The sequence below is a fragment of the Ranitomeya variabilis genome, chromosome 2, assembly GCF_051348905.1.
Source record: "Ranitomeya variabilis isolate aRanVar5 chromosome 2, aRanVar5.hap1, whole genome shotgun sequence".
Taxonomy (NCBI): Eukaryota; Metazoa; Chordata; class Amphibia; order Anura; family Dendrobatidae; genus Ranitomeya; species Ranitomeya variabilis.
The window spans coordinates 63,203,353-63,275,441 of NC_135233.1; the positions used below are offsets into that span (position 1 = coordinate 63,203,353).

A 72,089-nucleotide genomic window follows, 5' to 3' on the forward strand; every position below is an offset into this window, starting at 1 on the left:
GTTGCTTTCAAGCTTGGCCATGAAAAGATTTGCATACTGTGGGGCCATTTTACTTCCCATTGCTGTGCCAGTCTCCTGTAGATAGATCTTCTTGTCAAATTCAAAGTAATTGTGGGTGAGGATGAATTTTGCACCTCCCTTGTCAGCAGGTTTGATGATGATTTCTTTGTTGAACAATTGAACAATTGAAAACCAGATTACAAGAGCCACCAGAATATCAAGGAATCACCTGCTACATTACAAAGCTAAAGAAGAAAATAACCGGGTACCTCTAGTAGTCATCTACAATCCAAATCTGGAGGCGCTAAGGGAAGCTGCACGGAAATTACAACCTTTACTACAAAAAGATGCCCGATTACAATCCATTTTTCCAGACCCCCCACTACTGTGTTTTAGGCAGCCCCCAAATCTAAGAAGCATCATTGTCAGAAGCTCCCTGTCCTCTCCAACAGCTGCAGGTACCTTTCCTTGCAATGAGAAAAAATGTATGTATGGTCTGTATGTAGCGGAGACAGGGCAGAAACTGAGAACAAGAATGAATTCTCACCGCCACACAATAAGAGAAAAAAGAATGGATCTACCTGTGGCAATACATTTTTGTCTCCCGAATCATAACATTATGGACATGAAATTACTTGTATTAAAAGGTAGCTTCAAATCTAAGAGAGACAGAAGAGTATGGGAATATAAACTGATGACGACCTTTGACACTCTCACTGCAGGAATGAATGTGTCGCATGGATTTATGTCTTTTTACATCAACTAAGGAACTAAGGAACTTGCCCCTTAGACTATGTGGGGTCATCACAACAGAACCAGACCCCCAATCAGAGGACAATAAAACATTCCTTATCTAAGAACTGGCCCAATATTTATGGACATAACTGTTTATCACTCATGGTAATTCTGCTTCATGTCACCTGTCTTATCCATGGTTGCTTTTTTTTTTTCTGTGCTATGTTGTGCATAAATATGTGATTCTTCAGAATTTCTTTTAGTCTTTGCCTGATGAAGAGGCCTGTGCAGTCTCGAAAGTTGCAATGTGTTACCATCTTTTCAGTTAGCCAGTTAGTATCAACCACTGAGCACTCTCAATTCTAAATATTTTTGAATTTCCACAAAAATTTAAAATAACCAATAAATTTCGTTCAACTTCACAATTGTGTTCCACTTGTCGTTGATTCTTCACCAAAAATTTACATTTGGTATCTTTATGTTTGAAGCATGATATGTGGGAAAAGGTTGAAAAGTTCCAGGGGGGCGAATACTTTTGCAAGGCACTGTATCTATCATCTGTTATCTATCTATCTATCTATCTATCTATCTATCTATCTATCTATCTATCTATCTATATCTCTATCTATATCTCTGTCTAGCTTCATGTTATCTTCTACCAACACAAGCTAGATAGAAATACCTCTGCCTAAATGACTAATGTTAGCTTACTATTATCTATGAAAACCCACATCCTGGAATTACTGGTTTAGTTGCTTTCACGTTCAAGAGAATCCAGAACCACCTATTTAACCCTGTAAATCAGAAAGACACAGACTGAGGTCTTCATGGAACATTGCATTATTGGATTTCACAGACATCGCAAATGCTTCTCAAGTTACATACTGCACGTGGGCATGATTTGCTGATTCTGTTATTTCATTCTTGGCTTTTTATGTACTAAATTTGTCCTTAAATTGTATCTGTCACTTGTCATTATGTTTGATCTGTAGTCAGCGTGTTAAAGAGCAGGAGATGCTAAATACGGCTACGTTCACATTTGCGTTGTGCGCCGCAGCGTCGGCGCCGCAACGCACAACGCAAACAAAAACGCAGCAAAACGCATGCACAACGCTGCGTTTTGCGCCGCATGCGTCCTTTTTTTGATTGATTTTGGACGCAGCAAAAATGCAACTTGCTGCGTCCTCTGCGCCCGGACGCGTGCGCTGCAGGGACGCATGCGGCGCAAAACGCAAGTGCGACGCATGTCCATGCGCCCCCATGTTAAATATAGGGGCGCATGACGCATGCGGTGACGCTGCGGCGCAGACCGCAAATGTGAACGTAGCCTACATTAATGTAGAAAAAGGGTCAGCACAACTTAGGAGTCCAGCGGGCGGTCTTATTAATGATTAGTCTCCTTTCTTGCGTGCATGAGTAGAAACACCCACTTGACTCCTAAACCCAGAATAACAGATGTTAAATTACAAAAAATGCATGTTTTACTTATTCTTTTCCACAAAATATATGTTAATATCCTCATTTATTCCATTGCATTTCCCACAGGTTCATATTCAACGTAGCAGGTTTCCTTTCATTTTAACAACACTTCTGTCGGGTTGGAGAACAAGGAGATTTTTTACATAGAAATTAGATCTAGGCAGGACGTTACAGCTCTTATGTCAATAGCAATGGTGTCACAGAGTAAAAAGTCATCAGACACCAAAGTAAGTAAATCTTAATTGCCGGGAAAGTTTATTTTACTTATTTTTAATATCTTCGTTAATAATTCATTGTTTGGTGAAAATGCTAATTGTAAATTTATATGAGACGTGCTCAAGTGTGTAAAAAATAAATGCATCATTATGCTAATTGTCTGAATATACTCAATTAAAGCATAACTCTGAAAGAAAATCTTTTATGTGCCAGAACTTTGTGTTTAATCGCTGTTATGTTTTTTTTCTTCCTTTCTTAAGGTACCTTCACACGAAACGACTTTGTAACGATATCGCTAGCGATCCGTGACGTTGCAGCGTCCTCGCTAGCGATATCGTTTAGTTTGACACGCAGCAGCGATCAGGATCCTGCTGTGATATCGCTGGTCGCTGAATAAAGTCCAGAACTTTATTTGGTCGTCCGATCGCCGTGTATCGTTGTGTTTGAAAGCAAAAGCAACGATACCAGCGATGTTTTACACTGGTAACCAGGGTAAACATCGGGTTACTAAGCGCAGGGCCGCGCTTAGTAACCCGATGTTTACCCTGGTTACCAGCGTAAAAGTAAAAAAAACAAACACTACATACTTACATGCGTCCCCCAGCGTCTGCTTCCTGACACTTACAGAGCGCCGGCCCTAAAGTGAAAGTGAAAGCACAGCGGTGACGTCACCGCTCTGCTGTTAGGGCCGGAGCTCAGTCAGTGTCAGGAAGCAGACGCTGGGGGACGCGCAGGTGAGTATGTAGTGTTTGTTTTTTTTACTTTTACGCTGGTAACCAGGGTAAACATCGGGTTACTAAGCGCGGCCCTGCGCTTAGCAACCCGATGTTTACCCTGGTTACCCGGGGACCTCGGCATCGTTGGTCGCTGGAGAGCAGTCTGTGTGACAGCTTTCCAGCGATCAAACAGCGACGCTGCAGCGATTGGCATCGTTGTCACTATCGCTGCAGCGTCGCTTCGTGTGAAGGTACCTTTAGCTCGTCGTTCTTGGCATCTTCTGTAGTAAATAAATGATGAAAGTTCGAGCTGCCACTTCTAGCAGTTATGTGATCTGAGGTTTCCTTTGTGATATTATAACAGGACATCATTTTCTTAAATATCAAAAGACTGACTGCCACTTCAAAATAGAAATCTGGTGTGAACAGGTGCTTACTGTGAGTAGCCATCTCCATATATAACCAGTAAATAATGCAGCACTCTGTAGCACTATAGCATGCAAACATAAAATATATGAAATATTAATTGCATTACTGCTCTAGAAAATAGGGAAAAGTGAGAATACTTATCGCATACATTGGCCAATTCATGTGCATTCATTTGTATAAGCCCATGAGAAGAGTCCCAATAGGATAGGTCCCAGCAACGAGAATCGCCTTATCAAGGCTGCTGGGTATATATGAATTGGCCAATTTATGTGCTAAGTATTCTCAATTTTTCCTATTTTGCAAAGCATTTCATTTATTTCATGTTTGCACGTTATAGTGCTACAGTGTGCTACTATATGTTGTTGGTTACAATTTTCTTAAAGACTATGCACACGTTCAACATTATTTTTTTATTGCTTAATATCTTCTCAAATGCAAAGTTAATCAACTTTCTAAATAGTCATCATTAAAATTGTTCTGGGATTGGAATCTGCAGGTTAATAGCGTCAGCACAGTATGGCACGAGGGAAAAAAATGAACTTTATTCCTCCTGGGAGCTGCCGGCTTTCAGTCAGTCATACAGGCATAATGGAGCGGCTACAGTCACCACTCACGGTGGCTGTAACCACCCCAGCACTTTGAGAGCTATGTCTGTATACAGTACAGACCAGAAGTTTGGACTCACCTTGCATGCTATTCTATCCGGTTTGCGTTTAGTTGGACCATCATATATTTTTCAACAGGACAATGACCCCAAGCACACCTCCAGGCTGTGTAAGGGCTATTTGACCAAGAAGGAGAGTGATGGGGTGCTACGCCAGATGACCTGGCCTCCACAGTCACCAGACCTGAACCCAATCGAGATGGTTTGGGGTGAGCTGGACCGCAGAGTGAAAGCAAAAAGGGCCAACAAGTGCTAAGCATCTCTGGGAACTCCTTCAAGATTGTTGGAAGATCATTTCCAGTGACTACCTCTTGAAGCTCATCAAGAGAATGCCAAGAGTGTGCAAAGCAGTCATCAAAGCAAAAGGTGGCTACTTTGAAGAACCTAGAATATAAGACATATTTTCAGTTGTTTCACACTTTTTTGTTAAGTATATAATTCCACATGTGTTAATTCATAGTTTTGATGTCTTCAGTGTGAATTTACAATTTTCTTAGTCATGGAAATACAGAAAAATCTTTAAATGAGAAGGTGAGTCCAAACTTTTGGTCTGTACTGTATATGCACGCCAAATTTGACTGCCAGTCAAAGTGCTGGGGTGTGCTTGTAGCCACTGTGAGTAGTAACTTTTGCATACCATTATGACTGAAAACCAGCGGCTCCAGGGAGGAATAAAGTTAATTTTCTCCCGATTGCCCTACTTTCAGTAGAGGGTCTAGGGACTTTCCTAACACTAGTAACCTGCAGATTATCCCCATAACTTCAGGCTAATAGTGTTATCCAACCTAAAATTTTATCTTTATCAGTCCTTTATCTAAGTGCTTTGTAAATAAGAAGCAAATCCTTCTCTCTGCTCTCCCCTACCTACTCTCAGTGTTATGTCTCTCATTGTGACAAGTCATTGTTCTTATACACAAAAAACTGCCTGAGTATCATGAATTTTTTCAACAGTTTAATCAATTTTCCTTGGATGAAGAAAAAAAAGTTTTCTCACATTTTTCATTATAATTAGTGAGGGAAAAATGTACAGCACACAGATGGCATCCAATTTTTTAACTGACCTATAAATTTTCATTGGTGAGTTTCATCTCAGATTTGGATGAACGTCCATGATTTCGTGCTGACCACTCAGTCCGCAAAAATAAACAGACAAGTGAACAGTGCCATAGACCATAACAGGTACAAGTTTAATTAATGAAAAACATGGATAGATTTTGTAAGAGGAAAACTGATGTATGAATGTTCCCTTAGATATAGCAGAAGGGGAGGAAGTTGTACAAAGAACTACAGTGGAGAGAGGAAAAAGTATTTTGGTGGGCAAAGAAAAAAGGCAAGAATGAAATCCTGATTGTACGAAACACGTTGGTGTGATGTAGGGCACTTGTGTCCTTCTGTCCTTCCCATGAGAGCAAGATGGAGAGACACGGATTACATATACCACCATGACATTTACATTTTTGCAAAGGAAAATTCAAACATGGAGATAGTTGGACCTTGACAAGCTAATATTTGCCAAGAGCTGAGCACATATTGCAATGGGATTCCCTGCATATATTCAAGTTTAGGATTAACTGCAATTAAATTAAGAGGACGGCATGTAAATTGCAAAATGAATGGACCATCGTATATACAGTGGTGTGAAAAAGTGTTTGCCCCCTTCCTGATTTCATATTCTTTTGAATGTTTGTTACACTTAAATGTTTCATATCACCAAACAAATTTAACTATTAGACATAGATAACACAATTATTACTAAGAGAAAAAGAAACCCAAATCTGTGTGAAAAATGTTATCCCCAACTTAAAACATAAATTAACTGTGGTTTATTACATCTTTGGGAAGCTCAAATTTCCTTAGCCTGATTACTGCCACGCCTGTTTTCAATCATGAAATCACTTAAATAGGACCTGCCTGACAAAGTGAAGTAGACCAAAAGATCCTCAAAACCTAGATATCATCCCATGATCCAAAGAAATTCTGGAACAAATGAGAAACAAAGTAATTGAGATCTCTCAGTCTGGAAAAGGTTATAAATTAATTCCTGAAGCTTTGGGACTCCAGCGAACCACAGTGAAAGACATTACTCAGAAATGGCGAAAACCAGTTTTCACACCACTAAAAATGTTGAAAGCATCTAGCTAACATATGTGTCCTTATGTACATGAATAATATTGTGAAGGTATGCCGATAATTAAAGGGAACCTGTCACCTGAATTTGGCGGGACCAGTAGTAATAGTAATAGTCGTATTCAAACAGAGAGGATTGTGATTGTGAAGGAATCCAGCATGTATTTTGCATTCGAAAAGGACTACTGCACATGTGCTGAATGTATGTATGGAAGCTAACCTATGTGTCTCTATTATGGATAACGCTGTGTTGGTCTGACAACCATTAAGGATATGAGGAGATCCAGTATGGATTCAGCTTAGTGACGAGTTACTTGTATATATAGTGAATTCATCCCCTTCTTTGGAATCTTTTGGAATGAATGCATCCTTCTTCTGGCCACTAGGTTGTGCAATCAGAGAATCTTACATCTGGAATGTTCATGTGCAATAGATGCGGCTTTAAATGATCCTTGTGGTTTTCCACTTGGTAAATAGGTAATTATGAACTTATTATGTGGGTGCATAGATGAATATGTAACTTTCTAATGAACTACTTAGCAAATTCTATTTTCAATCCATGTTATATCAGTGTAGCATGGGGTGGGCTCTAGAATCAGAGAATTAAAGAGTAACCGTAACCGTCGTTTAAATTTTTATTTCATGAATCAATAGTACACATGAAAATACGTAACTTTGTAATATATTGTGAAGAAACCAGATACCACAATGTTTAGCAAACCAAGAAGAGTTGACTTTTTATCTGTATGTTGGTTTTTAGATTTGGATTTAAGTGTTGATTTCTGGTTGGTCAAGAAAACAGACTGTAAGCCTGGAAAATAGACTTGTAAGCTAATATTTGATATAACATAGTGTGCTCTTATCCTTGATGAATAGTGAGGGCTACTGATATTCTAATTATACCTTGTTACACAAAAGTGAATCCCAGAGGAAGATTTCATTAAATATAATAACTTGTATTAATAAATAGTTAAAAAATGAGTAATCATTAAAATAAGTACAAAAAATAGTAACAGGGATAGTGACACCTAAGTGCCACGTCCGGCAAGGTTGTAATTAGTGATGAGCGAATATATTCGTTACTCGGGATTTCTCGAGCATGCTCGCGGGTCCTCCGAGTATTTTTAGTGCTTGGAGATTTCATTTTACTTGCCGCAGCTGAATGATTTACATCTGTTAACCAGCATAAGTACATGTGGGGGTTCCCTAGCAGCCAGGCAACCCCCACATGTACTTATGCTGGCTAACAGATGTAAATCATTCAGCTGCGGCAAGAAAAACTAAATCTCCAAGCACTAAAAAATACTCGGAGGACCCCCGAGCATGCTCGAGAAATCTCGAGTAACGAGTATATTCGCTCACCACTAGTTGTAATACAAATGCAAGAAGATATAGAATAAATAATCCCTCCAGTAATACAAGATGGAAAAAATATAATGACATATGAAAATCCAATCAATATAATAAAGTATATGGAGCCACCGCCAGTGTAACCATATTACATGCAGACATCGTTACCACAGACTAAAATCCCTAACACCAGAATAAGTACTCTGGAAGGGATAATAATTGAATGGTAGGAGCAATACCAACCTATAAGCCAGATGTGGAAGATGCCCCAACTGCTGTTTCGCTATTAATGCTTCCTCGTGGGGGGGCGTGGTGTAAAGGAAGTACTGCAGGCATTTAAAGGGCATTCCTAAACGGAAGCCCCAATAGCGCGGTCTAATGCGGCACTTCCTGCAGCATGGCGGGGACCGGAAACCATGGCCTCGGCGTCTGATGTCGTAGGTCTACGCCCACTGCTGATGTCGTAGGTCTACGCCCACTGGGACGCGTATCCATGGAACCAGACCGGCGCCAGCCATAGGAAGCACTCGCCACAGCTAAGATAGAGGAACACTGGGGTGGAAAGTGCAGCACAAGCAACTCATAATTATACTCTAATTTTACCTTGTCTAGCCCAGATAATTTGTTGATTTGTAAAACAGAGGAGGAAAATCTAATCAAATAGGTTACATAATCAAACAAGGCAACTTGGTCCTCACCATTCTTCTCCTTATCTGTGAGGGTGGACTGAAGGACACTGGGTAAATCTAAAAATAGGTTACATGCCTCTGTATAAAGAGTCTCAGAGACTGAGAGACAGTGACACAGCCGGACATTCTGCAAAATATCCAAAGAACCAGAGACAGGAGAGCAGCCGAGTTACATCATGGCTCCATCACGAGGGGCATGTGTCTATCATTCCACAGGAAACAACCTAGGGGTTTTCAGCTCCGGTTGGAAGAATACAGATCTGCTCCATGGACCATCACTGAACCATGGATACGTTTGGAGAAAGCTAGGATTGGGACAAACTTGTCGCCAGGCTCCATGGAGATGTTCGGATAAGCCAGGTGGTGACTCTTCTGTCAACTGGCTTTGGATCTTGTATGGACTCAATGGACTGTCATCTTCCTACGCTTGTTGTTACCTCCTCTCTGTGTGTGTACCACAGGTGGGTAGCCGATCCTGAGAGCTCTGACATAGCATCTGCCATTATCCCAGTGGGTCAAAGGAAGGGTGAGACTCTGTAATATGCACCATCTTGGGTACTGTGCTGGGACTGTTCTTTGTGTTATCTGCCTGTTTTGTGGTTCAATAAAGCATTGCCACACTGTTTTACCCTCACCCTGTGTTGTCTGAGTAACGTTATGCCCACGTTAACAGGAGAGCGGGTGCTAGGCGGGCCAATCCCTGATCCATGCGGTTCCCGCTAGCGGACTTGGGCGTCCACCGCCCCCCCGTTTCCTCACATATATCTTATCAGAGAAATCTTGTTTCTTGCTCCACCAGGACTGATATTCATCTATCTAAATTCAGGGGTAAAATCTGTATTCAGGGAACAGATTTTATCTTACTGAAATAGGAGGTGACTGTTGGTGGTTTTAAAATCTTGTAAAAAGAGGAGGAGGTAGAGGCAGACACAGACATTCTGCTGCATGTTCTCCTGAAATGACAGATACAGTTCTCCATAGAACTTTACGAGCACCAACTGCCATCTCCTATCTCTGTAATGATGAAATCTGTATGCACTAAAGACAGATTTTACCCGTGAATTGAGAATTTTGAAAAATAATGATCAGTGCAGGAGGAGAAAGAAGCAGATTTTCCTGATAAAATATATTGCAAAGTTTCCTATTGTTGTGTGTACGGTTGATTTATGAAATAAAAAATAAAATGACGGTTACACTTTAAATATCATTAAGAATAGCGGTCACAACCTTGTATTTAATTTGTATTTTGCACTATTTATATAATCTCTCCTGAACCCATGTGGGTAACTGTCTGTCATATGCATTTGATTTGTTAATGGTTTTGGGAACTTTATATTTGATACAGTAAATCAAGGTTATATACGATGTCAGTTATGGCTTTCCTTGGCCATTTTTTATGGGTGCCCTAATTCTGCAATCTATCTGGTGTGGTGTTTTTTTGTGTTGTACCCCTTGCATTAAGAGATTTAAAACATTTTTTTGATCTATAGAAAATTTTTTTCCTTGAGTAGGCCTTTATTGCAGTTATTCTTTTGTGGCATTTATAGATAAGGGGAATATGACATTATGATGAACTAAATGCAGTGTTTATCTATGCTGAAACATAAAAGTAAGTAATACTGCAACCCACTGGACACACACACAGACCTCACATCCAACCTATATTACTGAGAGAGAAACTGCAACCCACTGGACACACACACAGACCTCACATCCAACCTATATTACTGAGAGAGAAGCTCCCACAAGAGAGAATTCCGAAACTTGGATCAGACTGAAAATTGCATTGCAGGGGGTGAGAAAATAAATGAAAAAACTAAATTTACAGGCTTTAAAATCATCCACTAATTAGACAACCCTATCTTGAATACTATAATCCTCCTAATAAAGTTCCAGTGATGACAGTGCCGGTCTCCCAAGGCTCTCATCACATTATTATGCCATGTGAGCCCTACAGCCAATCAGCGGCTGCTATTGAGCTGCTGCGCTCTCACTTCTTTTGGTCGAACCGCAGACGTCCAGGGGAGGTATGAGTGATACAGACCATTAGCAGCCTCTGGTTGGCTCAAGTATTCACATGCTACAGTATGACAATGTAACACAAGCCTTAGGAGACCTGACATTGCTGAAATGGCGCTGATATGGGAGTTGGGTATAAGGCTATGTGCACACGTTGCAGATTTCCTGCGGATCCGCAGCGTTTTTTGCTGTGCAGAAATGCTGCAGTTCCGCAAGTGATTTACAGTTCAATGTAAATCAATGGTAAAAAAATAAATGCTGTGCTAATGGCGCGGAAAATTCCGTGAGGAAACGCTGCGGATTAAAAGAAGGAGCATGTCACTTCTTTTTTTGCGGATGTGCAGCATTTTTGTAACCCATTCCATTATAGAAATCCGCAGAGGTAAGAAACGCAGTAAATCCGCTAAAAATCCGCAGCAAATCTGCAGCAAATCAGCACAAAAAAAATGAGTCAAATCCTCACCTGCGTTTTCTGCCAAGAGATGCAGAATCCGCACCAGAAATTCCTAAGTCTAATCCGCAACGTGTGCACATAGCCTCATACACTCACTACAGTACATGCACATATTCACAGATTTAGGGGAAAAAGTAAAGTTCATGGGAATGCCTCTTTAAATACTATATTTCCCCTTGTATAAAAAACCACCTGAGTGAATTAACACACTGACACTTACACATATGCACAGGGTTAGAAACAAAAAGTTCTTTAGAGTGTTTCTTTAAGAAGGGGCTGACCGATCAGTGGACGACCCCTTTAAATTGCAATTTTTTCATGGTAACCACAAAAAAAGGAAAAATGATTTCCTGCTTGTCAAAGTTGTCCATAGCCTTTAAAACTTTTCCTCATCAGTGACAAAAAATAACCAAACTTTAATGAAACTCGGTCCATTATTCTTGTACGTTAAAAAAACTAACATCTGGATGAGGCCTTAGGTTATCAATATCAGATACCTACCTCCGATACCTGGCACCTCCACCGATCAGCTGCTTTCATCTCCGACAGTGACCGATGAACAGTTTACAGAGCGGAGCACCACAGGTCTGTACGATGATTAGTGGTCATTCCCAGGTACGGCCGATCAGCTTCTATACGGTGGATACAGTATTACATCTATACATGGAAGCTTTGACCCAGATGTAAGCACAGACAATATCCACTTACTCTGCCCCTCTACCGGCCCGATACTACAAGAAAGGAAGCCTCTCTAAACACTATGTCCTAGTTATGGCGGTCATTTGACTGCTTCGTCTATAGTGTCCACCGCCTCACTCAAGCACACAAAAAAAACTTGTCTGTGCAGCTTGAAGAGGTAGTCTATTGTATTGCTATTGAAGCAAGAATCTGTACTTGTAGCCCAGCAGAATACTCGTTGGGTGGCTCAGAAAGGATGAAGCAGAGATACTGCAATGTTAATTAGACTATGTAAATATAGTTATTACCTGCACGTTTTATAGATATTTTGCAATAAAACAAATTTATAGCCACGGAATACTGAATATATTTATGTGTTATACCCAATTATAACAAAATGGCACAGCGTATGAAAACTAGAGGCAGCTATAATAGTCAATTTGTGATACTATTGTTCAGAGGCAGCCACCATGACAGAGGTCCCTGATTGGCAACAGGACGCCTCTGTATTACACAAGGAGCCTAAAGCCATGTCAGTAGTAGGAATTCAGCAACATTACAGTTTTAGTTGGGGAGGCAAGAAGAATAAGGTTCATTCACAATGAAAGCTGATTTTGCAATTTGTATTGTTAATTAGTGACTTAGTGGAATGACTTAATGGAATGTGATTATGACATGATGGGTGTTGACTTGTAGGTAAGGGCACCAGGAGGTTTACTACCAGTCAGCATTACACAAGGAACCACAACACAGAGTAACAAAGCTTCCTAACAGGGCCTGCTGACATCAAACACATGGTTGTTCAAGATTGGGCTTGTGGTAAGGAGTGCCACTATAGGTCATAAAAGGACAACCTGTGATCACTTGGGGAGTCTACATGACTGGAGATCCCAGCAGACGGCACCAATCAGCACAATATCCACAGTACATGTCATAGAGATGGACATCCCACTTTGGACCCCCATTTCCACCATGAGCCAATAAGGAAAAGTGTCCTCTTTGGCTCATCTGTGTAAAATGGTCACCCATTTATTTGATTGGACACCAAGTACTACTACATTTCTCCTGCAGAAGCTGAAGCATCAGAAAACTAGGATATGGAGTAACTATGTTACGATACTGGTGTAACAGCTAGAATCCGATGGCCGGAGGAGCATGAGCAGGGAACAGCAAGTAGTGGTAGAAGTTCTTGGACATAGCAATGAGAGCTGTTCACACAAATCCAGAGAAGAGTGAGACCATTCTGGGTAAGACAGTTCTAGGAGCTGGAGACTAGAACTAGGCAGAAGGCTAGATACAATACTCAAGCAATGAGTGAATGTTCCATGTGTCTTTACATAAACCCAAACAGAAAACAAGATGGCTTCCATTGGATCAATACAAGCCTATCGGTAAAGGCCGATTGCAGAAACATAATAACGGCCTCCAGAGGTAAGGAGGTAAGGAGTGGAATTGCAATACAAAGCGAATAATTTCTGTAAGGCCCTGTAGCTCTTCTGCACATTGAAGGAGTTTTCTAGGACTGAATCTTTAATGGGCCAGTGCCTGTCACCCCCCAATGATCAGAACCTAAGATAAAAGCAAAATGAGCAAATACCATGTAATCTAATATATAAAGCTGAATGTGTGTATTATGTATGTATGTATGTATGTGTGTATGTCCGGGATTGGCATCTGAACCGTCGCAGCTACAGCCACAAAATTTTGCACAGTCACACATCTGGACCCCGAGAGCATCATAGGCTATGTTGTGAGGTGAAATTTTAACCCCGCGCTTTCCAATTCACCAAACAATTTTGCCCCTATCTACATAATGGGGAAAAAATGAAAGGAAAAGTGTTGGAGGCAAATTAACAGCTGCCAGATGTGAACAAGGGGGACTTAAAGAATGAGAGTGATGGCGCCAAACAGTATATACTGTACAGTTGCTAAGGTGGGGCCCCAACATGTAATAATCACCACACCACCACGGGGATATGAACACACACACAAAATGCGCCACACACTACCACGTGCTCGAACACATATACCACCGTCAGCGCACATTTCCCCACACATACACCAACCTCGCCACATCAAAGTTGAAACACAAAAGTCGCCGCTCAAAACTCGCCACGCGCAAAACTCTCCACATGCATGAGAGCGATGGCGCCAAAGAGTATATACTGTACAGTTGCTAAGGTGGGGCCCCAACATGTAATAATCACCACACCACCACGGGGATATGAACACACACACAAAATGCGCCACACACTACCACGTGCTCGAACACATATACCACCGTCAGCGCACATTTCCCCACACATACACCAACCTCGCCACATCAAAGTCGAAACACAAAAGTCGCCGCTCAAAACTCGCCACGCGCAAAACTCTCCACATGCAAAACTCGCCACACGTGCAAAACTCGCCACATGGAAAACTCGCCACATGCAAAACTTGCACACGCGGAAAAATTGCCACATGCACAAAAGTTGCAACACATGCAAAAGTTGCCTCACACAAAACTTGCACATACTCAAAAGGCACCACACATAAAACTCGCCACGCGCAAAACTCGCCATGCGCAAAACTTGCTGCACACAACTTGCTACACTAACCTGTCACATGCAACTCGACACACAAAAAGTTGCTACACGCATGTCGCCACACAAAACTCATCTCACAAAAGTCGCTACATGCATGTCGCCACACGCAACTCAACACACACAACTTGACACACGAAACTCGCCCTAAAACACACACAAGTCTGGTATTATCCTTCAAAAATAAAAATGATTAATAAGCAGACACACTACAAGAGCAACAAATGTACCATATAGGAATCCGGCAGCTGTCAGTCACATGACCAGTCTATTATGTGTATGTGTGAGCTAATATATACTGCCAGGGGGTGGGCTTACTGTTGGCTGGGGATTTATCAGGCTGCCAATTTAGCTTACAAATACTGTGGTAAAAATACTGACCAAATAACGTGTGAACGACGTCTAATACAGGAGGAGATGACATACAGATATATACTATATACAGGAGGAGATGACACACAGGTATATACTATTTACAGGGGAGATGACACACAGGTATATACTATATACAGGAGGAGATGACACACAGATATATACTATATACAGGAGAGATGACACACAGGTATATACTATATAGAGGAGGAGATGACATACAGGTACATACTACATACAGGAGATGACATACAGGTATATACTATATACAGGAGGAGATGACACACAGGTATATACTATATACAGGAGCAGATTACCTACAGGTATATAGTATATACAGGAGGAGATGACATACAGGTATATGCTATGTATAGGAGGAGATGACATACAGGTACATACTACATACAGCAGGAGATGACATACAGGTATATACTATATACAGGAGGAGATGACACACAGGTATATACTATATACAGGAGCAGATTACCTACAGGTATATAGTATATACAGGAGGAGATGACATACAGGTATATACTATATACAGGAGGAGATGACACACAGATATATACTATATATAGGTGAGATGACACACAGATATATACTATATACAGGAGGAGATTACATACAGGTATATACTATATATAGGAGATGACATACAGGTATATACTATATACAGGGGACATGACACACAGCAGGTATATACTATATACAGGGGAGATGACATACAGGTATATACTATATACAGGAGATGACATACAGGTGTATACTATATATAAGGGAGATGACAAACATGTATATACTGAGGTGAAAATGAGAGGTGTGAGGTGAAAATGAAAAGGTGTGAGTGCAAATTGAAAGGAGTGAGGGAAAATAGTGGAGTGATCGGAAAATGACAGATGTGAGGTCGAAATGACAAGTGTTAGGGGGGAATGAGAGGTGTGAGGGAGAAAATGAGAGATGTGAGGGGGAAAATGAGAGGGGTGATTGGAAAATAAGAGAAGTGAGGTGCTCTAACTAACCACAGATATTTACTATACCCAGGCAACGCCGGGCTCTTCAGCTAGTCTAATATATAAAGCTGAATGTGTGTGTGTGTGCGTATGTGTGTATGTCCGGGATTGGCATCTGCACCGTCGCAGCTACAGCCAAAAAATTTTGCACAGTCACACGTCTGGACCCCGATAGCATCATAGGCTATGTTGTGAGACGAAATTTTAACCCCGCGCGTTCCAATTCACCAAACAATTTTGCCCCTATCTACATATTGGGGAAAAAGTGAAAGGAAAAGTGTTGGAGGCAAATTGACAGCTGCCAGATGTGAACAAGGGGGACTTAAAGAATGAGAGCGATGGCGCCAAAGAGTATATACTCTACAGTTGCTAAGGTGGGGCCCCGACATGGGATACTCACCACACACGGGGATATGAACACACACACAAAATGCGCCACACACTACCACGTGCTTGAACACATATACCACCCTCAGCACACATTTCACCACACATACATCAACCTCGCCACATAAAAGTCGAAACACAAAAGTCACCACTCAAAACTCACCACATGCAAAACTAGGCTCACGCAAAACTAGCCACACGTGCAAAACTCACCTCATGGAAAATTCGCCACACGCAAAACTTGCACACGCGGAAAAATTGTCACATGCAGAAAAGTTGCAACACATGCAAAAGTTGCCTCACACAAAACTTGCACATACTCAAAAGGCACCACACATAAAAGTCACCACGCGCAAAACTCGCCATCCGCAAAACTTGCTGCACACAACTTGCTACACTAACCTGTCACATTCAACTCGCCACTAGTGTTGAGCATTCCGATACCGCAAGTATCGGGTATCGGCCGATACTTGCGGTATCGGAATTCCGATACCGGGATTCCGATACTTGCCGCGTATTGGATACCGGAATCGGAAGTTCCCAGATTCAAAATTCCGAAATTCAGCCAATGAGAATGATTTCAAGTGTGGGCACATCCTGTTTAGCATGGAGGGCATGAAACTACTGGCAAGGCTGTGATTGGCTGCTGAAATGATGTCATGCTGCAGTTTAAAAGTCGCTGGCGCCATTTTGCGATCACTCTGCTGTGAATTCAGTTAGTGACAGGACGCTGTTTGCTGACTGAGGGACAGTTTAGAGATAGCGATTTGCTTCTTTGTGCTTTCCAAAGGCTAATTTAGCAACCGCTGTGTTCACCTACTATTCACCTTGCTTTTGCCTTGTAGCGCTGTTTTCACAGCGATCTGCAAGGTCTGTGTGTGTGTGTGTGTGTGTGTGTGTGAGTGCAGCCCACTCTCTAGTCTGAGTGCAGCCACATTTTTTTTCAAGTAGTGTAGTCTGCTGCTAATTTATTCAAAAAAATCCTATTAGTGTCTTTCCACCCGTCTCCAGCTAATTTGTGGAAAAACACTACATAGGATAAAGTAGAGGAGGGTTTTTGGGCCTTGCAGCGCCGTTTACGGCTGTCTGCACGGTCTCCGTGTGACTGCAGCTCGCCCTGTAGTCTGTGAGCAGCCGTAGCCTGGTTGTCTCCAGCTCAGGGTTGTTCACTGCGTCATACCGCCAAATCAATTTTAATTTTTTTTCAAGTAGTGTAGTCTGCTGCTAATTAATTTAAAAAAATCCTATTAGTGTCTTTCCACCCGTCTCCAGCTAATTTGTGGAAAAACACTACATAGGATAAAGTAGAGGAGGGTTTTTGGGCCTTGCAGCGCCGTTTACGGCTGTCTGCACGGTCTCCGTGTGACTGCAGCTCGCCCTGTAGTCTGTGAGCAGCCGTAGCCTGGTTGTCTCCAGCTCAGGGTTGTTCACTGCGTCATACCGCCAAATCAATTTTAATTTTTTTTCAAGTAGTGTAGTCTGCTGCTAATTAATTTTAAAAAATCCTATTAGTGTCTTTCCACCCGTCTCCAGCTAATTTGTGGAAAAACACTACATAGGATAAAGTAGAGGAGGGTTTTTGGGCCTTGCAGCGCCGTTTACGGCTGTCTGCACGGTCTCCGTGTGACTGCAGCTCGCCCTGTAGTCTGTGAGCAGCCGTAGCCTGGTTGTCTCCAGCTCAGGGTTGTTCACTGCGTCATACCGCCAAATCAATTTTAATTTTTTTTCAAGTAGTGTAGTCTGCTGCTAATTAATTTAAAAAAATCCTATTAGTGTCTTTCCACCCGTCTCCAGCTAATTTGTGGAAAAACACTACATAGGATAAAGTAGAGGAGGGTTTTTGGGCCTTGCAGCGCCGTTTACGGCTGTCTGCACGGTCTCCGTGTGACTGCAGCTCGCCCTGTAGTCTGTGAGCAGCCGTAGCCTGGTTGTCTCCAGCTCAGGGTTGTTCACTGCGTCATACCGCCAAATCAATTTTAATTTTTTTTCAAGTAGTGTAGTCTGCTGCTAATTAATTTAAAAAAATCCTATTAGTGTCTTTCCACCCGTCTCCAGCTAATTTGTGGAAAAACACTACATAGGATAACGTAGAGGAGGGTTTTTGGGCCTTGCAGCGCCGTTTACGTCTGTCTGCACGGTCTCCGTGTGACTGCAGCTCTATCTGTTGTCAGTTCAGCCCCCAAAAAAGAAATAAATAATAAAGTTCACCAAACACACCAGTTACACCACTTTACATTTCTGTAGGCCACATTAGCTCATATTAAAGTCTAGTCCACACTTTAGAAAATTAGTGTTTCTTATACCTGTTAGGAGGAGTTGCTCAGGAATAAGCACACAAATCCGTTAGTACTTTTCTGCTTATCTTTATCAGTCAACCAAGATGAAGAAGGCAGTGAGTAAGGCACGTGGGCGTGGGCGTGGGCGCGGAGCAGGGAGGGGACGTGGGGATTCTGTGCCTGCTGCGGGCACCGGTGACTCATCAGCACCCACTTTCACCAGGCAACAGTCGTTCATGCGCAGCTTTGTGTCACAGCGCCGTACACCGCTGCTGCGTCAAGACCAAATTGAAGCTGTTGTCGGATGGATGGCAGCTAATGCATCAACTTCCATTAGTGCCACATCCTCTCAGACACAGAGCACTGGAGAGCAGCCATCTGTCTCTTCACCACCTGCCAAATTGCCCAGGCAGACAGAGAGCCCAGGACAGGAGCCGTCTCTACTTCTGTTCTCTGAATCTCTTGGCTTGGAAACAGGGGGCCAGCCAAGCAGCATTGGAGAAATGGAAGAAGAGGCAGGGTGCAGTGATGCCCAACAGCTTTTTCTGTCTTCCTCTGAAGAGGCGGGTGGGCCAGTGGCTCCGGTCACCACATCGCAGGCCGCATCAGCTGATGATGACACTCAGGTGCCACTTACTGGTGCGTGCTCTGCTGCTGAGACTACCCAGGAGGAGCAGTTGGGGGCAGAGGGTAGTGTAGATGATGAGGTCCTCGACCCATCTTGGCGTGAGGGACAGGAAGGTGGTGGGAGCAGCTCTGAGGAAGAGATTCCCCGTACGGCCCAAAGAGGGAGAGGGAGGGGGAAGACTGCGGATCCTGCAGCCTCCGCTTTGGCACCCGTTAGGAGCATGTCTCTTCCAAAAGCCAAAAAGGGCGCTCCCAAGACTTGCAGTGCCTGGTCCTTTTTTGACACAGTTGCAGATGACATTTGCTATGTCAGATGCAACGTGTGTCATCAAAAAGTCAAAAGAGGGAAAAATGTCAGCAACCTCAATACCTCCAACATGTGGAAACATGTGCGCAACAGGCACCCGGCGGAGTTAGAAAAACACACTGAAGAGGTAGGCCAACCAACAGCGGCAGCTACCACCTCTTCAGCTCGTGTTGCCTCTTCCTCTAGCTCACACGCAGCTGGTTCGGCTTCCTCCCAGGATCGCCGTGGAAGAACCTCTGGCCCTGTTGTCCAGAGACCCGCTGTAATTCCACCCGCAGCGCCACTTTCCCAGTCATCCACACACTCCCAGCCCAGTCTACAGCCATCGGTAGTACAGGCATGGGAGAAAAGGCGGCCTTTCTCGTCAAACCACCCACGAGCACAGGCTCTGACTGCAGGCATTGCCAAACTTCTGTCACTGGAAATGCTGTCATTCAGGCTGGTGGAGACTGACAGCTTCCGTGACTTGATGTCATTGGCAGTCCCACAGTACAATGTGCCCAGCCGCTTTTACTTCAGCAGGCAAGCCGTCCCTGCCCTGCACAAGCATGTGGAGGGACACATAAAACACGCGCTACTGAACGCCGTCAGTAGCAAGGTCCACCTCACCACCGATGCGTGGACCAGTCAACATGGACAGGGGCGATACCTTTCCCTCACTGCCCATTGGGTTAATGTCGTTGAGCCGGGTACAGACCGTGCGAGTGGCGCAGGACGTGTCCTGCCCACTCCAAGGATTGCAGGAATCCATTCTGTACGCATTGACTCCTCCTCTTACACCAGTTCCTCAGAATCATCGCTGCAGGAGCCGTCACAGTCCACCTCCACATGGACCCGTGATGAATGTGTACCTGTTACGACCGACATGAGCACAGCCGTGGCCAAACGTCAACAGGCCGTCTTGAAATTAATTTTTTTGGGGAATCGTAGCCACACAGCGCAGGAGCTCTGGAATGCCATCAAGCAGGAGAGCGATGTGTGGTTTGTGCCAGCGAATCTCCAGCCAGGCATGGTAGTGTGTGATAATGGCCGAAATCTGGTGGCAGCTCTGGGCCTCGGCAACCTCACTCACATCCCATGTCTGGCACATGTGCTCAATTTGGTCGTGCAGAGCTTTTTGAGGGACTATCCGGATCTTGATGCACTGCTGCACAAGGTCCGCCTAGAGTGTGCTCACTTGCGGCGTTCCAGCACGGCAAAAGCGCGCATTGCGGCTCTGCAGCGCCGACACCGCCTGCCGGAACATCGCATCATATGTGACCTACCTACCAGGTGGAATTCCACGTTACATATGTTGGAGCGGTTGTGTGAGCAGCAGCAAGCTGTAATGGAGTACCAGCTGCTTCAGGCGCAAAAAAGTCGCAGTCAGCGCCGTACAGACTTCACAACCACAGAGTGGGCCACTATGAATGACGTCTGCCAGGTTTTGCGTCCCTTTGATTATTCCACGCGGATGGCGAGTGCAGATGATGCACTAGTCAGCATGACTGTCCCCCTTATCTGCCTGCTTGAAAAATCACTGCAAGCGCTAAGGGATGATGTTGTGGAAGAGGTGGAGGATGAGGATTCACCATTTCCATCATCTTCTGGACAGTCAGCGCCACGTGGTTCCTCACAAACGCGTAGGCAGGGGACAGTTTGTGAGGAGGATGAGGAGGAGTCAATGGAGGAGGAAGACGTCCGTCCAGAGGAGGGAGTTACCGAATTGTCCAGTACTCAGTGTGTACAGCGAGGGTGGGGTGATGACGAGCAGGCAGAGATCACGCCTCCAGCAGGGGACAGCGTTTCTTGGGCAGTTGGCAGTCTGCAGCACATGGTGGATTACATGCTGCAGTGCCTGAGAAACGACCGCCGCATCGCCCACATTATCAACATGTCTGATTTTTGGGTGTTCACCCTCCTCGATCCTCGCTACCGGGACAACGTAGAAAGCCTCATCACACCGTTGAACCGGGAGCGAAAAATGCGGGAGTACCAAGACACACTGGTCAATTCCATCATCTTCTCCATTCCAACTGAGAGAAGTGCTGCTAGTGCATTACAAAGCAGCTCAGTGCGTCCAGGCAGTGGAGGAGGCTCTGCACAAAGAGGGAGCAGAAGCAGTGCCTCTGCCCAAGGCAAGACCAGTATGGCCCAACTGTGGCACAGTTTTCTGTGCCCCCCACAAAAGTCTACACCATCACAGACGGCTCCAGTCAGCAGGAGGCAACGGTTCCGTCAGATGGTGACAGACTACATGTCTTGCCCTCTTGCTGTACTCCCAGACGGCTCTTCCCCTTTCAAGTTTTGGGTCTCAAAGCTGGATACATGGCCAGAGCTAAGCCAGTATGCATTGGAGGTGCTGTCTTGCCCTGCGGCCAGTGTATTATCGGAACGTGTCTTTAGTGCTGCAGGTGGTGTACTAACTGACCGTCGCATGCGACTATCCTCCGATAACGTTGACCGGCTTACTTTCCTGAAAATGAACAAGGCCTGGATCTCGCAGGAATTTGCCACTCCTCCTCCTGATTAAATAATTAGGTCACTGTATACGTTATCCAGGTCTCCTGTTGTGTTCATCTTTCTACCACCTGAACTTAAATTCCTGTGCTCCAACACCGCCAGTTGAGGCTCAGAAGTGCCGTCTGCACAGTCAAAACATACGACCCAGTGTTATTGGGTTTCAGTAACGTCAGCTGATCCCCAGCTGTGTAGCCGGCAATGTGTCATGCGACCGCCACGCTGACACAACAACTGAAATGTAAGGGAATCTGTCCCCCCCCCCCAAGGCGTTTGTTACTGAAAGAGCCACCTTGTGCAGCAGTAATGCTGCACAAGGAAAAGGTAGCTATTTTTGTTTAGCTCCTTGCACACGCAGAACTTAACACTTATAAAATGTGTCCACTGATACCGTAAAACCGTCCCGGAGGTGGGACTTTCCTTCGTAATGTGACGCAGCACAGCCGTCATTCCTACCCCCCCCGGCGCCGCGCACCGGCTCCTCAGCGTTGTTTTATTCCGTCCCGGAGCCTGCGCTGTTATGTTATCCCGTGGCCAGGCACACTTAGGGCTGCCCGTCTTCTGGCATCATTTGGTGTCAGGATGGCTGCGCCTGTGCGGCCGTGCTGGCAGAGAACCCGCCTCGCAGTGTCTTCTGATTTAATCCCACTGGGGGCCTGGGATCCATGGACATGCGCAGTGCATATCTGAACCTCCACCTCTCACTCATTTCCCTATGGCTTCTTCAGACTGTTCGGTGTCAGCTGGTCCCTAATAGCATGCCACGGCCGTGACACCGCACAGTCTTAAGAAGCCGTAGGGAGGGGAGTGAGAGGCGAGGATATGCACTGCGCATGTCCATGGATCCCAGGCCCCCAGTGGGATTAAATCAGAAGACACTGCGAGGCGGGCTCTCTGCCAGCGCGGCCGCACAGGCGCAGCCATCCTGACACCAAATGATGCCAGAAGACGGGCAGCGCTAAGTGTGCCTGGCCACGGGATAACATAACAGCGCAGGCTCCGGGACGGAATAAAACAACGCTGAGGAGCCGGTGCGCGGCGCCGGGGGGGTAGGAATGACGGCTGTGCTGCGTCACATTACGAAGGAAAGTCCCACCTCCGGGACGGTTTTACGGTTGCAGGGGACACATTTTATAAGTGTTTAGTTCTGTGTTTGCAAGGAGCATGATGAAAAGAGCCACCTTTTCCTTTTGCATCTTTTGTGCTGCACAAGCTGGCTCTTTCAGCTACAAACGCCTTGGGGGGGGGTTAAAGGTTCCCTTTCGACTTTCTCAGGCTTCGGCCTACATTGTGTTCCTCTGCTTTTCCACCTGTCCCTGGGCTCCAACACCGCCAGTTGCCGTCCAGAAGTGCTGTACGCACAGTCAACAGTCCCTCCTCTGTTATTGGGGTTCAGTAACGTCAGCTGTTCCCCTGCTGTGTGTGTGGCAATCCCTCCTACCTCCTCCAACCTCCTCCTCCTCCACCTGTCCCTGGGCTCCAACACCGCCAGTTGCCGTCCAGAAGTGCTGTACGCACAGTCAACAGTCCCTCCTCTGTTATTGGGGTTCAGTAACGTCAGCTGTTCCCCTGCTGTGTGTGTGGCAATCCCTCCTACCTCCTCCAACCTCCTCCTCCTCCACCTGTCCCTGGGCTCCAACACCGCCAGTTGCCGTCCAGAAGTGCTGTACGCACAGTCAACAGTCCCTCCTCTGTTATTGGGGTTCAGTAACGTCAGCTGTTCCCCTGCTGTGTGTGTGGCAATCCCTCCTACCTCCTCCAACCTCCTCCTCCTCCACCTGTCCCTGGGCTCCAACACCGCCAGTTGCCGTCCAGAAGTGCTGTACGCACAGTCAACAGTCCCTCCTCTGTTATTGGGGTTCAGTAACGTCAGCTGTTCCCCTGCTGTGTGTGTGGCAATCCCTCCTACCTCCTCCAACCTCCTCCTCCTCCACCTGCCCCTGGGCTCCAACACCGCCAGTTGCCGTCCAGAAGTGCTGTACGCACAGTCAACAGTCCCTCCTCTGTTATTGGGGTTCAGTAACGTCAGCTGTTCCCCTGCTGTGTGTGTGGCAATCCCTCCTACCTCCTCCAACCTCCTCCTCCTCCACCTGTCCCTGGGCTCCAACACCGCCAGTTGCCGTCCAGAAGTGCTGTACGCACAGTCAACAGTCCCTCCTCTGTTATTGGGGTTCAGTAACGTCAGCTGTTCCCCTGCTGTGTGTGTGGCAATCCCTCCTACCTCCTCCAACCTCCTCCTCCTCCACCTGTCCCTGGGCTCCAACACCGCCAGTTGCCGTCCAGAAGTGCTGTACGCACAGTCAACAGTCCCTCCTCTGTTATTGGGGTTCAGTAACGTCAGCTGTTCCCCTGCTGTGTGTGTGGCAATCCCTCCTACCTCCTCCAACCTCCTCCTCCTCCACCTGTCCCTGGGCTCCAACACCGCCAGTTGCCGTCCAGAAGTGCTGTACGCACAGTCAACAGTCCCTCCTCTGTTATTGGGGTTCAGTAACGTCAGCTGTTCCCCTGCTGTGTGTGTGGCAATCCCTCCTACCTCCTCCAACCTCCTCCTCCTCCACCTGTCCCTGGGCTCCAACACCGCCAGTTGCCGTCCAGAAGTGCTGTACGCACAGTCAACAGTCCCTCCTCTGTTATTGGGGTTCAGTAACGTCAGCTGTTCCCCTGCTGTGTGTGTGGCAATCCCTCCTACCTCCTCCAACCTCCTCCTCCTCCACCTGCCCCTGGGCTCCAACACCGCCAGTTGCCGTCCAGAAGTGCTGTACGCACAGTCAACAGTCCCTCCTCTGTTATTGGGGTTCAGTAACGTCAGCTGTTCCCCTGCTGTGTGTGTGGCAATCCCTCCTACCTCCTCCAACCTCCTCCTCCTCCACCTGTCCCTGGGCTCCAACACCTCCAGTTGCCGTCCAGAAGTGCTGTACGCACAGAGCCAAACACCTCGCCAATGTGTTAGTGGGGTTCAGCACCGCCAGCTGTTCCCCTGCTGTGTATACGGCAACGTGTACTGCGACCGCCACGCAGGCACAACAAGTTAAATTTAAGGGAACCTGTCCCCCCCCAGGCGTTTGTTACTGAAGGAGCCACCTTGTGCAGCAGTAATGATGCAAAGGGAAAAAGTGCCTCTTTTCGTGGTGCTCCTTGCAGATGCTGAACCTAACACTTATGAAATGTGTCCCCTCACAGCGTTCAACCGTCCGGTAGGTGGAACTTTCCTTTATCATGTGACGCAGCACAGCCGTCATTTTTACCCCCTTGTCGCCGTGCGCCGCCTCCTCAGCGTTGTTTGAATCTGTCCCGGAGCCTGCGCTGTTAGGTTACCCCTTGGCCATGCACACATTTTGCGCTGCCCGTCTTCTGACATCATTTGCTGTCAGGCTGGCTGCGCCTGTGCGGGTGCGCTGTCCGAGATTCAGCCTCGCGGTGTCGTCTAATGTAATCCCACCGCGGGCCTGGGATCCGTGTCCATGCGCAGTGCATATCCTCGCCTCTCACTCCCCTCCCTACGGCTTCTAAAGACTGTTCGGTGTCAGCTGATCCCTAATAGCATGCCACGGCCGTGACACCGCACAGTCTTAAGAAGCCGTAGGGAGGGGAGTGAGAGGCGAGGATATGCACTGCGCATGGACACGGATCCCAGGCCCGCGGTGGGATTACATTAGACGACACCGCGAGGCTGAATCTCGGACAGCGCACCCGCACAGGCGCAGCCAGCCTGACAGCAAATGATGTCAGAAGACGGGCAGCGCAAAATGTGTGCATGGCCAAGGGGTAACCTAACAGCGCAGGCTCCGGGACAGATTCAAACAACGCTGAGGAGGCGGCGCACGGCGACAAGGGGGTAAAAATGACGGCTGTGCTGCGTCACATGACAAAGGAAAGTTCCACCTACCGGACGGTTGAACGCTGTGAGGGGACACATTTCATAAGTGTTAGGTTCAGCATCTGCAAGGACCATAATTAAAAGAGCTAAGTTTACCTTTTCCAGCATTAGTGCTGTACACGATGGCTCTTCCAGCTACAAACGCCTGGGGGGGGGGTTAAAGGTTTCCTTTCAACTTGCTCCAGTGCAGGCTTCGGCCTACACTCCGCTCCCCCTGCTCCTCCTGCTGACCCTGGGCTCTAACACCGCCAGTTGGGGCCCAGATGTGCTAGCTGCACAGAGAAAAACACCTCGCCAATGTGTCAGTGGGGTTCAGCACCGCCAGCTGTTCCCCTGCTGTGCAGCCGGCAACGTGTCCTGCAACAGCCACGCAGGCACAACAGACCCAAAGCTGCCGCCAGTGCAGGCTTCGGCCTACACTCTGCTCCCTCTCCTCCCCCTGCAGAGCCCGGGCTCCAACACCGCCAGTTGGGGCCCGGTACTGCTAGCTGCACAGAGAAAAACACCTCGCCAATGTGTCAGTGGGGTTCAGCACCGCCAGCTGTTCCCCTGCTGTGCAGCCGGCAACGTGTCCTGCAACAGCCACGCAGGAAAACAGACCCAAAGCTGCCGCCAGTGCAGGCTTCGGCCTACACTCTGCTCCCTCTCCTCCTCCTGCTGACCCCGGGCTCCAACACCGCCAGTTGGGGCCCGGTACTGCTAGCTGCACAGAGAAAAACACCTCGCCAATGTGTCAGTGGGGTTCAGCACCGCCAGCTGTTCCCCTGCTGTGCAGCCGGCATCGTGTCCTGCAAAAGCCACGCAGACACCAGAACTGAAATTGAAGGGAACCTGTCCCCCCTCCCCCAGGCGTTTGTACGTTTTTAAGGCCACCTTGTACAGCGGTAATGCTGCATGTGTGCAAGGTGGCTCATAAACGTATTCTCCTCGCACATGTGGAACGGAAAACACGTCTAAAATGTGTCCTCTGTGTGACCATTTAACCGTCCCGGTGGTGTGACTTTCCTTTGTAATGACACGCTGCAACCCCCTTGGTAGCGCTGCCCGTCTTCTGGCATCATTGTTTGGCTGCCTGCGCCTCTGCGGCCGCCCTGACCCACACAACGCCCCTCGGTGTCTTATTTCTTGGGAGTGCGAGGGTGTGTTTGATGGGCATGAGCAGTGCATCAGTTCGCCTGTCCCTCATCTCCTTCCGCCTTCTTCAGACTGTGCGGCTTCATGGCCGTGGCATGCGATAAGGGATCAGCTGACGCCACATAGTCTGAAGCAGGTGTAAGAACCCAAGCGAGAGGCGAACATATGTACTGCGCCAGGCCATGAATCCCAGCCCCGCAGTGTTTTAACTATGTCAATACACTGCGGGGCTGTGATTCATGGGCATCGCGAACCGCACCAGCCAACATTAAATGAGGTCAGAAGATGGGCAGCGCTAACAGCGCTAGGCCAGGGGATAACACGACAGCGCAGACTCCTGTACAGCAAATAACAACGCTCAGGAGGCTGCACCCAGCACCAAGGTGGGATTCTTGACATCTGTGCTGCGTCTCATTACAAAGGGAACTCGCGCCTCCAACACAGTTTGACTGTATAAAGGGCTAAATGTTATACGTGTTCCATTCAGCGTGTGCAAGGAGCCAAATTAAAAGAGCAACCTTTGACTTGTGCACCACTACTGCTGCATAAGCTGTGGCTCTTCTACTTTGTAACCCCTGAGGGGGGGTTAAAGGTTACCTTTGAAATTGGTTCGATTAGGCTTCGGCCTACACTCTGCTCCCCCTGCAGAGCCCGGGCTCCAACACCGCCAGTTGGGGCCCGGTACTGCTAGCTGCACAGAGAAAAACACCTCGCCAATGTGTCAGTGGGGTTCAGCACCGCCAGCTGTTCCCCTGCTGTGCAGCCGGCAACGTGTCCTGCAACAGCCACGCAGGCACAACAGACCCAAAGCTGCCGCCAGTGCAGGCTTCGGCCTACACTCTGCTCCCTCTCCTCCTCCTGCTGACCCCGGGCTCCAACACCGCCAGTTGGGGCCCGGTACTGCTAGCTGCACAGAGAAAAACACCTCGCCAATGTGTCAGTGGGGTTCAGCACCACCAGCTGTTCCCCTGCTGTGCAGCCGCCATCGTGTCCTGCAAAAGCCACGCAGACACCAGAACTGAAATTGAAGGGAACCTGTCCCCCCTCCCCCAGGCGTTTGTACGTTTTTAAGGCCACCTTGTACAGCGGTAATGCTGCATGTGTGCAAGGTGGCTCATAAACGTATTCTCCTCGCACATGTGGAACGGAAAACACGTCTAAAATGTGTCCTCTGTGTGACCATTTAACCGTCCCGGTGGTGTGACTTTCCTTTGTAATGACACGCTGCAACCCCCTTGGTAGCGCTGCCCGTCTTCTGGCATCATTGTTTGGCTGCCTGCGCCTCTGCGGCCGCCCTGACCCGCACAACGCCCCTCGGTGTCTTATTTCTTGGGAGTGCGAGGGTGTGTTTGATGGGCATGAGCAGTGCATCAGTTCGCCTGTCCCTCATCTCCTTCCGCCTTCTTCAGACTGTGCGGCTTCATGGCCGTGGCATGCGATAAGGGATCAGCTGACGCCACATAGTCTGAAGCAGGTGTAAGAACCCAAGCGAGAGGCGAACATATGTACTGCGCCAGGCCATGAATCCCAGCCCCGCAGTGTTTTAACTATGTCAATACACTGCGGGGCTGTGATTCATGGGCATCGCGAACCGCACCAGCCAACATTAAATGAGGTCAGAAGATGGGCAGCGCTAACAGCGCTAGGCCAGGGGATAACACGACAGCGCAGACTCCTGTACAGCAAATAACAACGCTCAGGAGGCTGCACCCAGCACCAAGGTGGGATTCTTGACACCTGTGCTGCGTCTCATTACAAAGGGAACTCGCGCCTCCAACACAGTTTGACTGTATAAAGGGCTAAATGTTATACGTGTTCCATTCAGCGTGTGCAAGGAGCCAAATTAAAAGAGCAACCTTTGACTTGTGCACCACTACTGCTGCATAAGCTGTGGCTCTTCTACTTTGTAACCCCTGAGGGGGGGTTAAAGGTTACCTTTGAAATTGGTTCGATTAGGCTTCGGCCTACACTCTGCTCCCCCTGCAGAGCCCGGGCTCCAACACCGCCAGTTGGGGCCCGGTACTGCTAGCTGCACAGAGAAAAACACCTCGCCAATGTGTCAGTGGGGTTCAGCACCGCCAGCTGTTCCCCTGCTGTGCAGCCGGCAACGTGTCCTGCAACAGCCACGCAGGCACAACAGACCCAAAGCTGCCGCCAGTGCAGGCTTCGGCCTACACTCTGCTCCCTCTCCTCCTCCTGCTGACCCCGGGCTCCAACACCGCCAGTTGGGGCCCGGTACTGCTAGCTGCACAGAGAAAAACACCTCGCCAATGTGTCAGTGGGGTTCAGCACCGCCAGCTGTTCCCCTGCTGTGCAGCCGGCATCGTGTCCTGCAAAAGCCACGCAGACACCAGAACTGAAATTGAAGGGAACCTGTCCCCCCTCCCCCAGGCGTTTATACGTTTTTAAGGCCACCTTGTACAGCGGTAATGCTGCATGTGTGCAAGGTGGCTCATAAACGTATTCTCCTCGCACATGTGGAACGGAAAACACGTCTAAAATGTGTCCTCTGTGTGACCATTTAACCGTCCCGGTGGTGTGACTTTCCTTTGTAATGACACGCTGCAACCCCCTTGGTAGCGCTGCCCGTCTTCTGGCATCATTGTTTGGCTGCCTGCGCCTCTGCGGCCGCCCTGACCCACACAACGCCCCTCGGTGTCTTATTTCTTGGGAGTGCGAGGGTGTGTTTGATGGGCATGAGCAGTGCATCAGTTCGCCTGTCCCTCATCTCCTTCCGCCTTCTTCAGACTGTGCGGCTTCATGGCCGTGGCATGCGATAAGGGATCAGCTGACGCCACATAGTCTGAAGCAGGTGTAAGAACCCAAGCGAGAGGCGAACATATGTACTGCGCCAGGCCCTGAATCCCAGCCCCGCAGTGTTTTAACAATGTTAAGACACTGCGGGGCTGTGATTCATGGGCATCGCGAACCGCACCAGCCAACATTAAATGAGGTCAGAAGATGGGCAGCGCTAACAGCGCTAGGCCAGGGGATAACACGACAGCGCAGACTCCTGTACAGCAAATAACAACGCTCAGGAGGCTGCACCCAGCACCAAGGTGGGATTCTTGACATCTGTGCTGCGTCTCATTACAAAGGGAACTCGCGCCTCCAACACAGTTTGACTGTATAAAGGGCTAAATGTTATACGTGTTCCATTCAGCGTGTGCAAGGAGCCAAATTAAAAGAGCAACCTTTGACTTGTGCACCACTACTGCTGCATAAGCTGTGGCTCTTCTACTTTGTAACCCCTGAGGGGGGGTTAAAGGTTACCTTTGAAATTGGTTCGATTAGGCTTCGGCCTACACTCTGCTCCCCCTGCAGAGCCCGGGCTCCAACACCGCCAGTTGGGGCCCGGTACTGCTAGCTGCACAGAGAAAAACACCTCGCCAATGTGTCAGTGGGGTTCAGCACCGCCAGCTGTTCCCCTGCTGTGCAGCCGGCAACGTGTCCTGCAACAGCCACGCAGGCACAACAGACCCAAAGCTGCCGCCAGTGCAGGCTTCGGCCTACACTCTGCTCCCTCTCCTCCTCCTGCTGACCCCGGGCTCCAACACCGCCAGTTGGGGCCCGGTACTGCTAGCTGCACAGAGAAAAACACCTCGCCAATGTGTCAGTGGGGTTCAGCACCGCCAGCTGTTCCCCTGCTGTGCAGCCGGCATCGTGTCCTGCAAAAGCCACGCAGACACTTGCTCTTGTACCTTCTGCTCCCCATCCTGGTTCCAGTACCGTCAGCTGGTTCCGGGCAGAGCCTTTGGCTTAGGTGCCTCCCTCTGGGTATCCGAGTTCCACCAACGTCAGGTGGTCCTTGGTAGTGCTTTCAGGCACGGGTACCTCCTGCTTAGTAACCGGGTTCCAGTAACGTCAGCTGGTCCTCGGTAGTTCCATTGGCTCTTGGACCTTCGGCTACCCATCCGGGTTCCAGCACCGTCAGCTGGTTCTCGGCACTGTCTTTTGCTCTTGTACCTTCTGCTCCCCATCCTGGTTCCAGTACCGTCAGCTGGTTCCGGGCAGAGCCTTTGGCTTAGGTGCCTCCCTCTGGGTATCCGAGTTCCACCAACGTCAGGTGGTCCTTGGTAGTGCTTTCAGGCACGGGTACCTCCTGCTTAGTAACCGGGTTCCAGTAACGTCAGCTGGTCCTCGGTAGTTCCATTGGCTCTTGGACCTTCGGCTACCCATCCGGGTTCCAGCACCGTCAGCTGGTTCTCGGCATTTTCTCAGCCTTCTTGTACCTTCTGCTACATTTCCAAGTTCAAGAGACTAAACACGATGACCCGGAAGAACACCCCTAAGATGACGACGACACCAGAGACGACAACCACCGTGATGACGACGACCCTGGAGACGATGACCCTGAAGACCACCGTGATGACGACGACCCCGGAGACGACGACCCTGAAGACCACCCCGATGACGATGACCCGGGAGACGACGACCCTGGAGACGACGACCCTGGAGACGACGACGACCTGGAAGACCGAGAAGCAGAAGAACAAGAGGCTGCAGAACAAAGAGCAGAAGAACATTAAGCATAACACTAAATATCAGAGCAAAAAATATTATCTAAATTATAAGCAGAAGAAGACTAAGCAGTGTATGGGGGTGAGTCCGTTCCTCCTCGTGGTGCCCCTGGATAAAGCCTGATGCTGCAGGCCAAACTGAACGCGGACAAATGTAACTGTTTTGTGACAGGCAGAACGGAAGGTGTAATCTTCAAACTTTTATAGATAACAACTACGGGAATGCCTGTCACAAATAAGAATATGATGAAGAAGTAGAATATGATGAAGATAATAGTAAAATAAAAAGAATATGAACAATGTAACCCAAAAAATAATAGGTAGAAGATGAAGAAGAAGATGAATAAGGTGAAGAAGTTGATGTCAAAGAAGCTGATGATGAGGATAATGAAGAAGAAAGCGTGGGAGAAGAAAAAAAGAAGGTGAAGGGCGTTGAAGTAGTGAAACATCAATATGTGGCATAAAAAAAAAAAAAAAATTAACATAGTCAAATTCTTTCTAACGCCGAACGTCATCCAAAAAAAAAAAAATCCTGCTATTCTATTACATTGGGCTAAACCTCTGTGCCTTTAATGTCTCCGCCACGTCCCCCAATACATCCTACATTATTCTTAGTTGTTTTCCTTCATGTAGAATGAACCTACAAGTGTATAAAGGGTTTATTTTAATTCCGATATTTTCGTCCCATTGACTTGCATTGGGATCGGGTATCGGTATCGGATTGGATCCGATATTTTGACGGTATCGGCCGATACTTTCCGATACCGATACTTTCCGATATCGGAAAGTATCGCTCAACACTACTCGCCACACAAAAAGTTGCTACACGCATGTCGCCACACAAAACTCATCTCACAAAAGTCGCTACATGCATGTCGCCACACGCAACTCAACACACACAACTTGACACATGAAACTCGCCCTACAACACACACAAGTCTGGTATTATCCCTCAAAAATAATAATCTGATTAATAAGCAGACAAACTACAAGAGCAACAAATGTACCATATAGGAAATACGGCAGCTGTCAGTCACATGACCTGTCTATTATGTGTATGTGTGAGCTAATATATACTGCCAGGGGGGAGGGCTTCCTGTTGGCTGGGGATTTATCAGGCTGCCAATTTAGCTTACAAATACTGAGGTAAAAATACTGACCAAATAACGTGTGAACGAGGTCTAATACAGGAGGAGATGACATACAGGTACATACTATATAAAGGAGGAGATGACACACAGGTATATACTATATACAGGGGAGATGACACACACATATACTATGTACAGGGGAGATGACACACAGGTGTATACTATATACAGGAGGAGATGACACACAGGTATATACTATATACAGGTGAGATGATACACACATATACTATATACAGGGGAGATGACACACAGGTGTATACTATATACAGGAGGAGATGACATACAGGTACATACAAAATACAGGGGAGATGACAAACAGGTATATACTATATACAGGAGCAGATGACACACAGGTATATACTATATACAGGAGGAGATGACTTATAGGTATATACTATATACAGGAGGAGATGACATACAGGTATATACTATATACAGGAGGAGATGACATACAGGTATATACTATATACAGGAGGAGATGACACATATACTATATACAGGAGGAGATGACATACAGGTATGTACTATATAAAAGAGGAAATGACACATATGTATATAGAGGAGGAGATGACATACAGCAGGTATATACTATATACAGGGGAGATGACATACAGGTATATACTATATACAGGAGATGACATATACGTATATACTATATATAGGAGGAGATGACATAATGGTATATACTATATACAGAAGAGATGACCTACAGGTATATACTATATACAGGAGGAGATGACACATAGGTATATACAATATACAGGAGGAGATGACATACAGCAGGTATATACTATTTTCAGGGGAGATGACATACAGGTATATACTATATACAGGAGATGACATACAGGTGTATACTATATATAAAAGAGCTAAGCATGGGACTTATGAAGGTAATTGTTTGCACTAGAATTTTTTTAGGGGCTTCATAGCAAAAGGGATGAATACATATGTACATGACAAATTTTAACTATTTGATCCTATAAATTTAATTATTGCCTATATTTTTCTCACTTCACTTCGCCAACTTAGGGTACCGTCACACAGTGCAATTTTGATCGCTACGACGGCACGATCCGTGACGTCGCAGCGATCGTATGATTATCGCTCCAGCGTCGTAGACTGCGGTCACACGTTGCAATCACGGCGCTGGAGCGATGCCGAAGTCCCCGGGTAACCAGGGTAAACATCGGGTTACTAAGCGCAGGGCCGCGCTTAGTAACCCGATGTTTACCGTGGTTACCAGCGTAAAAGTAAAAAAAAACAAACCGTACATGCTCACCATCTGATGTCCGTCCGGTCCCTTGCCGTCCGCTTCCTGCTCTGACAGATCCGGCCGTACAGTGAGAGCAGAGCGCAGCGGTGACGTCACCGCTGTGATCTGCTCTCACTTTCCGGCCGGCAGACAGTCAGAGCGGGAAGCGGACGGCAAGGGACCGGACGGACATCAGATAGTGAGCATGTACGTTTTTTTTTTTTTTACTTTTACGCTGGTAACCACGGTAAACATCGGGTTACTAAGCGCGGCCCTGCGCTTAGTTACCCGATGTTTACCCTGGTTACCAGCGAACGCATCGCTGGATCGCTGTCACACACAACGATCCAGCGATGTCAGCGGGTGATCAAGCGACGAAAGAAAGTTCCAAACGATCTGCTACGACGTACGATTCTCAGCAGGATCCCTGATCACTGCTGCGTGTCAGACACTGCGATATCGTAACGATATCGCTAGAACGTCACGAATCGTACCGTCGTAGCGATCAAAATTGCACTGTGTGACGGTACCCTTAGACTATTTAGTGCTGATACATCACACACAAATCGGATTACAAACATATTTAAACACAGGTTGTAATGTAACAAAATAGGTAAAAAGCCATGGGAGGTGAATACTTTCACAAGCCACTGTATATAATGTTGCCACCTACACCCTTTTAATATTAAGTATTTCCCTTTTACCCATTGTCTTAACCCATGAGCATTATATGTTTTCTATCTTGTGTGTCACTGTTTTGGGGCAGGAAAAACTGAGCACTTGCTATGTCATCCACTGAGCGCTCCAGAGTACCTGATCTCCAGATGGGTGTGATGGAGGAGAAACTTGATTTACATACATACATTTCCTCTAGTTGGGCTCCGTTCTTCTCAGCCCTTATCTACATGCATGTCACTTGACAAATGGTAAGGCTTTTAATATTAGAGTTAGGACTGTTTCAGTTATGGTCACCGTGTCGTGGTGGGATGGCTTTCGCATTTTTTAATGAAAAACATGTTATCTAAATACCGTATATTATTTTCGTGCAGTATGCGGTTTATTTATTTACTGCAGGGTACTTTATCATTATGTTTCTGTCTTTGTTTTTTTCTATTTAGTGGCCAGCCAGTGTGAATGTGCGCTTACACCAGTTTATATTCCAGTTCATACCTTTTGGTTATTTTTCTGTCTGTCTCTTCATGTGCACATAAAGGTGTGGCCTGCCTTCTACAGATATAGTGACCATTTTTACTCCACATATTTTTTTTCAGTAATAAGGATGCAGTTGATGTTGCAGAGGGAAAAATGCATATATGCGAGGTTAGTGCCCAGCATTGTGCCAAGCTTGCTTGTGCTTCTGGAGCCACACTCCCCAAAAATTGTTAAATGGATTTTTCAATGAACAAAGTACCTTGTAATTAGATTTCTGCATTAGTACTGTGGAAACCCCCTATATTTCCATTGACAGATGATGTACTAGTGCCGGCTTGTTTTTTGTGGGTTGATTTGAAGATTTATAGGTACCATTTGGGGGTACACAACATTTTGCATCAATTTAAAACAATGTTCATTTTTATCTTGTGCCTTTACACTGAGCACTTAAATCGGGGTTTCCGTCTAAATCTGTGAAATACGTATTTCAGACACAACCCCTGACTGAACCATTAACTGTAGTGAAGCAGATGGAGACATTTGCGGGAACGAGTTCCCAAATAAAACATATTATTACATCTTATGTTGGGAATGGGCTAAGTGGTCTAGTCATCCACACCTGCAGACAAGCCACACTCCTGCTTCCTGTACTTACAGTACCTACTAAGACTAGTTTCACACTAATTTCCCAATATATCAAGACCAACGTTGTTCACACCGGTCTTGATGGGCTGGAGTCAGACGCTCCTAATTCATAAGGAGATGTATGCCTCTTCATAAATCAGGAGCACCAGAGAGTGTTGTATACCTATATGTACACCTTGCCACAAATTCTATTCCAGTCCCTGCTGGAGTAAGATTTGTGGAGTAGAGAACGTTTCAGCTCTTCATGAATTTTACAAGTAGCAGCTGCCAGGCCCCCGTCCCCCTCACTTTGTCAGAATTGGGCAAAAATGGTGTGAGTACGTCAAAAGTCACATAATTTTAGTGCCTATCACCAGTTCCACCAAAATTATGCGAATTTTTAAAGCGTTTTATGTCAAAATACGGACGTGAAAGTTTTGATGAATTGGCCTCTTATTTTCAGACTTCTTTGCTGTCTCCATCAGGGACTTCTGTCTGAAGCCCGGAAAAATGGGATTCAGATTTAACCTCAATTGAGTATAATATGGCAAAGTCCACAGTTTCCAGTTTAGAATACATTTGCCCTTTTTTCTGTTGGTGTCTGATTTTTTTCATTCCGGACACAATAAGGCACAAGACTAAGCAATTGAGCATAATATCAGACTTACAAAGTTGTAAACTTTGGACTTCATTTGTCTCATTAAACTGATCTGAGTTCCCTCCGAATCCCATTTTTCTGCACTTTAGAATGATCCAATGATGGATACAGTAAAGGAATCTGAAACGTGGCATGAAACTAGCCTTATATTATGTAGGAGCAGCCCACAAATACGATTCTTTCAGCTGTAAGCGACGACAAAGACATGCTATCTACATAGAAAAGTGTTTATCATGTTTTAAAGCGCTCACTTCAAGATAATTTGAATAAATTATAAATACGCTGGAAATAAAATTACAATATAAATTCCGCCTCTTCTGATTGACATTCACGAAGCACTGAGGATGATGAGGGGCTTTACTGCTACATTCAGATTAGACGACATTCTACGATACTGTGGTTACAGTAAATAAACAATGAACTTAGCAGATTAGAGGTTTCAGCGATTTGCTGATTGATTTTCCAGTGAAGCATTTTGCAACAACGTATTAATGGAAAATAAAAGCTGAGGAATAAAACCACATATATTAAAATCCAAATTGATATTGGGCCAATGTGTAGTAAAGGTTTATGTATTGTCAAAAGACTGTATTTGCACAATAATCTTCTCTATGTACCTGTTATAAGACACTATTGTTTTTTCGGCAGTTCAGGCGCTAGAACTTGTTGGCTTCCTGTACTGAATAGTGTTGTGATCTTGGCTGGAGTAATATACCCAATAATTCTGCCAAATCATTCTTTTGTCTGCCACAATCCATGTTTCACAATATCTATGTCCTGGTCTTTTGTGATTGTTATCAATACTTTTACTTACTATATGACATAAAACAACAATAAACATGCATTGATCAGCCATAACAATAAAGCCACAGGTGACATGAATGATTGATTAAAGGGTATTTGTCAGCAGGTTTTTGCTATTGAATCTGAAAGCAGCTTGATTCCAGGAATATGTCACTTACTTAGCAGCATGATGTAGTTTCAATGCAATCAGTGTTTTATAAGCAGCAAATTATCACCACAGGACTAGATGTCATGTGCCAGGTAGTCCAGCCAATCAGGAGTGTGGATGGGGTTATACACAGGTCATTCTGACCACTGCAGCACAGCAGAGAAAACAAGGATTCTATCAAAACTGCACCAAGCTGCCCAGTAAGTGACATATTTCTATAATCAGGCTCTCTGTCCCTATATCATGTTGAGAGATTCCGTTTAACTTGTGTAGGCGATGTAAATATGTTTTTGTTCCCTCTTCTCCCCAACCCCTTTAAGAATGCAAATATTATTAATGTGCACGGTGGTACTGCTACACATAAAGTGTATTACCACTGTGTACAAGTGCATTGTTATACCTTCCATATATTGCTCTGTATATTTAGGTAATGCCATTGTTTGCTGTCCACATATAGTTTATAGGGAAAGTTTGTCCCCGGGCCCAGTATAGTGATAGGGGCGTAGTGCCCATAGTTGGCCATTAGAGGGGGGCACTGTAGTATATAGCTAAAGTAGGAGGGGGCACAGTGGAATAAGAATAGATAAGCTTTCTGGTTTTACTCATTCGGGGCCTGGGTGCCCGTGCAGCTCACAGGGCTGCCTGGCCAGAAGTCACTGTGCCCCACAACATTAAAGAAAGGGGCCCACAGAACAGTTACACTATAGGTTCCTCTAGGAGGAAGAAGCATGGAAGCACTGCGGATGCAGCTGATAGAAATCTGTCCCTACAAAGAGAGAAGTCTGGTCAGCACAGGTAGTACACACAAGATGTGGCAGATCTTTGCCTGGGCGGCAGTTCTTAGAACCGGAGTGAAGCGGTGTAGGACTCCCCCATGTGAGGCAAGAATTCCGGATGGAATAAATTCTGCGGGACCGGAAGATACGGTCCAACCCGGGGCTGAGTATAGAGCAGGAAAGGACAGAGAACAGAAAGAAAGGAAGAAACCAACTGTGATACTTGAAGTACCTGTATTTGAACAAACTGTGCTAAGCAAAAGAGTTAACATTGAAGTTAAGCTGGAATGTGTCTCCTTTATTGAGGAACCGTCTGTGAGGAGTACATCCCCGTACCAGGCTAGTCCAGATGGTGCAGAGAGCCAGCTACAAGGAACTGCAACAGAGAGATGTGATCGTATGCAGGAGGGGGTCCAGGGAGTGATACAGGGATTTCTGTCGGCCATGGCTCCCCCCTCCTACACTTGTACAAAAGTGCTTGTCAATGGATGAGCTACATAAGGCAGCAAGTGAACATTTAGTTATTGGGTTTGATGCTCTGGAAGCAAACATAATGAGCAAGAGTTAAAAGCTGAGCAACTTTGACAGGGACAAAAGTATGACAGCCTGGTGATTGGTCAAAGCTTCTCAAAATTGGCAGATCTTGTAGGCTATTTCTGGTGTGTAGAGGTAAGTATCTATGAAATGTGGTCTAAAGAAAGATAACTGGTGAACCAGTAATAGGTTAGAATGGTATCTAAAGCTTTCTTATGATGGAGAGTAGATTATAAAAGTAAATACTTTATTAAAGTAGTTAGACATTTAGTATGACATTCATGGTTAGAGGTAATCAGCAGATTGAAGTTAATAAAGAAGACAAGTACGCCTTATACTGAGCGTGTGTCTGAAGGAGGACATTTCTGAGATAGCAAGCCTACAACAGGAACTGTATTAGTGACAGTCTGGATTTTTATAAAACATCTAGTAGACCCTAGAGAACCGACATCCAGCAGGAGAGCTCAGCTGCAGTGGTTCCTGCCAGTAGAGCAGTGGGTTTTTGGGGACCCTAGACAGCTATTGAAGTGGACGTGAAAAAAGATTAGACACGCCAGGCTTGGCTCAGGCATCACACAGAACTGGCTATGGTCAGTGACGATTTGGAGCAGAATTTAGTATCCGAGTCATACATGCCGTATTGCTGAAACGTTAGCAAGTAAAATGTAACCATATGAAACTAATATGTATGTGACTCATTGTAAAAAGCTGTAAGAGTTAGGTTTTATGCCTGCTACCTTTCATACACATGTTCCATCAGTAATGTTCACTTTATTGCTGTGTAATGGATTGGGTACTTCCTTGCAAATACTTCACATCAGTGGTTTCAATTACATCTAAGGGTATGTGGCCTCAGAATGCAACATCGGCAGCAAATAGCATTACGATTGTAGACATAGCATTCAATTGTGGACAAAAATCCACAATTGAACACATTCATTGTTTTGTAGTCTCAATCAGTGAGAAAGTAGGAAGCACACACATTTCCATACTTACCACCATTACTGATGGTAGTATGTGGATGCTTAGGCTACACCCCCCAGTCCCATCAGGAAGGTACCTACCAACTTGGACCCAGGAACTCAGATTGCTGAGTCTCCCACTGATTGCCAAAATTCTCCATTTGAGTGGAACAGTGGTCGACCAAATATACTGCTGTTCTATTAAATCTCCATAGAACTTCCATCGATCTAAAACTTGTGGGTTGGTGCAGGGAGATATTTGGCATTCATGCTGTCCTTGACATTTCGAGTGGTCATTCTCCCTACTGGTAAGTCAGATTCTGGATATGTGCACACAATGCATTTTTGTGGCAGATGCAAAGGGGTTAACAGAAGTGTGGGATGCATTCTTTAGGAGTCTTCCACTTGGATGCCGCTCATAACTTTATTTAATACTTTGATACAATTTAAATAAAAACCAGGCATCCAAGATGTCAGAAAAAATTACCGAAAATATTAAAAAAAAGACACTTCGAAACAAAACACACCAGCATATCCAGAAGCATCTCCTCCTAAAAAATAAAGCTGTTATATGCCCATTCAGTAAGAGGGTATATTTCTTTTAGATAGTAGATAAAGCACCCATACAAATTAAACTAACTTCCTCCGAATCTGCCAATATTTATTGGTTTGGTGAATAGTTTAATGTGTATTGGTGTTTTTGATTGATGATATAGGTTGAGATTTGGGCGGCACGGTGGGCCTTGCAGCGCTGGAGTCCTGGGTTCAAACCCCACTAAGAATGACATCTGCAAAGAGTTTGTATGTTCTTTCTGTGTTTGCGTGGGTTTCCTCCAGGCACTCCGGGTTTCCTCCCACATTCCAAAGACATACTGATAGGGAATTTAGATTGTGAGCCCCATCGGGGACAGTCATGATAATGTGTGCAACCTGTAAGGCGCTGCGGAATATGTTAGCACTATATAAAATTAAAGATTATTATTATTATTATAGATAAAGATCTGGTATGTCGGATTTCAGATAGCAGATGCTTTTGTTCTTTAATAGATAAGCAACTACAGATTTCTAACAACGGTTCTCTCATAGAAAACACAAGAGTGTTCTGCAGACTTAAGCGACATGGCTGCTGGCCGAACAGTCGGACAACTGTCTAAAGTGTATGAGGGTTTAAGTCAAACTCGTGTTCAGTTGCCATATATGTTTATATGAGTATAAAGCTACTACATCTAAATTACTACAGTATCAGAACTACCATCAGAACATGCATGCATCCTCAAACCACCAGGAATACATCACCAGAACGATCATCATTACGTGAATACAGCATCACAATCATCATCAGTACATGACTATGCAGGATCAACAGAACCATCATCAGTACATGAATGCAGTCTCAGAACCACCAACAAGACATGAAAAGATCAAGCTTAATATAGAAATCATTTGCAATGTCAGGTCATCGCCTAGCATAAAAAATTGCCGACCACTGTACTGAATAGACACAGGCAGTGGCATTATTAAACATTTAAAAGAAGCTTAACGTTTTGGAGGCATCTTATATGTTTTAGGCCCTTTATTTCTGAGCATATTAATATGAGTCTCAGCCGTGATACCCTCATTATTTGCTCAAAAGACTTCTTGTTTCCAACCATTTAGTTACTCTCTAATGTGCATTTACATTGGACAATAATTGAGAATTGAATATAATAAAATCAACAAATGTTGGAGTTGAAAGGGACCTCCAGGGTTATTGTGTCCAACCTGCTCAATGCAGAATTCACTAAACCATCTCAGAAAGGTATCTGTCCAGACTCTATTTAAAGACTTCCAGCTGTCATGGCGCTCACATGATGCAGTGTGGCAATTTGCTTGGCCGATAGACTGCTATTGATGAGCTGGATGATGCTGTTTCTCTTTTTTTGGGAAATCTTCTTCATGGCTGCTCCTCGATTTCACCCCAGAATCAACCTAATAACACTGAGCTATTAGGGAAAGTGGGTACCAGTTGTATTTTGCAGTATACAGGAAGAAAAAAGATTTTTCCACCACCAGGAGCAAAACAGTATCAATGCAGTGACATGACAAGGCATAAGTAATCATATGCTAAATAGTTGCAAGTCATATTTATGTATGAGATAGCCAAATTGATTGTCTATAAAATGATGTATGTCTCACGATCCGAGCAGTAGTAGAAGAGGAGATATGAAGCCTGAAAGTCAAAAGTTCAACACATTGTTACCCTTTTGCTCGTCAGTGTAAGCCTCCTCTTGGCCTTTTTTATTTGCAAGCTAAACATTTCCAGATCTTTTAACTGTTCCTTGTAGAATATTGGTCTATCTAAACAGGCTGTCAATCACATGATGCATGAGAAAAACATTTGTTCGTTGAGTGAAATGATATCGATGTTCTCAGCAGCCGTTCATCCTGTCTAAACATGTTCTGCTGAGAACAATGCTTTTCTAAACACTCAGATTGATCATGTTAATTATTGTTCTATGTACATGAAGGTGCAATTAGCCTGTCTAAACAAGCTATGAAACGAATGTTGATCGGCTTCATGCAACCGGTCGGCGGTCTTTTAAAAGCTCTAATTCTCCAGTGTGAATGTACCCTGAGCGACCCATGCTGCCCACTCACCATACTGATCACCAGTACTGCCCCACTCGCTATACGGAATCCCGCCATGATGTCCCACTTTCCATAAGAAATGTCTCATGCTGCCCCAGTAGCCATATTGAGGCCAATGCTGCCCTTTCTCCTTAATGAGCTACACATGCTGCCCCTTCTCCAAACAGAGCCCTACATGCTGTCCCTTCTCAATACTGAGCCCCCCATGCTGCCCTTTCCATACTGAGCCCCACACAATGCCTCTTTTCCATACTGAGTCTGCACATTACCCCACTCTCCATACTGAGCCCCTATGTTCTACATATTGAGCCCACCAATCAATCCTCTCTCCATACTGAGTCCTCATGTTGATACTTCTCCATACTGAGCCCCTATTGCTGCCCTTCTCCATACCCTGCTGCCATTCTGCACCTCACCATAATGCACATGCCATGCAGTTGGAGCGCCAGGGCCATGGGGTACTCAAACCGTGTCTGATGGTCTTTAAAGGGGTGGTCACGATGGCAGCGACACGGTCCATGGCCCTGGGTATCCAAGTAAAAGGGAAAGGACTTTAAAGGGGATGTTAAATAGTTTGTTTATGACGCCACATGTGGTATTCGGCCAGGGATGTCCAACACTGCTCTTTATACGGAGTCCATCCCCCACACTGTTATCCTTCCAATTTGTCTCTCGCACTATTCAGTTTCATGTTTGGGGCATGGTTAATTAAAATCCATTATTTATTGGTTGCAATTAAAACTTGGTCATACAATGGTATTTTTTGTGCACTGTTTTAATCGCAACCAATAAAAAATGGATTTTAACTATTGATAATTCACACTTGAAGCTGGACTAGATGAGCTGACCTTCTTTTGCACCACAAGTTGCTCTAACCCCCGGTCTACAGTAAAACGCCCATTAATTTCCAGTCTACAGTAAAAGCCCTCTCAGTTTTCAACTCTACACGCTTACCTGCTCCCGATGCTTCTCCTTCTGTGTGGCGCTCTTCAGTGACTTCTGCAGTTTGAAGAGGTGACCTCAACATGCTACAGCAATATCATCAGTGTGAGTACAATGCCACACATTAGGGCAGGGAGCTTATTGGAGCTCCTCTGACCCCGGTAGTGCCATCACGCACAGTGGTTTGTATTCGTGTCTTACATCCTGGTGCAGCTTCCCGTAACCCGTCTCCCTAGGCATCGGACATCCAGTGCCTGGTGACAAGTACGGGCCTGGAAAGGTGATAATAACTTCTTTTTACCAAAATACCTCATTAGTTAAAACAGAAAAGAAAGCAAGTTCCCTTTGTAATTATTAGTGACTGCGTTATCAGATTGTCTAACAGATTTCCTTTGACTTCTCTCACTTACCAGGCAGTGCCAGACATGGTGTCAGGCAAATTCTGCATCTCAGCAATCTGAGGAAGGCACCTGGACACAGCTGAAGGAAATAAGGAGATCTGGAATATATATATTTCTTTTGTTTTTGTTTGTGGTTTGAGTAATGAAGGAGATTATATTTTTATATGGTACAGAAGGGTTTATGTATAGAATATATTTTGAGTTAACTTTCTTTGGTCTTCTGTATTTTTTTGCTTAATTTTTAATTTTATGAAATGTTCTCAGCACACTCTTCCTCTTCTACTGCAGTAGGCCAATGGTTGGTATAATTCTGCTCTTCCAGGCTTTATGAGGACTCTGGCAGATAGCAGCTCTCCATTAGGATGTACACTCACAGGAGTTGTCAGCATAGTCTCTGCTTGGAGATGTCACGTCGTCCACCATGTTCATAGCCTTCGGAAAAACATGCAGGCCGTGGACAGGATTCTTATTTTTAGATGAAGAGGTGCATCCTTGATCATATTCTGTGAATGTGGATAATAGGAATGATTTGTTAACACAATCAACTTTTTACAGAAAAAGTTAAGAAAAATTGATATTTCCTTTGCTCGCTTATTATTTCTTTTAATATTGTAATCTTAATCCGCCATATGTGATTCCTGAGATGAACTGGCATCTGACGATTGTATAAATATTGTGCACTTTATACTGTCACTATACAACTTTACCATAAAAATCTGCCATCCTTTCTAATGTGAGTATGTAAGACATTGTTTCCCGACATGTACTGGACACTGACTATTGTATGAATGTTGTGTATATTGTTACTATGCAATTTATAGAACATACTACCGTATTTTCCGGCGTATAAGACGACTTTTTAACCCCCGAAAATCTTCTTAAAAGTCGGGGGTCGTCTTATACGCCGGGAATCGACTTGTACGCCGGTGTATATGGTGGGTGGGGAGGGGGAGTGATCCTGATGACGAGGGGGCGTCTCACAGGAAAGTGAGTAATCCCCATTACCTTATCCTAGCGGTGCAGCGTGGGGGTGTCAGTGCTGGGAGCGGCGGCGGCTGCTGTGTTCTGGTGCGGCGGCTCCTCTTCTGTGTGGGGCCTCTGTGCTGTGAGGTGGCGGCGGCAGCGGCGTATCTTTATCCAGTTGGGGCTCCTCCGGCATCTCCTTAGCCCTGGAGGCCCCGCCGCAACTCCATCGGTGCAATGTGGTGGCCTCCGGGAAAATGGCCGCTGCTCAGATTCAGATCTCGTGTCCCGAGATTTCGGGACGAGATCTGAATCTGAGCAGCGGCCATTTTCCCGGAGGCCACCGCATCGCACCTATTGAGCTGCCTCCGGGAAAATGGCCGCTGCATTGCACCGATGGAGTTGCGGCGGGGCCTCCAGGGCTAAGGAGATGCCGGAGGAGCCCCAACTGGATAAAGATATGCCGCCGCCACCGCCACCGCACAGCACAGAGGCCCCACACAGAAGAGGAGCCGCCGCACCAGAGCACAGCAGCCGCCGCACCAGAGCACAGCAGCCGCCGCCGCCGCCACTCCCAGCACTGAGACCCCCACGCTGCACCGCTACGATAAGGTAATGGGGGATACTCACTTTCCTGTGAGACGCCCCCTCGTCATCAGGATCACTCCCCCCCCCCCCCCCCAAAAGGCACATATTCACCGGCCCTATAAGACGACATAGGGTGTATAAGAAGACCCCCGACTTTTAAGAAGATTTTATATTTTAACTGGTAAAGTTGGGGGGTCGTCTTATACGCCCAGTCGTCTTATACGCCGGAAAATACGGTATATATACTTACATTTGATAACGGAAGCAATAAATCGCTTCTGCTTGGTAATACGGCCAGGATTACGGTTCTGCAGGTTTTGTTGGATTTTTCCAGATTCAGGTGTAATATCTGGAGTGCAGGTCTACCTGAGGTGTGGATGGAGTTATGATCTCAAGGAGATGGACAGTCCTCGGGATCTTAGGTGGTATTTTGAATGAGAAGACTGCCCCCACATTTACGGCAAAATGTCTTCTCTTCTCTGATTTTTGTGAAGCGCCCGACTCTATGGAGACAGAAAAAACATGGATTATCAGACAAGAAAGGGCAGAAATATTAGTTATTAGAGGGAGGACATGGATAATTCATGGAAAATTAGATCTCAGTCTTCAGTGATCTTCTGATCTCATATTAGATGAATTAATGTAGTTTCTTTATAATTATATAATAAAATATCTCCTTACCTGTATCCACACCCTGCACACACGTAGTTATACGTGTAATTGATGTCATACGCGTGATACATGCTCACTGGTGGTAGTTCAGGGTGAGCAGAGATGACCATTTCAGTATAGGATAGCCAGAGTGGACCATGGCCATCGTTTTGCATGCCATCAATGTGCCAGCAGGCGGCATGGCACAATTCATGTGCCAATGTGTCTCTAAGGCGCTCTAAAGATAGAAAATATACAATTAGTATAACTTATAAAGATACTTTACATGACAAGTGCCAATATGCTACACCATAGTTTAGGGAAGACTCAAGAGACTTATGCCCTGGAGCTTTGGAAATTTCACCAACTATATGACCTGAAGGATCTCCATCACCCCGGCTGACTATTCTGATCCATCAACCCAGTAATTCCTAGTTACATCCCTGGAAGTCACTATTTATGTGTGTTTTATGCATTGTTCACCTCCAGATTCCCCACAATTAAGGAAAAAGGGTCCTTGATGGCGTTTCAATGATCCAATCCAGTTAAGAACTATGAAAGCTATGAAAGTTGCAATAATTTCAGTCTGGTCCTAACAATCTGTTAATTCCATCAAAATACCACATTGTTGCCATATGATTGTCATATCAAACTTACCTGCGGAGTCACACACTTTATCCGACAGTTCAATAGTGGAATATTGATCATTATCCTTCCAGATGTTATAACAGAATGCAGATGTGGCCCTCAGTCTTTTACTCCACTTAAATTGTATTTTATCTTCAGGAAGCTAAAGATGAGAAATGAAGAAATAAAATACATTATATAGTAATTCAATAAAAGAAAGTTGAAAACGCAGTCCCTTCTAGGACACTACGATATGGAGGTATAACTTGTGACTACTGGTCCTAATGACTCCCGTAGGCACCAGGGCCCGGGGGTGACTGCTACCTCCGCACCTCTATAACTCTTTACACAGAGGAATAGTAAAGGTTATCGATGATTTATTACAAAGAAGTTTACATGAAGAGATACAGATAGCACAATATAGATGATAGATGTACAACCTGGGGATAATAATATTTTACCTCGTTCCCAAACACGGTGCGATTGTACAGCTTGAACAGCCGCGTCGCCAACTCATGCTTGGTCTTTTGGAAATCTTTCACATATGGAGATGTGGGGCATGTGATATCCTGTATAAAGCAGCCTTCGATGGTACAAATAGGCCTAGAAGAACGGAAGATCATACATGAAGCCTTAGATGATATCTCAGAACATTCCTTTCCCCTACAATTTAGAAGGGATTTCCCATTTAGGGATCCAGTCACCCCAGTGGTAGAAGGTCAGGGGCACATATACAATAGGAGCAGCCAGCAATTAGCTATGAGTCCGGGCAGGTGGAGGAATCATCACTGAAATAAATATCCCAAAATGCCAATGTAAGAACCCAATATCATTGATATATGAGCGCGGGTGGAAGGATTCATTGGGATGTCAGGAGTTACACAGGGAGGAGAGGGGGACTAACTAAACCCTGACATGGATTGGGGGTGCAAATAAAGGGATGCAATAGTGCTGGATTTTGTGAACTGAGCAGATGGCTGAGGATGTCCACCAGTAGGGTGCACCACTTATTGGTTTACAGTATATCCTATAATTTTATAGAACTTACTGCTCTTCCGAGGTGGAACTCTCCAGGTATCCGGATAATTCTGTATCTGGAAGGAAACATAGAGCAGTGAAAATCTTTTCATCTTTGGTAATTATTACATTAGGCATCTGTATAATATTCTTAGAGAGGAGCAAAATCTGCAGTCCTTGATTGAAAGGGAGTGAGGAGGCACCAGATATTCATGGCCACTACTCTAAGCGTGATGGCTGGGACCACTTGTTGGCTATCAGGTCAAGACGCATCTGTCTATTGTTAGATTATATTTAGGTGAAATATATGTAATCTGTATAGATTGTGAAATAATCCACAGTTTTGGACACTGACCACTGAATGGAGATGTTGGTTCCATTATTATGCAGTCATCATCATCGCTGTCACTAACGATCACTGGAGATGCGCACTGTTCAGGGACAATGGCAGCTTCATTATCAGAAGTCCTGAGTCCTGTGAATAACATAGAACATAAATTGGATCAATGGAATATGTCCCTTACCAAAAACCTAGGATGTGTCTAGAAAACACAGCTAATTACTCCTTACGTTTGTGAGATGATGCTTCCTCGCCACTAGAATAATCATCATCATCAGATATGACAATGACATTGGTGGAACTGTAAAAAGAAATATAGAATTATGAATCAGTTGGGAAAATTCTAATATTAAAACTCAATGAAATTATGGATGAAATTACAGATAAAAATGAATCAGATAAAATAATCCAGAGCCCAGGAACCACCAGAGTCTTATATGACGCTGGGATGAAGGACACTCAATAGAAATGTCTCCCAATGGGACCTGAGCTCAGCGTTGGAGAAGATGTGATCCATCCTACCTGCAGATGTCATTGCTGCACGATGGTAAAGATGGAATTATATCTGAGGAAGAAAAGGAAAAGGAATATAGTAGATGGTTATTATATGTAACAGCAATATTAGACAATTACAGATATCTTCCAGGACGTGAAGATTGGAGACTATACTTAGGATAGACTTTTAAAAATTTGTGTGGGTCTTTTCAAAAGAATGAAGGGGCGAACGAATGGGCCACAGTGCAACTGCAAAAGTCATCATGGTACCCTTCATTGGTTACAACCCAGTCCCAATGGGTGCGCTGCAGTACCAGAAATGGCTGCCCAAAGGTCAACACTGAGGTTACAATGTTAGAAGCTCTGACCCCTATTGATTAAACACTGATAGCTTTTCATAATAGGCCATTCATGTTTAAGTCACACACAACACATTAAAAAAAATAATTACAGAGGCAGGAAACCCTACAATCCCGAGCTAAGCTGCTCTTATAAACCCACTATATCCGGGGCACATATCAGCAGAGACCAGATTGTATCGGGGATCAGTACCTGGGTCTCTAGGTTTTATCCCAGTATTGAATTCTGCTTCCTCTTGATGGTCCGGAAGTTTCAATTTTTTTTTAGGATGGGACTAGAAAAACAGAAGAAATATAAGACTTTAAATGTCACATAAATCATCAGAAATATCAGTAAGGGTATGAAAATAACAGACGGGGCCAGTTCTGGTTTTCACAAGGGCACATGAGTGAACAGATCCGGGGGGCAGGGACATTTTATTCTTATATTAATAATTGTAAAAATTGTTAGCAACAGTCTAGTAAGATGGATACAAACTCTTGTCATTTTTTTAAAATTGCTGGTTATTTACCCAATACCCAAAAAGGAATATTTTCTTCATTATCAGCTATTAAGAAGCCAACAATCAGCAGTATTGATCACATAAACCATTAGACCATAGATTGGTTATATATGAGAATAATGTACAGAAGTGACGGCTCACCTGATGGTAATCCTCATCACTGCTGTCCTCTGAATCAGACAGAACGATAATACGCTTGAAACGCTTTTTGTTCGCCATGTTTTAAATCACAGATTACCACAAATCTTCTCTCTCCAACGCCTTCAACAACCCTCAACGGAATCAGGCGTTACACGGCATCTAGTACTGTCCGCATATTGTGACATCACCAGCCATGGAACATTGTCGCTGTGACGTCATCACAGACACCATTAGAAGCAGCCATATATGTATAGATAGGAGGCCGCATCTGTACTCACACATAGTTATTCTAATAACGTGGAGTAATAACAGGATGATTATTGTGAATGAGATGTGTTTGTGAAAAGTGTTGTTTAGCACTGCTGAAAAAAGCCTAGATTTATCAAATCTTTCTGCATATGACACACAGGCATACAGGACTTTGGGACAAGTATTTTACTTTGTATATCACAGGAACAATGGCCCAGGCAGGACTCGACTATAATAAAAACAGTGGTAGAGATGCCATGCACCCTGACAGGGCAGCAGCGTTCCTCCGCCCCGATCTTCTGTTATTGGAGCAGCAGAGTACAATATGTGCTTTAATTCGAAAAACTTTAAAAAAATTCAGTTCTTAGTTTTTATTACATAATTGGTGAAAAAACATATGAAAGCAAAATAGCATATTAACAGAAGTTTGGGAGCTTCATTCCTTATCAAAAATCTGCTTGAACACTTTCAGGTCTGAGACATTTTCCATAATCTCATAGCATGAAAGGGTAGACTGATGAGGAAAGTAATGATTATGACTGCTAAATTCTGCAGCATTAGCTCTGCTAGCCTATCTGGTCCAATCCAACAGAACAGCTTGATACATACTGTTCTGTGTAACCCAAGAGTGTGTACATGCTGAACCGTATTCACCACTGAAAGTGCCTGCAATGGCCTTTGGAATGTAGGAAGAAACCGGAGAACCGGGAGGAAACTCATGCAAGTAGGGAAGAACATAGAAACTCCTTGCAGATGTTCCTTGGTCAGGGTTTTACAGGTATTTAATATTCATAAAAGGTAACAATGCCAATAGCTCAGCTTATCTCTAATCTTAGCACACATGCATCTCATTGGCTAAAGTTAATTCTGAAGAGTCTAGGAACGGTTCTACTGTTAGTTTTGTTTCTTCATTATTTCTGAGTTGACAGTTCCAAAAACTGCTTATTTCAACACATGCACACAGACTCAAACTCCATTCCGGAAAGGAGAAAATGCATGACGAATATCAAAAATGGTGTCAGGATAGATAAACATAAATCCTGCTCTCACAAACTCATGACCCCAGCGCTGCAAAGCTCCGGTGCTAACCACTGAACCACCACACTGCCCATATTTATGGAAGATGCATTGATGCTTTATTGGCAACAGGAAATAAAGTATTACTTTAATTTCCATTCTATCCAAAGGATCCTACAAATTCTGAAGGCCACTATGTATATTATGGGTAGTAATATGATCTTTATGTTGCCTAAACATTCTAATTCTAATGTATACAAAAATGTCAATTTCCAAAATCAGAAATACCTGGGAAAACCCTAAAAACCTATATAACCTCTCTCATACCCATTTTGTGGTCCCATTCACGGGATTGTCCTGGAAAAATTGCAACTTTTTGCAAGTATGATTCAATTACTTAAACTTTTCTAGATATTACTTTGTGGTTTGTGAATTAGAACAGTCTTGTCCTCTTCTGAATTGCAATGTCTAGACAATACTCTGTGAGCCAAAGAATCTGGACTCCGATGGATACGTTGTAGGAAACTATCAAAGAGGTTTGTGCAGCTACTGCCGCTGTACGTAGTTCAGGGCGAACCCGAGACTGAATCCACTTTCAGGTCAGAATCCTGAAAATGTAACTGTAGTGTTCTCATTCACCGACCGCAAACTAGCATCTAAAAAAAAAAGTGAAATCGAAAGTGTATAAGAAAGTTATAGAAGTTTTTATTCATGCATTGAATATGTAAGGTAAGGGTAATTTATGGAGACACTGACCATGTTGGAAGAGGTACCCATCACAGGGATAACACAAAATAATGCAGATGGACAAGGATCAGTTCAAGAAAATTTTACTCGCTGGGTGGCAACGAGCTTGATGGTTACAGAGGTTTTTAAGAGGTCCCAGGTTTCACCAGAAATGGATAATTAATATATACAAAAACATGAAAAGATCATGTACCCTGTTTGTAATCCTGTTGCCTGCTGACATTAAAAGATAATTGTCTCAGGAATTTAGTATCCGAGTCATACATGCCGTATTGCTGAAACTTTAACAAGTAAAATGTAACCATGTGAAACTAATATTAATGTGGCTCAGTGTAAAAAGATGTAAGAGTCAGGTTTTATACCTGCTACCTTTCATACACATGTTCCATCAGTAATGTTCACTTTATTGCTGTGTAACGGATTGGGTCCTTCATTGCAAATACTTCACATCAGTGGTTTCAGATACTTCTAAGAGTATGTGGCCTCAGAATGCAACATCGGCAGCAAATAACATCACACACACTGTCAAAAGAACTGGTGTTTAGAGTCACGACAGAATACCTCAACCCGTGTGACCCTCACACTTCAACTCATGTAATTGTAATTGATGTTATAGGTGTGATACATGGTCACTGGTCATAGCACAGATTGAACACAGGAGATCTTTTTGAGTGATGAAAATCCACAATTGAACACATGCATTGTTTTTTACTCTCCATCAGTGAGAAAGTAGGAAGCACACACACTACGCCCCCAGTCCCATCAGGAAGGTACCTACCAACTTGGATCCAGGAACTCAGATCGCTGAGTCTCCCACTGATTGCCAAAATTCTCCTTTTGAGTGGAACAGTAGTTGATCAAATATACTACTGTTCTATTAAATCTCCATAGAACTTTCATCAATCAAAAAATTGTGGGTAGGTGCAGGGCGATATTTGGCATTCATGCTGTCTTTGACATTTCGAGTGGTCATGTTCCCTACTGGTAAGTCAGATTCTAGATATGTGCACACAATGCCTTTATGTGGCAGATGCAAAAGGGGTTAACAGAAGTGTGGGATGCATTCTTCAGGAGTCTTCCACTAGGAAGCTGTTCACTACTTTATTTAATACTTTATTTAATACAATTGAAAGAAAAACCGGGCAATCAAGATGTCAGAAAAAATTACCGAAAATATTAAAAAAAAGACATTTCAAAACAAAACTCACCAGCATATCCAGAAGCATCTCCTCTAGTGATGAGCGAACATGCTCGCCACTACTCGTTACTCGCCCGAGTATCACTATGCTCGGTGTACTCGGCGAGCACCGAGCATTTCCGGGATTATTCGGCGGCAACCGGTGTCTCCACGCAGCATTTTTGGCAGACTTTAGAGACCCAATCACGCTGCAGGGATTGTCTGCCAGGCCATGAAACGCCGCAGCCATCTTTGTTGTGGTCGTGCAGTGATTGCCTTGGCCGCACAGTATCATCCCGAGTATAAGAGACCTAACGCCGCTCTGCTCGGATTCAGTGAGAGTAGGGAGAGCTGCTGCCGAGATAGGGTCAGAATCGTGGTTTTTATGGTTAGTGTAGGTCTGCAACTGTTAAATCCACAACTCCTGAGAAACCAACAGTCCTTTTTAGGGCTAATTCGTGGGTCCCGATATTGCAGCGCCAGATAGGCAGGGCACGGCATATCCACATCAGTGCAAGGCCTGCAGGCACTGTATGTGCGTACATAGCGTCCACTGCATCTCTCCCAAAGCTCCATAACTGTCTGCTGCTGCAGCTTCTTTACTATATACAGTACAGACCAAAAATTTGGACACACCTCATTTAAAGATTTTTCTGTATTTTCATGACTATGAAAATTGTACATTCACACTGAAGGCATCAAAACTATGAATTAACACATGTGGAATTATATACTTAACAAAAAAGTGTGAAACAACTGAAAATATGTCTTATATTCTAGGTTCTTCAAAGTAGCCACCTTTTGCTTTGATCACTACTTTGTACACTCTTGGCATTCTCTTCATGATCTTCAAGAGGTAGTTACCGGGAATGGTCTTCCAACAATCTTGAAGGAGTTCACAGAGATGCTTATCACTTGTTGGCCCTTTTGCCTTCACTCAGCGGTCCAGCTCACCCCAAACCATCTCGATTGGGTTCATGTCTGGTGACTGTGAAGGACAGGTCATCTGGCGTAGCACCCCATCACTCTCCTTCTTGGACAAATAGCCCTTACACAGCCTGGAGGTGTGTTTGGGGTCATTGTCCTGTTGAAAAATGAATGATGGTCCAACTAAATGCAAATCGGATGGAATAGCATGCCGCTGCAAGATGCTGTGGTTGCCATGCTGGTTCAGTATGCCTTCAATTTTGAATAAATCCCCAACAGTGTCACCAGCAAAGCACCCCCACACCATCACACCTCCTCCTCCATGCTTCACGGTGGGAACCAAGCATGTAGAGTCCATCTGTTCACCTTTTCTGCATCGCACAAAGAAATGGTGGTTGGAACCAAAGATCTCAAATTTGGACTCATCAGACCGAAGCACAGATTTCCACTGGTCTAATGTCCATTCCTTGTGTTCTTTAGCCCAAACAAGTCTCTTCTGCTTGTTGCCTGTCCTTAGCGGTGGTTTCCTAGCAGCTATTTTACCATGAAGGCCTGCTGCACAAAGTCTCCTCTTAACAGTTGTTGTAGAGATGTGTCTGCTGCTAGAACTCTGTTTGGCATTGACCTGGTCTCTAATCTGAGCTGCTGTTAACCTGCGATTTCTGAGGCTGGTGACTCGGATAAACTTATCCTCAGAAGCAGAGGTGACTCTTGGTCTTCCTTTCCTGGGGTGTTCCTCATGTGAGCCAGTTTCTTTGTAACGCTTGATGGTTTTTGTCACTGCACTTGGAGACACTTTCAAAGTTTGCCCAATTTTTCGGACTGACTGACCTTCATTTCTTAAAGTAATGATCGCCACTCATTTTTCTTTACTTAGAATTTGTATTAGGGCAAGAAAAAAGCAGCTAACAGTCTATTCAGTAGGACTATCAGCTGTGTATCCACCAGACTTCTGCACAACTCAACTGATGGTCCCAACCCCATTTATAAGGCAAGAAATCCCACTTATTAAACCTGACAGGTCACACCTGTGAATTGAAAACCATTCCCGGTGACTACCTCTTGAAACTCATCAAGAGAATGCCAAGAGTGTGCAAAGCAGTCATCAAAGCAAAAGGTGGCTACTTTGAAGAACCTAGAATATAAGACATAATTTCAGTTGTTTCACACTTTTTTGTTAAGTATATAATTCCACATGTGTTAATTCATAGTTTTGATGCCTTCAGTGTGAATGTACAATTTTCATAGTAATGAAAATACAGAAAAATCTTTAAATGAGAAGGTGTGTCCACACTTTTGGTCTGTACTGTACATAGCTGCAGTTTTTTTTTCTCCCAAAAATTAATCCCCCCCAAAAAAATATACGCTCTGTTCTGTCAGACAGAGGCCTGTTTAAAAACCATAGTTTTTCAGGCATACGTAGCATAGTTGTGTGTGCTAGCCTTGTTCTACTAATTTGTTTGTGTGTTTTAAATTCACCAAAAAAGGCCTCATATATCTGCGTGCTCCAAGCTGGGCATATTAGGCCGTTTTGCCACTATTGTTGCTTTCTGTTACTCTAATTATATACAGCACTATTTGGCATTTTTTTAAAAAACAGACCACATATTTGCCAGAGTGGTATTTCCGTGACAGCCCTCAATTATCTGCGTGCTCCAAGTTTGGGCTTTGTAGGTCGGTGGACCACTTTTTTTTCTGTCTGTTACTGTGATTATATACAGCAATATTTAGCATAAAAAAATATAAAAAGGCCACATATTGGCCAGTGTGGTATTTCCGTGACAGCCCTCATATATCTGCGTGCTCCAAGTTGGGCATTTTAGGCCGTTTTGCCACTGTTTTGCTGTCTGTTACTCTAATTTTATACAGCACTATTTGGCTTTTTTTTAAAAAAAAACAGCCCACATATTTGCCAGTGTGGTATTTCCGTGACAGTCCTCATATATCTGTGTGCTCCAAGTTTGGGCATTGAAGGCCGATGGACCACTTTTTTTGCTGTCTGTTACTCTACTTATAAACAGCTCTATTTTGCATAAATTAACTTCACAAAAAGCCCCCAAAAATTGAATACAGTCTGTTATGTCAAACTGAGGCCTTCCTGGTGTTTGGGTTTGAAAAATCGTAGATTTGCAGGCATACTGATCAGATATTATTGCGCTACTAATAAATACATTTGTGTTGAGCATTTGAAATATCACAGTAGTCCATTTAAAATGGGCAAGGGGCAAGGGACGGGAAAGTGAACTTGATGATGATGGTGCATGCAGAGGATAAGGTGGTGGCCAAGGTGAAAGTGGGCAACAACAAAGACCCACATCTTCTCGCTTAACCTTCCTGTCCCAGTTTCTAGGGGACCACAGCACACCACTATTGAAGCCAGAGCAGTTTGAAACGGTTGTTGGTTGGATAGCAGATAATGCATCAAGTCACTGCACCACCACCACCACCACCATGTCTTCCACACGGTCAAGTCTGAGTAGCCGTGAGTATGGCCCGGATATTCCTCACCCTGATCCTCCTTCCTCCCACCATGCCGAGTGCCCTGAGATAACTGATCCCACACTTGGACACTCTGAAGAGCTGTTCAGTTTTCCATTTCAAGATTCAGAACTCTCGGCCCGTCAACTTGAAGTGGGGACAGATGAGATTGCCCAAAGCTTTGACCTGCCCAAGTCACATGAAGGCGATGGTGGGAAAATGAAGAGATTAACGATGATGAGACACAGTTGCCAGAAAGTCAGGAGGAGGAGCAGGGTGCAGATGTGGAAGACGAGGTGGTGGATGACTATGTGACTGATCCAACTTGGCAGGAGGACATGCAGAGCGAGGGCAGCAGCACACATGGGAAAGAAGGCATATCACCCCAATAGGCAGGAAGAAGCAGTGTGGTGGCCACAGACAGAAGGTGTGCATCCATTCCCCGTAACACCAACATGAGGGAAGTTGCCATTTCAACTGTTAGATCTTCCTGAGTCTGGTTATTTTATAAAGACTCTGCCAATAACCCCAAACAGGCCATTTGCAACACCTGCCATGCCCGCATCAGCAGGGGTAGAAAAACAACCAGCCTGACCACCACCAGCATGATCAGGCACATGGTAGCAAAGTGTTATGATCCGGTGACTTTGGAGCCGCATGAAACTTTCTCTGGAGTAGGTGGAACCTGTACTGACCGCAAACCCTGAACTAACACCGCAACTAGAAGTAGCCGTGGGGTGTGCCTAACAAACCCTAGACACCTCGACACAGCCGGAGGACTAAATACCCCTATAGATAGAAATAGGAATACTATCTTGCCTCAGAGCAGAACCCCAAAGGATAGGCAGCCCCCCACAAATATTGACTGTGAGTAGGAGAGGAAAGACACACGCAGGCAGAAAAACAGAGTTCAGCAAAAGAGGCCACTCTAGCTAAATAGGGAAAGATAGGACAGAATACTAAGCGGTCAGTATTAAAACCCTTCCAAAAACATCCACAGCAGATAATACAAAAAGTTCCACAATCTAACTAAAGACCTGGAATGTATATCTGCAACTCCAGAGAATCCAACAAGACTGAGAAGATACTGACACAATCTAAGCTGGACAAAAAACAATGAATAGCACTGAATTATTAAGCACACAGCATGCGTGCCAAAGAAACAAAAAACAGACACTTATCTTTGCTGAATTTGGTAGCAAGGCAGAGGAACCAAGCAAGGACCAACACCTCCAAAAACAATGGACAACTGGCAAGGACTAATGAATCCTGCACGCCTAAATACCCCAGTCAGAACTGCAATCAGCAGATACACCTGCCCAGGACTGCAACTCAGGGACAACTGAAATGCAAATGCAACTGCATTACCACCTACAACCACCGGAGGGAGCCCAAAAGCAGAATTCACAACAGCAAAGCACCCGACTTTGTGGGCCGAACCCCAGGCTCCACGACCACTGTCTGCAGGTCACACAACTGCTTCTTCCACTGTTTTGCATAGAAGCCAACACCCAGTACATCGCGCATGTGAAGATGCCTCTAGCCCTGCACTTGTTGTGGCCCACAGTCAAGCAGCACCATCATCAAGCCCATCCACGTCCTTGTCCCAGCACACCCTTCAGTTGTCTATAACCCAGTCTTTGGAACGCAAGCGGAAATACCCAGCCAACACTCAACAGGCTACAGTCCTAAATTCTAATATTTCTCTTCTGCTTGCGCTAGAAATGCTGCCTTTTAGGCTCTTTAGACGGAAGCTTTTCGCAACCTGATGGCAGCAGCCGTCGCAAGGTACTCGGTCCCCAGTCTCCACTATTTCTCCCAGTGTGCCATACCGGCATTACACAAGCATTTGTCAAACAACATTACTTGTGCCCTCAACAATGCTGTTACAGGGAAAGTCCACCTAACTACAGACACATGGACAAGTGCTTGTGGGCAGGTATGGTACATCTCACTGACGGCACACTGGGTTAACATAGTGGAAACCGGGACCCTGTCGGACCTTAGGATGGAACACATCCTCCCCACGCCGAGGATTGCTGGACCTGCGTCAATCAGGGTTGCCCACACAATCTATAGCTCCTGCACCTCCTCCATCTCTGAAATCAACACATCAGTAAGAAGCTGGAAGCACTGCAGCACTGCCTCAGCCAAGCGGCAACAGGCTGTGCTGAAGCTAATTTGCATAGGTGACAAACCGCACAATGCAGAAGAGTTGTGGACAGGGCTGAAAGAGCAGTCAGATGTTTGGATGACACCGCTGAACCTACAGCCAGGCATGGTCGTGTGTGACAATGGCCATAACCTGGTGGTGGCTCTGAGGCAAGGTGAGCTCACACCTTGCTTGGCCCATGTGCTTAACCTCGTGGTTCAACGTTTTCTGAAAAGCTACCCGGAGCTGCCGGATCTGCTAGTGAAAATACACCATCTGTCTGCCCATTTTAAAACGTCAGCTACAGCTTCAGCCACCTTTGCCATGCTTCAGCAGCGTTTGCAGCTTCCAGCTCACCAGCTGGTGTGTAATGTCCCCACGCGATGGAACTCTACCCTGCATATGCTGGAAAGGATTTGTGAGCAGAAGAGGGCAGTTGTTGATTACCAACATCAACAAGGTCGTTGATATTCAGTTCAGACTCCACACATAAGACCTCAGTAGTGAACATGGATGTCCGACATATGTACCATCCTCCAAAACTTTGAGGACTGCACCAAGATGATGAGCACTGAGTGATAACGCCATAATTAGAATCACTATCCCGCTTCTCAGTATTCTGAGAACCTCTTTGCTCACAATTAAAGAGGATGCATTGCAGGCAGAGCACGAGGACATGGAGCAAGGAAAGATGCAGAGGGATTACACTCAGCCCAGCCTCATATCTTCTCAACGTGGATTGGTAGTCAATGAGGAGGAGGAGGAAGAACAGGAGCTACTTTCATGCACTATAGACGGTACTACAAACACAGCTGTCATACCATCTGTTCAGCGGGAATGGCTTGAGGACAGGGAGGAGTAGGATGAGGATGAGAAGGAGGAGGACAGCATGGTCAGTCGCCCTGTTGGTGAGGACACGAAAGTCTTGCCTGTTAGCAGTCTGGCACGCATGGCTGACTTTATGCTGCACTGCGTTTCACGTGACCCTCGCATTACAAAAATTTTGGGTGACACTCATTACTGGTTGGTGACACTTCTGGACCCACACTACAAGGAGAACTTTCAATCTCTTCTACCAGAGACAGAGAGGTGTACTAAAATGTTGCAGTACCAGAGGGCCCTTGTAGTGGAATTACTTAGAAAATTCCCATGTGAGAATGCTGGCAGCAAACGTCAGAGTTTGTTGTACAGCCAAGGAGTCCAAGCGAGAGAGGTAGAAGTACAATCCAGCTCAGGCAGGGGAACAATGGCAAAGTTCTGGGACAGTTTTTTCAGACCCTCCCATCGTGACTGTACAGAGACAAGGGGTGCTGTCAAAAGAATTGCAATGCTTGGGAAGATGGCGAGGGAGTACCTTGAAGATAGTACAAACGTCCTCCTTGATTCCTCTGTGCCTTTTAATTATTGGGTATCCAAGCTGAACACGTGGCATGAACTGGCTCTCTTCGCCTTGGAGGTCCTGGCCTGCCCTGTCAAAGCAGGTTTTTAGTGCCGCTGGTGGAATCATAACAGATAAGCGCATCCGCCTGTCAACTGAAAATACTGACAGGCTGAGTCCTATAAAAATGAACAAAGGCTGGATTGGGTGAAAACTGCGAAACATAACCTCAAATACATTCTCTCTTTTGGGGAGGTGTATTCTCATGCACCTCTTCACAACCACACATGGGTATACACTTCCAGATTTGGTCTGTTTGTTGTTATCCTCCTCCTTATCCTCATCCTCATCATCCAGAACCACTAGATGACCAGGGTGAATGTGCTCTGTACTGTTATAGGCTGGTGCATTTTGGGGAAGGGGGCTGTGAGGGCACTATTTTATTTAGTACAAAAAGGACCCCACATTGGGGAATTGGGCATTACATTACATTGGGTCTACATCTTAACTCTGTCTCCTGCAATGTCTCTTCTTTACCTGCCACTAGATCACCAGGATGAACGTGCTCTGTATGGTGAATTTTGGGCAAAGGAGCTGTAATGGCACTATTTTATTTAGTAAAAAAAAAGGACCCCACATTGGGGAATTGGGCAATACATTACATTGGGTCTACTTCTTAACTCTGTCTCCTGCAATGTGTCCCTTACCTGCCACTAGATCACCAGGGTGAACGTGCTCTGTACGGTGAATTTTGGGCAAGGAGGCTGTGATGGCACTATTTTATTTAGTAAAAAAAGGACCCTACATTGGGGAATTGGGAATTACATTACATTGGGCCTACTTCTTAACTCTGTCTCCTGCAATGTATCCTTTACCTGCCACTAGATCACCAGGGTGAACGTGCTCTGTACGTTGAATTTTGGGCAAGGGATCTGTGATGGGCACTATTTTATTTAGTAAAAACAGGACCCACATTGGGGAATTGAGCAGTACATTACATTGGGTCTATTTCTTATCTCTGTCATCTGCAATGTCTCTTCTTTACCTGCCACTAGATCACCAGGGTGAACGTGCTCTGTATGGTGAATTTTAGGCAAGGGGACTGTGATGGCACTATTTTATTTAGTAAAAAAAAGGACCACACATTGGTGAATTTGGCATTACATTACATTGGGCCTATTTCTTAACTCTGTCTCCTGCAATGTGTCCTTTACCTGCCACTAGATCACCAGGGTGAACGTGCTCTGTACGGTGAATATTGGGCAAGGGGGCTGTGATGGCACTATTTTATTTAGTAAAAAAGGACCACACATTGGGGAATTGGTTGTCAGCTCATGCCCTTCATTACAAGTCTCAGAGACCCACAACCCTACATCGGGCCTACTTCTTAACTCTGTTTCCTGCAATGTCTCTTCCTTATCTCTGACGACATGACCTGGGTGAACGTGTTCTGTACATTTATAGGCCACAGAATTTTCAGCAAGGGGGGTTGTGATGGCAATAGTATAAGTATATTTTTGAAAAAGGTACGCCCCATTGGTGAAACCACATCCTTGTTGGCAAAGACTTCATAACATTTGTGTACCTTAAAGAGCTCACTTGAAAAGCTCCTTTTTGTGTTGCCTGGTTGCTCACATTGGACACAATACACTTCATATAAATTAAATTTGATGAAGCAATGCTGTTAGTTTGGCTCAGTAGTTCATTACAAATATTTCTTTGTCGACTATATTAGTTTCTCTCCTTGAGAGCGATAACTTTGGCTGCCTAAAATGTACAAATGGCGAATATATAAATGGCGATTTGTTGCCAAGATTAAAATACTGTATACCGAATGCATTCAGACAATCACATAGCTGCATTCCTGGTAAAGCATTTACAGATGTGACAGACAATGCTCATAGTGACACAATCTTGAGAAATGTTTGTTTATTCACTTCACAAACAGTTCTAAGCCTCTATATGTTTGCTGTTTGTCATTGTAAAACATTAAGGTTTACTGAAACTCTGCCTGTGGTGGATTGATCTTAATCCTTGTGGCTTTTATTTTCTAGGGGTTTATGGCCCCTCGTCTGATAACTCCATGATATCTCAGTTTCATACAACCTTGAAAGATGACCACTTGAAGGTTTGGTTGAAACTAGAGTTACTACATAGTGTACATCACTATATAAGACCAGAGAAACATGACTAAGACAGTTGCCAAAACTAGGGTACGCCCATGCAGCATAGGTAATCTCCCAGGGGTTCTCTGTCTTGGCCTTGCTTCTCTGATATTCCAGATGGATGATGTTTAAAAGCCTCTTGTGGATGATGTAAGTATACTGTATGTAGTTAATCTTCATATATACGTAATCACTATATGTATTTAATCCCTATATGTACTTATTAAACTTTTGTATGTTAACATATACAAAAGTGTACGCACTCACACTATTCAATCATACTATTCCTTGAATTTTGTAGTTTGCAATAAAATTGTGTTGTATTGCAAGTATTAGCCTTATAGCCGTATCTGAACCTTAGTGTTAAAAATATGGCAAATAAAATTGCCAAATTCTCCTGTAAATAATTCAGCAAAGAGGAAACCATCATACCATTAAAAAATATGAGTGGATTTTCATGGGCCCATCCAGTATGTGAGTTCCAAGGCGTAATGGGGTGCATATGACTGACTATGCAGCAGGGCTGGTCTTGCTGCCAATGTCTAAAACAAAGGAGTACGGGAGTATAAAATGCCTATTGTGAAGTGTCTTTTCATGGGCCCATCCAGTATGTGGGTTCCAAGGCGTAATAGGGTGCATATGACTGACGATGCGGCTTGGCTGGCCTTGCTGCCAATGTGTAAAACAAAGGAGCACAGTGTACAAAATGCATATTGTGAAGTGGATTTTCAGGGGCCCATCCAGTATGTAGGTTTCAAAGTCTTATTGGGGTGCATATGAATTGGTAGCAGGGCAGGCCTTGAATTCAATGCAACAATTTTTCAGGAGTCTCACCTGGACATATTATGAAAGGGGTATTGTGGTGCATCGTAATTCTTGGCAGCCCATCCATTCACAGGCTACAACAGCTTAGCAGACCCGCTGTTTAATAATGGCCCTTTAAGAAGATTAATGCCGCCTGATGCACCAGCAAAAATAGGCTCTGTGACTTTAAGAGTCCCTCCTTCATAAAGGAAACAAGATAGGTCTGCTTATGTGTCACACACCACATGGCCAGCCAGTGGCGTAACTACAAAGTTATGGGCCCCGGTGCAAACTTCCAAATGGGGCCCCCCCCCCCCACACGCACCCCCCCCCCACACACCCCCATCTTCCCCTAGATATGCCTCGGACTGTTGCAGGAATCTCCTGCACTGCAACATGGTGTTGGGTGCCAGCGCAGCCCGCACAGTGGTATATCCAGCACAGACCGCACAGTGGTATATCCAGCACAGCCCGCACAGTGGTATATCCAGCACAGCCCGCACAGTGGTATATCCAGCACAGCCCGCACAGTGGTATATCCAGCACAGCCCGCACAGTGGTATATCCAGCACAGCCCGCACAGTGGTATATCCAGCACAGCCCGCACAGTGGTATATACAGCACAGCCCGCACAGTGGTATATCCAGCACAGCCCGCACAGTGGCATATAGAGCACAGCCCGCACAGTGGTATATAGTGCACAGCCCGCACAGTGATATATAGAGCACAGCCCGCACAGTGGTATATCCAGCACAGCTCGCACAGTGGTATATCCAGCACAGCCCGCACAGTGGTATATCCAGCACAGCCCGCACAGTGGTATATAGAGCACAGCCCGCACAGTGGTATACAGAGCACAGCCCGCACAGTGGTATATCCAGCACAGCCCACACAGTGGTATATACAGCACAGCCCGCACAGGGGTATATAGAGCACAGCCAACACAGTGGTATATCCAGCACAGCCCGCACAGGGATATATAGAGCACAGCCCGCACAGGGGTATATAGAGCACAGCCCGCACAGGGATATATACAGCACAGCCCGCACAGGGATATATACAGCACAGCCCGCACTGGGATATATACAGCACAGCCCGCACAGGGATATATACAGCACAGCCCGCACAGGGGTATATAGAGCACAGCCCGCACAGGGATATATAGAGCACAGCCCGCACAGGGATATATACAGCACAGCCCGCACAGGGGTATATAGAGCACAGCCCGCACAGGGGTATATACAGCACAGCCCGCACAGGGGTATATAGAGCACAGCCCGCACAGGGGTATATAGAGCACAGCCCGCACAGGGATATATAGAGCACAGCCCGCACAGGGATATATAGAGCACAGCCCGCACAGGGGGATATAGAGCACAGCCCGCACAGGGGTATATAGAGTACAGCCCGCACAGGGGGATATAGAGCACAGCCCGCACAGGGGTATATACAGCACAGCCCGCACAGGGGTATATAGAGCACAGCCCGCACAGGGGTATATACAGCACAGCCCGCACAGGGGTATATAGAGCACAGCCCGCACAGGGGGATATATAGAGCACAGCCCGCACAGGGATATATAGAGCACAGCCCGCACAGGGATATATAGAGCACAGCCCGCACAGGGATATATAGAGCACAGCCCGCACAGGGATATATAGAGCACAGCCCGCACAGGGATATATAGAGCACAGCCCGCACAGGGGTATATAGAGCACAGCCCACATCTCATCCCCCCCCCCGATAATGGCCCCACAGTCCAGTTAAAAAGAAAAAAAAAAAACTCTCCTCACCTTTCCTTTTGCCCGCGCTGCTCCCGGCGGCTGCAGTCTGCCCAGGACACAGCAGGTGCGCGATGATATGACGTCATCGCGCACCCGCAGTGTACTGTCAGAGGCAGAGCGGGGAATAATGGGAGAGGGAGCGTCAGGTGACGCTCTCTCCTCCATCATTGCATTGAACTGTACCGGTGTCATAGACGCCGGTATAGTTAAATGCGGCGGCGGCACTGGCGGGGGGGAACAGTGCAGCGGGCGGCCCACTACTGGCACCGGCTCTTCTGGCATTTGCCAGAAGTGCCTGATGGCCAGTCCGGCCCCGCAGGTCAGGGGCCAGCCCTGGGCCCCTGACCTGCAGGGCCCGGTCACAATGGCGACCGCTGCGACCGCGGTAGTTACGCCCCTGTTGCCAGCTAGGGTTGTTAAATGTTGCAATGAGATTTCACAGTGAATGCATTTGTAGTGGTTGAAAGCAATGTTAAAGTTGAAAAACGCTTTAAAAATGCTGCGTTTGAAATAAGCCTAAGTGGGGGAGGAAATCTTCGGTCTGGGGTTAAATATTTGCCCTTACAGGCAAGTCATTAACCCCTTAATCCCATTGGACGTACTATCCCGTCAAGGTGACCTGGGACTTAATTCCCAGGGATGGGATAGTACGTCCAGCGCGATCAACTGCGCCTACGGGGGGAGCGCGGCCGATCGCGGCTGGGTGTCAGCTGACTATCGCAGCTGCTGACATCCGGCACTATGTGCCAGGAGCGGTCACAGACCACTCCCGGCATATTAACCCACGGCACACTGTGATCAACCATGATCGCAGTGTTCCCGGGGAATAGGGAAACATCGCACAGGGAGTGGGCTCCCTGTGGGCTTCCCTGAGACCCTCGGAGGAACGCGATGTGATCGCATTGCTCCAAGGGTTTCTTACCTCCTCCCTGCAGGCCCGGATCCAAAATGGCCGTGGGGCTGCATCCGGGTCCTGCAGGGAGGTGGTTTACTAGCGCCTGCTCAGAGAAAGCGCTGTTAAGCCTGCAGCACTGTAAGTCAGATCCCTGGTCTGACACAGTGCTCTGCAAAGTGTCAGATCAGCGATCTGACCGTATAGCATGATGCCCCCCCATGATAAGTAAATTCCTAAATAAAGAAAAAAAAAATGTTCCCATAAATACATTTCTTTATCTAAATAATAAAAAACCAATAAAAGTACACTTATTTAGTATTGCCGCGTCCGTAACGACCGGACCTATAAAACTGTCCCACTAGTTAACCCCTTCAGTGAACACCGTAAAAAAAAAAAACCGAGGCAAAAAACGACGCATTAATATCATACCGTCGAACTAAAAGTGGAATAGCACGCGATCAAAAATGCGGATATAAATAACCATGTTACCGCTGAAAACGTCATCTTGTCCCGCAAAAAACGAGCTGCAATACAGCATCATCAGCAAAATATAAAATAGTTATAGTCCTCAGAAAAAAGCGATGCAAAAATAATCATTTTTTCTATAAAATAGTTTTTATCGTATAAAAGCGCCAAAACATAAAAAAAGATATAAGTGAGGTATTGCTGTAATCGTACTGACCCAAAAAATAAAACTGCTTTATCCATTTTACCAAACGCAAAACGGTATAAACGCCTCCCCCAAAAGAAATTCATGAATAGCTGTTTTTTGGTCATACTGCCTCACAAAAATCGGAATAAAAAGCAATCAAAAAATGTTACGTGCCCGAAAATGTTACCAATAAAAACGTCAACTTATCCAGCAAAAAACAAGACCTAACATGTCTCTGTGGACCAAAATATGGAAAAATTATAGCTCTCAAAATTTGGTAACGCAAAAAAATATTTTTTGTAATAAAAAGCGTCTTTTAGTGTGAGACGGCTGCCAGTCATAAAAATCCGCTAAAAAAACCTATAAACGTAAATCAAACCCCCCTTCATCACCCCCTTAGTTACAGAAAAATAATAAAACTAAATTTTTTTTATTTATTTCCATTTTCCCATTAGGGTTAGGGCTAGGGTTAGGGCTAGGGTTAGGTTTAGGGTTAGGGCTAGGGTTAGGGTTAGGGCTAGGGTTAGGGCTAGGGTTAGGCCTAGGTTTAGGGTTAGAGTAGGGCTAGGGTTAGGGCTAGGGTTAGGGCTAGGATTAGGGTTAGGGTTGGGGATAGGGTTAAGGTTTGGGTTGGGGCTAGGGTTAGGGGTGTGGTTGGGGGTATGGTTGGGATTAGGGTTAGGGGTGTGTTGGAGTTGGGGTTAGGGGTGTGGTTGGGATTAGGGTTAGGGGTGTGTTTGGGTTAGGGTTTCAGTTAGAATTGGGGGTTTCCACTGTTTAGGCACATCAGGGCTCTCCAAACGTGACATGGCGTCCAATCTCAATTCCAGCCAGTTCTGCGTTGAAAAAGTAAAACAGTGCTCCTTCCCTTCTGAGCTCTCCCAAGCGCCCAAACAGGGGTTTACCCCAACACATGGGGTATCGGCGTACTCAGGACAAATTGCACAACAACTTTTGGGGTCCAATTTCTTCTCTTACCCTTGGAAAAATAAAAAATTGGGGGCAAAAATTCATTTTTGTGAAAAAATGTTATTTTTTATTTTTATGGCTCTACATTATAAACTTCTGTGAAGCACTTGGTGGGTCAAAGTGATCACCACACATCTAGATAAGTTCCTTAGGGGGTCTACTTTCCAAAATGGTGTGGTTTACTCCCACATATGGGGTATCGGCGTACTCAGGACAAATTGTACAACAGCTTTTGAGGTCCATATTCTCCTGTTACCCTTTGTAAAATAAAACAAATTGGAGCTGAAATAAATTTTTTGTGAAAAAAAGTTAAATGTTCATTTTTTTTTAAACATTCCAAACATTCCTGTGAAGCACCAAAAGGGTTAATAAACTTCTTGAATGTGGTTTTGAGCACCTTGAGGGGTGCAGTTTTTAGAATGGTGTAACACTTGGTTATTTTCAATCAAATAGACCCCTCAAAATGACTTCAAATGTGATGTGGTCCCTAAAAAAAAATGGGGTTGCAAAAATGAGAAATTGCTGGTTAAATTTTAACCCTTATACCTCCCTAACAAAAAAAAAATTTGTTTCAAAAATTGTGCTGATGTAAAGTAGACTCGTGGGAAATGTTACTTATTAAGTAATTTGTGTGACATATCTCTGTGATTTAAGGGCATAAAAATTCAAATTTGGAAAATTGCGAAATTTTCAAAATTGTCGACAAATTTCCATTTTTTTCACAAATAAACGCAGGTAATATCAAAGAAATTTTACAACTATCATGAAGTACAATATGTCATGAAAAAACAGTGTGAGAATCACCAGAATCCGTTGAAGCGTTCCAGAGTTATAACCTCATAAAGGGACAGTGGTCAGAATTGTAAAAACTGGCTCCGTCATTAACGTACAAACCACCCTCAGGGCTTAAGGGGTTAACCTGCAAAGGATGTACCTTGACATATTTCCCAGAAAAATCCGTTTTGGTTTCGTTTTAGTGTGTTTTTTGTTGCACCGGGAAAAATGGCATGAATCTCGGAAAAAAAAGTTTACAGCTGTGAACTAGGAGTCAGAAATGCTTCCAGGGGCGATCCCCATGATGTCCCTGTGTCATTTGAGCAGTGTTTCCATCATTTCCAGGCGTATTTAGACCTCAAAAGGACCCCCGGGGGGATTGCAGTAAAAATACTCGGGTCTCCCATAGACTTACATTGGGCTTATTGTTCTGGCCGAGTACCCCAGTGTACCAATCTGCTCGACCCAAGAAACGAGCACCCGAGCATTTTAGGGCTCGCTCATCACTAATCTCCTCCTAAAAAATGAAGCTGTTATATGCCCATTCAGTAAGTTATTCTCATTGAGATAATCCAGAATAACATCCTTCAGAAACCCTTCAAATATTTTACCAACAGTAGAGGTTAGACTTACTGGCCTATAATTTCCAGGTTCACTTTTAGAGCCCTTTTTGAATATTGGCACCACATTTGCTATGCGCCAGTCCTGCGGAACAGACCCCGTCGCTATAGAGTCCCTAAAAATAAGAAATAATGGTTTATTTATTACATTACTTAGTTCTCTTAGTACTCGTGGGTGTATGCCATCCGGACCCGGAGATTTATCTATTTTAATCTTATTTAGCCGGTTTCGCACCTCTTCTTGGGTTAGATTGGTGACCCTTAATATAGGGTTTTCATTGTTTCTTGGGATTTCACCTAGCATTTCATTTTCCACCGTGAATACCGTGGAGAAGAAGGTGTTTAATATGTTAGCCTTTTCCTCATCATCTACAACCATTCTTTCCTCACTATTTTTTAAGGGGCCTACATTTTCAGTTTTTATTCTTTTACTATTGATATAGTTGAAGAACAGTTTGGGATTAGTTTTACTCTCCTTAGCAATGTGCTTCTCTGTTTCCTTTTTGGCAGCTTTAATTAGTTTTTTAGATAAAGTATTTTTCTCCCTATAGTTTTTTAGAGCTTCAATGGTGCCATCCTGCTTTAGTAGTGCAAATGCTTTCTTTTTACTGTTAATTGCCAGTCTTACTTCTTTGTTTAGCCACATTGGGTTTTTCCTATTTCTAGTCCTTTTATTCCCACAAGGTATAAACCGCTTACAGTGCCTATTTAGGATGTTCTTAAACATTTTCCATTTATTATCTGTATTCTTATTTCTGAGGATATTGTCCCAGTCTACCAGATTAAGGGCATCTCTAAGCTGGTCAAACTTTGCCTTCCTAAAGTTCAGTGTTTTTGTGACTCCCTGACAAGTCCCCCTAGTGAAAGACAGGTGAAACTGTACAATATTGTGGTCGCTATTTCCTAGATGCCCGACCACCTGCAGATTTGTTATTCTGTCAGGTCTATTAGATAGTATTAGGTCTAAAAGTGCTGCTCCTCTGGTTGGATTCTGCACCAATTGTGAAAGATAATTTTTCTTGGTTATTAGCAGAAACCTGTTGCCTTTATGGGTTTCACAGGTTTCTGTTTCCCAGTTAATATCCGGGTAGTTAAAGTCCCCCATAACCAGGACCTCATTATGGGTTGCAGCTTCATCTATCTGCTTTAGAAGTAGACTTTCCATGATTTCTGTTATATTTGAGGGTTTGTAACAGACCCCAATGAGAATTTTGTTACCATTTTTCCCTCCATGAATTTCGACCCATATGGACTCGACATCCTCATTACCTTCGCTAATATCCTCCCTTAAAGTGGACTTTAGACAAGACTTTACATAGAGACAAACCCCTCCTCCTCTCCGATTTTTACGATCCTTTCTAAACAGACTGTAACCCTGTAAGTTAACTGCCCAGTCATAGCTTTCATCTAACCATGTCTCGGTTATTCCCACTATGTCAAAGTTACCTGTAGATATTTCTGCTTCTAGTTCTTCCATCTTGTTTGTCAGGCTTCTGGCATTTGCGAGCATGCAGAATAGAGGATTTTGTTTTGTTCCAATCTCCTCGCTGTGGATTGTTTTAGAAATGTTCTTACCTCCCTTCTGAGTATGTTTTCCTGGGTCTTCTTTGTTCGAGTCTAATGTTTTTCTTCCCGTCCCCTCTTCTTCTAGTTTAACGCCCTCCTGATGAGTGTAGCGAGTCTTCTGGCGAATGTGTGTTTCCCAGGTTTGTTGAGGTGTAGTCCATCTCTGGCGAGGAGTCCATCGTACAAGTAATTCACACCGTGGTCCAGGAATCCGAATCCTTGTTGTCTGCACCATCGTCTTAGCCAGTTGTTCGCATCAAGGATCCTGTTCCATCTCCTGGTGCCATGCCCGTCTACTGGAAGGATAGAAGAAAAAACTACCTGTGCATCCAGTTCCTTTACTTTCTTCCCCAACTCTTCAAAGTCCTTGCAGATTGTCGGTAGGTCCTTCCTTGCGGTGTCATTGGTGCCAACATGTATCAGAAGAAATGGGTGGACATCCTTGGAGCTGAAGAGCTTTGGTATCCTATCAGTCACATCCTTGATCATCGCACCTGGAAGGCAGCATACTTCTCTTGTGGTTATGTCCGGTCTGCAGATGGCTGCTTCTGTGCCTCTCAGTAGTGAGTCTCCCACCACCACCACTCTTCGTTGCTTCTTGGCTGTACTTTTTGCTGTCACTTGTTGCTGCGTACCCTTTTCTTTTTTGCTTGCTGGTAGTGCTTCATCCTTAGGTGTGCCATCTTCAACCTCTACAAAGATTTGATATCGGTTCTTCAGTTGTGTGGTTGGTGATTTCTCCATGGTCTTCTTGCTTCTTTTGGTCACATGCTTCCACTCATCTGCTTTTGGAGGTTCTCTGACACTTTTTTCACCTTCTGTGACCAGTAGAGATGCTTCTGTTCTGTCTAGGAAGTCTTCATTCTCTTTGATGAGTTTCAAAGTTGCTATTCTTTCTTCCAGACCCCGCACCTTTTCTTCTAAAAGGGCCACTAGTCTACACTTCTGACAGGTGAAATTGGATTCTTCTTCTGGTTGATCTGCGAACATGTAGCACATGCTGCAGCTCACCATGTAGGTTGTCACATCTGCCATGTTGCTCCCAGATCCTGCTGACTTGCTGTGTGCTTTCCTTCTTGTGTAATCTACTCAGCCAAGCTTTCTTGCAATAATGTCCTACAGGCAAAAATTTGGTTTGGTGATGCTTTCCAAGCAGCTGGTCCCGGCTGTACCCAACGATCTTCTTGCTGAGGGAGATCTTCACTTTTCCCAGAAGGCACCTGGAATATGCAAATTATCCTCCTCAAGCTTGAATCCCTGGTTTGGTGATTCATTACATGAATACTGTATCACAATCATCATCAGTAGATGACTATGCAGGATCAACAGAACCATCATCAGTACATGAATGCAGTCTCAGAACCACCAACAACACATGGAAAGATCAAGCTTAATATAGAATTAATTTGCAATGTCAGGTCATCGTCTAGCATAAAAAATTGCCGACCACTGTACTGAATAGACAAAGGCAGTGGCATTATTAAACATTTAAAAGAAGCTTAATGTTTTGGAGGCATCTTATATGTTTTAGGCCCTTTATTTCTGAGCATATTAATGTGAGTCTCAGCCGTGATACCCTCATTATTTGCTCAAAAGACTTCTTGTTTCCAACCGTTTAGTTACTCTCTAATGTGCATTTACATTGGATCATAATTGAGAATTGAATATCATAAAATCAACAAATGTTGGAGTTGAAAGGGACCTCCAGGGTTATTGTGTCCAACCTGCTCAATGCAGAATTCACTAAACCATCTCAGAAAGGTATCTGTCCAGACTCTATTTAAAGACTTCCAGCGGTCATGGCGCTCACATGATGCAGTGTGGCAATTTGCTTTGTCGATAGACTGCTATTGATGAGCTGGATGATGCTGTTTCTCTTTTTTTGGGAAATCTTCTTCATGGCTGCTCTTCGATTTCACCCCAGAATCAACCTAATAACACTGAGCTATTAGGGAAAGTGGGTACCAGTTGTATTTTGCAGTATACAGGAAGAAAAAAGATTTTTCCACCACCAGGAGCAAAACAGTATCAATGCAGTGACATGACAAGGCATAAGTAATCATATGCTGAATAGTTGCAAGTCGTATTTATATAAGTCCTTTATATAATGACCTCAGGTTAGCATCCTCAATAATCAGAACCTCCCACTCCCGTCTTCAAGACTTTACACGTGCGGCGCCGATTCTCTGGAATGCACTACCTAGGTTAATACAATTAATCCCCAATCCCCACAGTTTTAAGCGTGCACTAAAAACTCATTTGTTCAGATTGGCCTACCGCCTCAACGCATTAACCTAATTATCCCTGTGTGGCCTATTAATAAAAAACAACAACATAATCATGTTCCTCCATCATGTTCTCATACACTTTATGCAGTTAATAGCCTCTGTGTCTGTACTGTTACATACTTAGGCAGTTAACTGGTTCATGCAGCTTTACATGAACACCCGAGCCTTACACTATGGCTGGTCCAAATAACTAAAGCAATTGTTACCATCCACCTCTCGTGTCTCCCCTTTTCCTCATAGTTTGTAAGCTTGCGAGCAGGGCCTTCATTCCTCCTGGTATCTGTTTTGAACTGTGATTTCTGTTATGCTGTAATGTCTGTTGTCTGTATAAGTCCCCTCTATAAGTTGTAAAGCGCTGCGGAATATGTTGGCGCTATATAAATAAAATTATTATTATTATTATTATTAAGTCATAGCCAAGTTGATTGTCTATAAAATGATGGTAATCTCATGATCCGAGCAGTAGTGGAAGAGCAGATATGAAGCCTGAAAGTCAAACGTTCAACACATTGTTACCCTTTTGCTCGTCAGTGTAAGCCTCCTCTTAGTGTAGCGCCCCCACTGCCGCAGGGCCGAGGGGT

The 72,089-nt window shown here is 44.9% G+C and overlaps 1 protein-coding gene across 1 annotated transcript; it reads right to left on the bottom strand.

The window, feature by feature from the left end:
* Nucleotides 1–43,311: 43,311 nt before the first annotated feature.
* Nucleotides 43,312–49,004, bottom strand: LOC143809086 (germ cell nuclear acidic protein-like). Its single transcript, XM_077292246.1, has 11 exons — nucleotides 48,867–49,004; nucleotides 48,416–48,497; nucleotides 47,891–47,933; nucleotides 47,599–47,669; nucleotides 47,384–47,503; nucleotides 47,060–47,105; nucleotides 46,473–46,614; nucleotides 46,042–46,174; nucleotides 45,415–45,622; nucleotides 44,984–45,236; nucleotides 43,312–43,685 (listed from the first exon to the last, which is right to left on the bottom strand). The coding sequence occupies exons 1-10, from the start codon at nucleotides 48,942–48,944 to the stop codon at nucleotides 45,152–45,154; spliced, it is 1,008 nt and encodes a 335-aa protein (XP_077148361.1). The 5' UTR covers nucleotides 48,945–49,004; the 3' UTR covers nucleotides 43,312–43,685; nucleotides 44,984–45,151.
* Nucleotides 49,005–72,089: the final 23,085 nt, after the last annotated feature.

Coding starts and splice junctions, on each gene's coding strand:
- LOC143809086 (XM_077292246.1), bottom strand. CDS start 48,944: ATGGCGAACAAAAAGCGTTTCAAGCGTATTATCGTTCTGTCTGATTCA. Junction 47,934..48,415: donor GATAAAACCTAGAGACCCAG/GTACTGATCCCC, acceptor TTTCTTCCTCAG/ATATAATTCCATCTTTACCA. Junction 46,615..47,059: donor AGTTCCACCTCGGAAGAGCA/GTAAGTTCTATA, acceptor CCGTTCTTCTAG/GCCTATTTGTACCATCGAAG.